Genomic DNA, 68623 nt, shown 5'->3' with positions numbered 1-68623 from the left:
CTGCCAGGTAGAAGACCTGTTAAAGTTTGCAAACCGGCAGCTGTTTGTGCAAGGGGGCATCACTTACGTAATTCCTTGGGGGGTCACAGCACAGCTTCCTCAGGAGAAAGATCTTCCTTCTTTTTGGACACAGGCCTTGACTGCAGCTCACAATCTAAGCAAGGCTATTAATAACTTCTAATTTGAAACTTTTAAAATTTGTAATTTTAAATGTGGTTTTAGTCAGGTCTTTAAAAAAAAAATCTTTATTAATGTCTCATTTTACACTGCATGCATTTCATTGATGTTGCCAGCTGCCTTGAGCAGCAGTGTCCTGGAGGGGCGGAGTATAAATATCCTAACGTTATAACTACAACTCCCATCATTCACAGCCACAATGGCCAAAGGGATGCTGGGAGCCGTAGTCCAACATCTGGGGACCCAAGGTTGGGAACCTCTGGACTGAGGGGAAAGGAGCCCCCTCTCATGCAAACAAGGATGTTTCCACTGACCAGGAGGGGAGGGGCAAGAGAGTTATCCCTGCTCAGTCACAGGGGCAGCAGCGTCAGCTGGAGACGGGCCTCAAGAGCCCACCCTCCTTTCCCTCTTCCTTTGGGCCAAGAGAGAGATGCCTCCTTTTGCACATTGTTTTCTAATCTTCTTCTAGAAAGACGAGTCAGAGGAGGGGTGGGGAGGGAGAAGGAAAAGGCTCAAAGTCAGCCACAGGGTGGGGGAGAGACGGAGGGACTAGTCGGAATCCTGCGACTCGTCCTTCACCATTAGCTTCTTCCCATGGGACGGAGAGGGCACTTTCTCCTGCTTCCGAGCCTTCAGGAGCCTTCAGAGAGAAAGAAAAACCGCCGTTACAGAAGAATGGGCAGGAGTGCTTCAAGGAAGCAAACCGTGCCAGGTGGCTCAAGCCAGCCAGCCAAGCTGCATTCTGCAAGGAAGAACCCGAGGAAGCTCCCTTCGAGGGCCATTGCTAGCCTGACTGCAGGGGAAGGAAGCAGCAGAGGGGGAGGAACCCCGCTTCCCCGTGGGCAGCTGCTGGAATTGCCTGCCCCAGAAGACACTGCGCGGGCAGAACTTTGGATCCTGCCCTCTCCCACCAGGAAGCAAGCAGGCGGGGTTGACTACTCACCCTTTGGCCGGCTTGCATCGGCTCCTGGACTCCTCTTGGAGTTTCGAGTCTTGGAACTCAAAGGCGTCGTTGATCTCCTTCAGCTTGAGGTAGCGCTCACGCCCACGGATCTAGAAAGGGAGGGAGGGAAAGCATGGCCAGTTGCCAGAAAGTGCCCCAACGTCACAGAATGCAGCTTTGTGTCATCTTATTCCCACCTGGAAGGTGTAAATGACGACATTGTCTACAGTGTCCTTGGAAGTTTCTGCAACACGTCCCCTGCTAACTGAGCAGAGGCACCTTTTCCAAGTGGAGACTCTCTTTATTTAGCTGGCAGAGAGCAACTGGCCCTATCCATCCCCACCACAGCACCCCTACAGTGGCTGCTGCTGGTGTCTATCATATGTGTTGGGTTTTTTAAAGAATCTGAGTCCTTTGGGGACAGGGAGTCATCTTTATTTCTCTCTCTCTGTAAACTGCCTTGGGAACTTTCCTTAAAGCAGTATATAAATATTTGTAGCAGTAGGTGGTTCAGTTGTTCTCAAGCTTGGGTTGCCAGATGAAGTTGGACTACAACTCCCATCATCCCCAGTGGCCTTTGGCTGGGGATGATGAGAGTTGGCCTTTGGCTGGGGATGATGGGAGCTGTAGTCCAACACCAACCAATAATCCAGTTCTACAGAGCCCCCTCTCACATCACCCTGATCGACAATCCCCAGACATCCAACAGGTCTCCCGTCCAGCCACGCGCTTCCAGGCGGCCGCTGTGGTCCTTAGGCCAGGGGTGGGATTTTGATCAATGGCCAAGCATGACAGCAGCCAGCCCTTTCCTTTCCCTCCTCCCCAAGATGAGGCCAAGCAAGATGAGTTGTGCAAGGTATCTCCAACTTGCGGGGTGGGAGGGAATTATTTATTACTTATTTCATTAAAAGATTTAATATTCTGCCCAATCCAGAGACTCAGGGCGGTGTACAAAACAAGAATAGCATCTGAGATTTAAAGGAAGGAAGAAAAAGGAGAGAAAAAATTAAAGGGCAAACATCTGAATGCATGCAAGTCACAAAATGCAGCTTTTTGCCAGCCGCTTCCCACCTGGAGAGTGTAAATCTCATTGTCCTTGGAAGTTCCTGCAACACGTTTCTTGGAGGGCTCAGAACTGCTGTCTGGCAGAAGAGCTGAGGAAAGAGACGGGAGAACATAACGCCCGACCGAATGCTCCCAGGAAGTCCACCAGCAGAGCACGAAGGCAATCCTCCAACTTACCCCCAAACAGCTGATATAGTGCCTCTGACTATGGAGGCTCCATTTTGTCACCATGGCCAATAGCCACCGATTTGCCCAGCTCCCTTTTGAACCCATCTAAGCCTGTGGTCATCACCATACCCCACAGCAGCAAATTCCAATTCTGTGAAGAAGGATTTTCTCTCGCTCCTCCCAAATGTCCTGCCAATCCATTTGGCTAGATGACCCCAAATGTCATCGTTTGTGTGTGTGGGGGGGGGAGTGTCTCTATCCACACCAGTTGGAGTTTTAGAAGCCTCTCATGGCAATCCTCAAGCCAAATATTTTGCTAAATCTAGGAAGACAAGAAAAATCTTGCCCATGGGAGGTACCCTCCACCACCACCACTTCTCTTCTGGTCCTCCCTGCAGCCCCCGGTGTCACTAAGAAGCGTCCCCATCACCACTGCCTGGTGACTCAATCCAAAGCCCCAATTTTCTCCTCCTAGGCCCCAGAATCAAGCTTCTGCAAGTGGCCCCTCCCTGCCCACAGCCCCCACCCCAGTGTTCCCTCTCACAGGGATTCCCAGACGTTGTTGACTACAACTCCCATAACCCCCAAGAAAAAGCCATTGCAGCTAGGGATTCTGGGAGTTGCAGTCAGCAACATCTGAGGATCCCTGTTCGGAGGGAACACTGCCCCCAGCCCAGGGTTCTCAAACTCTGGCCCCCTGATTTTGCGAGACTGCAACTCCCTTCATCCTCAGTGGCCAAAACATGATCAAAGTCCAGCAACATCTGGGGAGCCATGTCTGAGAACCCCAAGAGGAATCCTTTTTGCTGGGCAACACACCACCCTGGGACCTCTGCTTCCACAAACCCATTTTCCGGTCAGGGCTGCCTTGGAGGGCCGAGTGGTTTGTACAATGCACAGCATCTGACAGAGGAAGGCAAGCGGAAACCCCCCAGGCAGAGACTGGGCATTTGATTTATTTTTTAAAAGATGTAATATTCCACCCAATCCACAGACTCTGGGCGGTGTACAAAACAAGAATAGAATCCAAGATTTTAGAAAGAGAAGAGAGAAAAGAGGAGAGAAGAAAAGAGGAGAGAAGATTTAAAGGGCAGAAAAGAAATGTCTTCAATAAGATTCTAAAGGCTGAAAGGCAGGAGGCAGACCGAATTGGGGGGGGGAGAGTTCCAAAGTGAAGGGGCAGCAACAGAGAAAGCCCTTCCGCGGGCCCTAGTACTAGGGACCTCTCTGAGACCAGGGACCAAAAGAAGGACAACCCGAGAAGATCTCACAGGACTGGCCGGGAGAGGCGGCCCTGCAGGTGAGCAGGTGCTCAGACCTGACAGGGTTTTAAAGGTGAGAACCAGCACTTTGAATTGGACCCGGAAGCAAAGAGGTCACCAGTCTTGGAGGGATGAAGTCAGAGCTTGTTTTGGCCCACCCAGACCCCGACAGCCTCCAGACACGGGCCAAGCCCAGAAACGGCATCTCCGGCGTGGCCAGGGGTGGCAACATGCAGCTGAGAACTGCACCCCAAACCGACAGATGACCCGCCCCCGCGGTTTCATGTAGGTGTTATCACTGGGCATGAGGCAGCCTTTGAAGACTTGGGGAGGAACCGCAGTTCTTCAGAGAACCCCCCACTTTGCCTGCAGAAGGTCCCCGGTTCAGCCCCTGGCAGCATCTCCAGGTAGGGCTGGGAGAGACTCCTGCCTGGGACCTTGGAGAAGCTGCTGCTGCTGCTGCCAGTCAGGGTAGGGAATGCTGAATTACACAGACCAAGGGTCTGACTCAGCACAAGGCAGCGACCGATGTATAAAGCAGACCACCATTTTGAGGATGGGGCTCTCCCAGTAGAGCCCCTCCTTTGCACACAGAAGGTCCTGCAGCACCTCCAGGCAGGGCTGGGAAAGACTCTTGCCTGAAACCCTGGAGAGCTGTTGCTGCCAGTCAGTGTAGAGAATACACGGGCCAAGGGTTCGACATGGGATCAGGCAGCTTCTCAGAAACTTCAGTTAGGACAAGAGACGGCTGGCAGGCTGCCAAACTGGGCAGGCGATACGGAACACCCAGTGCTTAAACAGCAACCCGGGCTGGCAGCCCTCTGCTGGGCAGAATTAAAAGGTGCTGGCAGTTCCCTTTGGGACCCAAGGACCACCTGCTGCCTCACCAGTCTCCTGCACTGAGCAGTGGGCTGGACCTCCCAGGCCCCTCCCAACTCTGAAATTACACCTGTATGTCTGAGCTATTCCATCTTCATCTCAAGCCCTCCTCCGAGTCGCCCAGTCGCCTGAAGTTTGGCAGATCGCCACTAGGGAGAGCCCTTTCTCGGCTGTGGCGCCCTTCACGTGAAACACCCTCCCCGGAGAAGTTCGCCCGGCCCCAACTCTGAGCTCCTTCTGGTGCCAGGCAAAGACCTTTTGTTGTTGTTGTTGAATTCCCCTGCCTCCCACCCCAAGATGATCCAGGGCATCTTCACACCAAAGCACAACACAGAGACACAAGATCAAGCTCACCCCGTTTGGATTTTCGGCCAGCGCTTGCCGCTTTCGAGGAGCTCTCCTCTCCTGACCTGCGGTCCCGTCCAGGGCAGGTGCAAACCCGGACTTCGAAGCAGCGGCGTCCCAAAAGCATTCCTCTGTGCGAAAAGCAGGCAGGAAAAGAGGTGCAAATTCCAATGCACTGTGCAGCAGAGGCAGAAATCCCAGGACCGCCCACTCCCCCGGCCCTCGGAACAATCAACAAAAGCTAATTGTGTCAGAGCTAATCTGGGGTGCAAATAATGACCTCTTCACGCAAATGGAGTTCAAAGTCCCAACTTGACCAGGGCTGGTCAAGCTGAACCTCCCTGACTGTTGGACTACAACTCCCATCATCCCTAGTCAGATTACTGCAGCAGGGGGTGATGGGAGTTGTAGTCCAGCAACACTTGGAGAGTCTCCGATTGGCCAACCCTGCGCTGGATGCTTGCCCTGGCTTCCTAGAGCACCCCACTTCCTTCCCCAAGAACCAAGGAGTCCTGGCTCTTCTCAGCCCCATCAAGGACTCCACTGGTCCTCCTCTTGAACCCAGATATCCTGGATCCCAATTCCACTCAGCCCTAACCCACTAGGACAGGGGGCCTCAGCCTTGGACCCCTAGACATCGGACAACTCCTCCTATAATCAAAAGAGGCCATTATGCCTGGGGGTGATGGGAGTTGTAGTCCCAACACATCTGGGACCCAAGGCTGAAGACCAGGGCAATCTAGGACCCGGTAAGGTGCTGGCAAGCAAGTGGCAAAGGTGGCTACTCACTGGGGAGTCTCCAGGGTGATGATGGCCAAGATGGGGCGCCTGTTCATGCCCCCCATGCAGGAACTGTTGCACATGAAGTTGTACAGGACCGGGGTGTAGTCCGTCCCCACCTGCAAGGGAGACGGGGAATTACGCACAGACACCGCCCCACTGCAAGCCAAGGGGGCAGCTCCAGAGGGGAAAGGGAGGCGGGGGGCAAGGGAGGGGCAGGCAGGCAGGCAGGGGGAAAGCTTCACAAGGGGGGGGGAGAGCGTGGATGGTGCTGGCAGGCTCATGCAGGGAAGGAGACGAGGAGGTGGAGGGAAATGCTGCCTGCAGATTCAAAACGGGGCCGGAGACGCCGCTGGCTGCAGGCCTCCAGCAACTAGGACGGATCAAGGACCTTCCCTCCCACTGGTCTCCCCAATAACCTGGGGGATCTCGTAGGGGATGACGACGCTGTGGCGCTGGGTGTTGGGGTCCAAACAATAGCAGGCCTGCGGGTTTCCTTCCACGAGGATCAGGTGCTGAGCGGTGTTCTTGTCTGTCAGAAGACACAACTGAGGTCAGGGCGGGGAGAGGACGGGGTGGCTGGTTCATAGAGGGGAGGTGGGGCGTGCCGGGGTGGGGGGAGGAGTGGGGCTTGGTTCCAGCCAGGTCTCTGCTGCAGAACCTGTTTCAGGGACAGAGCTGGCCCCTGGAATGTGCTATGTGACTACAGGAACGTGGCCTCTGAGATCGTGCAGAGTGCCTACCCCTCACCAGCGAAGCAACCAAAGCCAGCTAGCCCCTCATACACCTGCGGCTAGAAGAAGGTGAGCCGCCTTGGGATGGTTTTAATGAAAGGCGGTATACAAATTTAACAACAACAACAACAAAATAAAGGTGGTACCTCTCCCATTTCCTCTCCCCTTCCTACTTTTAAATTCTGGCCTCCCCCGTGATATGTGACATGGCTCACTTGTTTGAGACACCTCAACTCACAAGCACTCTGCCCCAGCACACACAGATGTAGCTTGTGTGTCTTTTCTTTGGGGTGGGGGGGAGGACCTGTACAGAATCCTGACATGGGGGGTAGGAGCAAACTGATGATTCCCCCCCCCCGCAGTCCTCCTCCAGCATACTAAGGCTCAGTGTGCAAAACATGATCATAGAGATGGTGCCCCTGAGCAACTGCAGAGTGCCTTTCCTCACCACTGATGAATGGCCAGGTAAGTACTGGGGGCGGGCGAGGTGGAGCCTGTGGTGCATTCGGGGACCCACCTTCCAGGCCTCCGTATGTCTCCCCCGCCACTCACCCTCACTGGTGCGCTCATGGTGCGGGCAACGCTTCACCACTTCGGAAAGATGCTCGGGCTTCTTGTAGACGGCCATGGTGCGGATCAGGGTGCCGGGAGGCAGCGGGGTGGAGCTGGACACCTTGAGGCGGACCAGGCAGGTCTTTCCCAACTGGCAAAACATCTTGTTGAGCACCGGTGAATACTGCATGGCGGGGGGGGGGAGGTGGGAAAAGAGGAGGGGTCACTGGTGCTCCGTCTGGTGGAAAGATGCCCAGTGGTTCCAAGGGACCCAGGCGTCCAAGTCTCACCTCCCCCACACCCTCTGATCTGCATGAGCTCAGACACATCCCAGCACCCAGACTCCAACCCCTCACCCGCTCCCCAGACCCCCCCCCATTCCATGTACAGATCCCTCTATACCTTCAACATCCAACCATCCTAGACGCCCCCCCCCAAATCTAGTACTTCTCCTTCCCTAATCGACACCCCTAATCCATGGCTCCCCAAATCTCCTATAAACAAGGAGCAATAACATTATTTATTTTAATTGCATGATTTTAATGCATCTCATCCTCGCCCACAAAAGCAAACCAGGCACTGATCCACACCCTGTATTCCGCCCTCGCTTTTTTAAAAGTCCCATTGCTCTGGGCACTGACCTTTTCTTCCATTGTTGCAATGAGGAGGAGGCGGAGGGGGAATTGGAGTTGGGGCAGAATCCCTCTGACCCAGCAAGCAGCCCCCTCCCCAGCTAGCGCCACCCTCGCAGCCAACCTGGGGGCAGCAGAAGAGGCATTGGCAAGCCTGCCAGCTGGAAGGAGGAGCAGCCACCAGGAAGCGTGTTGGGACTTGTCTGGAGATTTGCAGGAGAGGGAGGTGGCCGGGCCTGAGGTGGCCACCCTCACAAGGTCCCCGCCTCCGAGTCCCTCCCTACACATTCTTCCTTCAGAAGGGCAGCAGCACTGAAAGGGGAGAGCCTTCCTCAGTGGCCCCCCTTGTGGAAAAGGGCAGGACAGGGAGGGAAGGAGGGATTCCCATTGCTCGAACCCACTAACAGTAAGTCAGCAGAGGCTGGGGAACTCGGGGACACAGCGCCCGCCCCAAAAGACAGCTCTGGAACCTTGTGGGGGTAAAAGCAGCCACAGGCTGGAGGGGGGAGGCAGGTGGGAGGTGAGCATTTCAGATCAAGGAAGGCTGAAGGAGGGAGAAGAGTCAAGCACTCGCCTCTTGCTTGGGACGCAAATCGCCCCTTCCCAAGAGGCACTCAGTCAAGTGGCTAGTGGGAGAGGAGAGGAAGGAGGGGGGGGGTTATATCTGCCCCAATGGACGCTGCCTGGAGGCTGGAAAAGGACACTGTCTCAGCCCACGGCAATGGTTTCACGGTCAAAGCAGAACATCGCCTTTTCCTTTGGGGAGAGCTGCCAGTTTAGTAGATCAGGGGAATGCCATGGACATCGTCTATCTTGAGTGCAGCAAAGCACCCGACAAAGCCTATCTTGATATCCTTGTGGGCAGGATGGCAAAAATAAAGGCTAGATGGTATATTACACTATTAGCACTGATAAGAGGGTTAGGAGGCTCTGAACTAACAAGTGTATCCCTTCTGTCACAAACCTGCAGCTCAGGTTCAGTTACTCACGAGTGCTGTCACTGAAATAGCGTAGTGGTTAGAGTGTTGGACTAGGACCAGGAAGACCCGAGTTCGAATCCCTATTCAACCATGAAGCTCACTGGGTGACTCTGGGCCAGTCATGTACCTCTCAGCCTAACCTACCTCACAGGGTTGTTGTGAGGATAAAAATAAGCATGAACACCACACTGAGCTCCTCGGAGGAAGAGCGGGATATAAATCTAGAAAATGAAAATGAAATGAAAGGGACAAGTTAAATATGAGAGAGAGTGAGAGTGGGGGTACCTGAGATGAAGGTTTGACACAGAAGGGGTATATTTGTTAAAAAGAACTGAGAACCCCTGTCTTAGGGGACCAGCAGTTGAACACGAGCCAGCCATGTAATGCAGCTGCTAAAAAGGCGAACGCCATCCTGGGCTGCATTAACAGATACATCGTGCCCAGATGATGAGAAGCGATTGCTCCACTCTTCTCTGCACTGGTCAGATCTCACTTGGAACCCTGTGTCCAGTTCGGGACCCCACGTTTTAAGAAGGATGTTGATCCTGCCAACTGGAACAGGTTCAGCTGAGGGTAACCAAGATGGCGAGGGGTCTGGATTGGAATCCAAGGCCCAAGAGGAACAGTCAAAGGAGTTGGACATGTTCAGCCTGGAGCAGAGAAGACTAAGAAGGGAGACGAGAGTTGTCTTGCAATATCTGAAGGGCTGTCACAGAGGAGGGGACTTGTTCTCTGTGGCTCCCAAGGGCAGGACTAGAACCCAGGGCTTGGAATGACAAGGAAGCAGATTCAGGCTCGACATTAGGAGGAACTTCCCAATCACAAGAGGTGTTGCAGAGTGGAACAGGCCACACCACAGAGAGCGCCACACAGGCTCTCCTTCGCTGGAGGTTTTCAGAGGCTGAATGGCCTACCCGTCAGGGCTGCAGCTGCAGCAGATACTTGCATTGAGCAGAGGGTTAGTCTAGAAGACCTCCGAGGTCCCTTCCAGCTCTAAAATTCTATGTCCTGGGTTTAAGCCTGCATTGTGAGGGAACGATCTTCTCACACACAGGGAAGAAATGCGACTGAATTACATCCCGCCCTCCCAGCAAGGCTGATTGGCAAGCAAGAGCAGTAACTCACACAGAGGTAGGACAGGCTCAAATCAAGACCCCAACACTTGACAGACACTCTGCCTCCTTCCCACAGACTGCGAGAGCAAACCTGTTCCTTGGGATAGCTTGATATTCTGTACAGTGCCCAACTCATCGGGATGAGACCAGTGTACAAGTCCTTACAGCAGGGATCCTCAAACTTGGGTCCCCAGATGCTGTTAGGACTACAACTCCCATCATCCCCCGGGCATTGTGGCTGGGGGGTGATGGGAGTTGTAGTCCCAACAGCATCTGGGGACCCAAGGTTGGGAACGCTTGCCTAAGCAGGAGTTCTGCATTTTATCTTAATATAGAATTGTAAAAAATAATAATTCAACCCACCCGGAGTCCTCTGGATAAGGGAAGCTACAGATCTAAATAAAAGGAAATAAAGTGAAGAAGGTCTCCCACAACACTCCCACCCCCACCCATGCACACTTTGCTAAGCAGGGTCCACCCTGGTTTGCGTTTGAATGGGAGACTACATGTGTGAGCACTGTGAGAGATTCCCCTCAGGAGATAAGGTCACTTTGGGAAGAGCATCTGCATGCTTGCATGCAGAAGGTCCCAAGTCCCCTCCCTGGCAGCATCTCCAAGAGAGGGCTGAGAGAGACTCCTGCCTGCAACCTTGGAGAAGCCACTGCCAGTCTGGGTAGACAATACTGAACTAGATGGACCGATGGTCTGACTCAGTAGAAGGCGGCTTCCTAACATCTGGAGTATAAATTTGCAATATGGGCATGTGATGACTTCCTCCTTCCACAGACACAGCTCTTTTATGAACCCCCTGTAGGGATAAAATAAAGTGGCGGTTTGAGGATTGCCCAGTTTCTAAAGCTAGACCCTCCCCCAGTTCCGTACGGTGCAGGTGACGGATTTGGCAGTGCTCGACTTCTGGAATTCCAGCTGGAAATCGTGCTCGCCGGCGTAGTCGGTGGTGGAAGGGATAGAAGAAGTGTCTAGAACCACCTCGAAACCCTCTCTGTTTGCCTCTACCCTCTGGCTGCTCCCTTCCCGCTCAGGGGGCAGGGGGCTCGAACCGAAATTCTGATGCAGGTCCACATCCTGAAAGAGAGTGGGGTAGTGGGGGAGAGAAGAGGGGGGGAAATTCACTCAATTTCCCACTTCTGTCGACTGGATAATAAGACGACAAGTAAGGACCAGCAACCCGGCACCAGAGTCTCCAGCCCCACAACAGGGGGGTTTCTGATCCCCCCCAGGGGGGAAAGAAAGCGGGGAGGGAAAAGGATGCCCCCTTCCTTTCCCACTCTCCTGGAACCTTCCCCCACTGTAGACAGAGCCGTCAGGGGGCCGCCGTGTTCAAGGTTGGCTGCCAGCTCCATGCCCAATGTGTTTCGGATGAGGGGAGGTTTCTTGGAGAGTCGAAAGGGAAACGATGCCACAAGGCAATTACAAATCAGGCAAAGTACAGTCACTTGCTTTTGTCTGTCCCGAACTCCTGTGCATCAGGGGAAATTTTCTCCCTGCTTTTTTCTACCCGACAGGAGGTTGGGTAGTGTGAAACTGCACCAGATAGAGTTTTTCTCTGGGGATGGACTACCCCAGCCTTCCCAGTGGGTTTCGGCCCTGCAAGAGCTCCTTCTCCACCCACTCCTGCCGCTGCCTTTGTTCCCGAACTCCTGGGTTTGCCTTCTCCCCCTCCCCCCATGCCTGCATCACTGCTTACCAAACTGTCACCAGTTCCGTCCTGTATCATTTTCCAAAGCTCAAGAAATTTCTCCTGGCTTAGCGGTGGCTCCACATCTGAATCAGAATCTGGGATCTGGTGCATCTCGGTGGCGGAGAATCCTACAGGAGAAAGGGAAGGGATGGGAAGGGAAGGCCGGGGGGGGGGGAGGAGGATCAGCAGCTGGAGAATACTGGCTGGTGTCCCAAAGGTGCTCTTGTGCAACCAGCAAAGTTTCACTGGTGCAAGAAAATGGCGCAGCTGCACGGAGGCCGAGATAGGTGTTTCCCATAGTCTGGGCAACATACCAGCGGGGATTCGAACCGGCAACCTCTGGCTTGCTAGTCAAGTCATTTCCCACTGTGCCATGAGGTATGTGCCTTTAAAACAGTGGTGCATATGCTGGGAATCTCCAGGCTTGACTACTGCAATGCACTCTACTCGAGGCTGTGTGTGTATGTAGTCCGGAAACGACAATTGGTACAGAATGCAGCAGCCAGGATGGTCTCTGGGACAACCCGAAGGGACCACGTAACACTGGTTTTAGAAGAACTGCACTGGCTGTCGATGTGTTTCCGGGCAAAATACAAAGTGCCGGTTATTACCTGTAGAGCCCTGAAGGGTTTGGGCCCAGGGTACATAAGGGGCCGCCTCCTTTGTCATGAATCCTGCCGATTATTAAGATCATCTGGGGAGGTCCGGTTACGGTTGCCACCGGCTCGTTTGGCGGTGACTCAAGCCTGGACCTTCTCCGTGGCTGCCCCAGGGCTTTGGAATATGCTCCTTGTCAAAATAAGAGATTCCCCATCTCCGATTTCTTTTAGGAAGACCCCAAAGACACACCTGCTTAGCTGAAATTAATTTTAAGCTGTTTTTATCCCATGAAATTGTTTTAACTTTTTATTCCATGGAATTTGTTTTAATTGGTTTTACTCTGTTTTATATTTGTTGTGTTTTAAATTGTGTACACCACTTAGAAATACACATATCAGGCGATACAGAAATATGACATATAAACAAACATGACCCTTGATGCTGAGAACAGGGAGGCAGGGAAGGAGAGAGAGAAGTTTTTCTCCTCCTCATTAGAACTCAACATCATTCCATCGGCTTGATGGGCCAGTGGACAGGAGACAGGCCAAAAGAAACCTTCCACTCAACATAGAATAAATGTATGGAGTGTGCTGCCTCCAAGATACATTGAGGGCTACTGGGGGGGGTGTGAGTCCGATTCACGGAGGATGAAAAGAAAAGGTCTATCAGCGGCTACTAGTCATGATGGCTAGAGGGAGCCTCCACTTTCAGAAGCAGTATATCTGAGTGCTGGGAAGGGATGTTGCCAGGGGCCTTGCTAGGCGCTTAAAATATCTGGGACCCAGGCCCACAGACCCCCTGATAATTAAACTCAATCATAGCCCCCCAAATAATCACATTGTTTTAGTCTGTAAGATTATAGTGCCACACCTACGAAGGATGAAGCAGCAGAAAGCTAGGAGAGGCAAGAAGCATTCTCCTCTGCTCTGTACAGGTGCCTCCATTTGCTTTCTGGAAGAGGTCACGGAGGAGGGAGGTGGCGGATGAGATTTGGGGCTCTGAACAATTCGGAGGGGGGCATGCCCCTAACACCACCCTTTGCTCTTGCATGTTGCCCTTCTGGTGAGCTGGCATTTAGCCTGCCACGGCTGGACAGGAATGAGTTTCTGGCGCAGCAAAATTCTCTGCCAGCATGCCCTACACTGTGAAATTCTGAGTAGCCTTAAACATTGCCTATGTGCAATTTCTCCTACAGTGGTATGTTCCTCCAGGCAGCGCTTGAAAAATCACATCTAATTTTGCAAGAAAATTTTGTCAGTGGATCTGGGTTTATATTTACTGCAAAGGAGCAGGACAAGCTTATGCCTGTCCCCTTGGAAGCGAGTCTCACAGAGTTCAATGGGAATCTTTTTTATCTGACTTGATGCAGTTGTTACAACCTATGACTTAAAACTGTTGAATATTCATAGAAGGCTCTCAGCTGCTACATTCTCAGGAAGTGGACATTAAGTTAAATATGATAAATAAAATAAGTTGACAATTTGGGTATCCCCCGGCATATGGCTCAGCTGTCTTCCTGGAGCTCTTACTTAAGCACACCTAACCAAGCCTTGTGGGTGGGTGTGAGACACACACTCTCTCTCTCTCTTTAAGATTCTACATAGCAGCTGCATTGTTTACTCACCTACAAACTCACTATCAAAATGTACATTTTTTTAAAAATTATTGTTAAATTTATTTTATTAAAATTTCATTAAAACAATCCCAAGACAATTTACCAAACATTTAACACAATATAAGACAATAAAAATATTAAGTTAGAATATAAAAATACAAATCTAATTAAACTTTTTTAAACACACACACACACAATACGACCATAAAATACAGAGCAGCAACAACACTCATATAAAAACCTGGGTAAAAAGCCAGGATTTCACTTGCTTTCTAAAAACTGTGATGGAAAATGTGACATTCAAAATTCTCAGTTCACTTGCCAGTAAGTTTGCATTTGAAAGGAGAGCACACCAGTTAAATGCATGCTATTTGCTTAAAATAATAAGAATTGCACCTGTTAAAGGTTTATAGGTATTACATGTTTTTGTGGGGTGTTTGTTTTTTTAAAGAAAAGAGATTACTTTACTTTATAAGTCACCCAGAGAACAATTGTTATGGGTTGTTCAACAAATAAAGTAAGGACATCTTGCACGCGCACCCCGAGAAGCAGCTTGAGAAGGAGGCCTATACAGAGAGACATGAACTCCTTAGAGGGGCCGGATAAAAATGTATTAAGAGAGGAGCTGGCCAGACGCGGGAGCCTCCTCCAACGCCCCCCCCCCACTAAGTAAGCGGTTTGTCAACACCCACCCCTCCCCCCATCGTGCAGCAGCCTCTCCCCCCCCCCATCACTGTCTTCACCCATCGAAACAGGTTTTTAGCATGTTTCCTTCTGCTCCCTCCCACGCCGCGCATCACTTCCCCCCTTGAAATCCCTCCAAGTGTTGTTGGGGGCGGGGGGTCTGCTTTCTTCAGCAACAGGGGGGAAACTGCATGGAGGAAAGCTGGTCTGGTGGCAGCAAGCAAGACTTGTCCCCTTAGCTAAGCAGGGTCTGCATAGGAATGGGAGACTAGAAGTGTGAGCACCGTAAGATATTCCCCTGGAGGGATGGGAAGAGCAGAAGGTTCCAAGTTCCCTCTCACTCTGCCTGCACCTTGGAGAAGCCGCTGCCAGTCGCAGTACACAATACTGAGCTAGATAGACCAAAGGTCTGACTCGGTAAATGGCAGCTTCCTACGAGCGGGGAAAGCAAGCAGAGCAAACGGTGCTCTAGTCGGCCCTTCGGGTCCTGGAACCGCGAAGAGGGGCGTCGGGAGGGGGGAAAAGGCGACTTCCCAGCCCGATCCACGACGGCACGTGTTACTCGCCCCCAATTCCACGGACTCCTTTGAAACGCTGACTTGTTGTATGCCAGACAGACACGGCTAGGAGGGATCGGGGCGTTTTTCCTTGCCCGGAAGCCCGGCTCCCAAGCCGCCGCGGGAGAGCCATTGACGTCTCGTGGGGGGCCCGGACGCCCCCGCCCTCCTCGCCCTTGTCTCAATGGAGCTCCTCCGCGCCACTCCGCGTTCCATCCTCCGAACGCTGGCGCCCCGAGCGTTCCAACCTCTCCCTCACCCCCGCCCCGCCGCCCTTTTCTCAATGGGAGAAGGAAGGAGGGAGCCCCACGCGGCGATTCCGCGGCCAGGCAGCCGCGCTGCAAAAGCTTTTCCCGGGGAAAAGCGGGGGCGGGGAGGGAACAGCCGCCTCCCCCGCCCCGCACACTCCCCTCACTGAAGCGGGGGCGGGATTCGGGGAACGGGGTCACCCCGTTTACCTCTACGGGCCATGGCTGAAGGCTCCGGCGCCGGGCCCGAATTCGACGGCCAAACCCGCCCTGGTCAGCGCAGCGGGGGGCGCTCTTGTGAGAAAGCCCGCGACGAGCGAGGGATTCCCCCAGTGCAGTTCTCGCGAGCGGACGGGGCCGGCGCGGCAGCCCGCACGCGTAGCCTTTCTGTGGGCGGGCTGCGCTCTTCGATCACTGTCTCTTCGAATCCTCTCCAGGAGAAGGAAGTTTTGGCGAGATTTTCCATGCTGGTGGTCAAAGACCGTCATAAAGATATTGATGCTCCTTAGGATTATTATCTGTCTGCATAATTTCTTCCTATCCGTCCTGGACTCATGAAGCTTTGGATCATGTCCCTCCCGTCGTTGGAACTGAAGAAGAGTCCGAAATGTGACATTTAGCAGGACACGTTTTCTCTGCTAAGGCGCACAGTATGTTTTTCTTGTTACAGTTTTATAGTTCGCACTGAGTGGATCCAGCATTGTTATCCATCATATGTGGTATTATTTGCTCTTTCATACATTGCTTTAGTATTTCACTTTAAATAGTACTCGTAACATTCTTGTGTACTTCTCTTATCCTGTTTGAGTACTTTTTTCATATATTGTCTTCTGGCATCACAAAAATCTTCTCAGGCTCAGCCCTGACTTGATGTGTTTTCCAATAACATTAAAAAAAAGCCCAGCTGGGTCAGGCCCAAGGCCTGTCTAGTCCAGCATCCTGCTTCACACAGTGATCTACCAGGTGCCTCTGAGAAGCCCACAAGTGGTGGTGGGGAGGAGGGAACACCCTTCCCATTGGTATTCCCTAGCACCTGGGGTCAGGGGTCATCCCCCCTCCACCGATCCTGATGGAACTATACAACTACCCAGGCTTAGATTGGTAGCTCTATCTTCTCCATTAATTTGTCTAATCCTGTTTTTAAAACTGTCCAGATTTGTAGCCATCACTATATCTGGTGGCAGTGAATTCCATAGTTTAACTACACGCTGTGTCAAGAAGCACCTCCTTCTATTCGTGTATAAATTAACCTGTTATGTGTGACCTACGTGCATTTTGCTGCATGAAATACATCATGTCACCATGTCCCCTGGCACTTTCTGTGACAACTGCATGCTGGGAAGCAGTAAAACATGTGCGTGTGAGAGCATCACATGTGATCTATGTGTTAAGTGCTCTCCATGTACAAAAAGGCACTCCACATCAGCTCAGAGGTACTCTTGTCTTTCATTATGATGTCATTCGAGAGGATGAGCCACGTCAAAGTTTAAGCAGCAGCTGAAATCAGGTCCTTCAGATGCCAGGGAGAAAGCTAGACCTTCACTGGCAGCTTTTATTGGCCGAGACTGGCTGGGGGAGAGAGATTAAATCAGTCCTCTGTCTGCCTGCTGCTTACTCAGGCTCTTGGCCAATGAGTTGTCCTGGCTTTAAAAAAATTTTAAAAAATTAAAAATTAAAAAAAATTAAAAAGCTAAATTTTGTTCTGTTTTGGGTTTTATTATCTTATCTTTTAATATTTGTTTTATTTAATTTTGTTTTACATTGTTGTTAACTGCCCTAGGGCCTTGGGACGAAGGGTGGTATACAGTGTCCCCTTGAACAGGGATTCCCAGATGTTGTTGACTACAACTCCCAGCATCCCCAGCTGCAATAGCCTTTGCTTGGGGGTTGTGGGAGTTTTAGTCACCAACACCTGGGAATCCCTGCTAGAGGGAACATTGGTGGTATATCAATATAAATATTGAGGGGAGAGGCTGTAGCAATGTTGATTTTACACAAGGAAGGTCCCTCCCATGTTCAAGCTCCAGCACCATTTCCAGTAGAGCCGAGAAAGGACTTTATTGCTGCCGGGAGTCCGAGAAGACAAACCTGTGCTAGATGGACCAGTGGTCTGGTTGGGTTCTTTCATGAGGCAAGGTGAGGCTGTCACTTCAGGAGGCAGATAACTGGGGCATCAGCTGCAACTACTGGAGCAGCTCTTCGGGACTGGGCTGAGTGTTGCAAGGAGCACTTCACTTTGCCAGGGGCAGGAAGTGGTCGCAAGGGGACCACTGTCAGAGGTTCTGCAGCCTGTCCTCCCTCCAAAGAGTTCAGGGCTAGGGACATAGTTCTTCTCACCAGCACTTTATCCTCACAGCTCTTTGACCAAGTGCAGGTTCCCTGGCTGGTCTTGCACTCCAGCCCTCCCACCTTTTCTCTCCCTGAAGGGGGGTAATTAAAAACTCCATCAAGCTTAATCTCCATCAAGGGAAAGGTCAGAAGATGCGTGAGAAGCAGCTGGACCCCTGCAGCTGAGATCCTGGTGACGCTTCGGCCAGTTAACCTTCTGTGTGCAGAACAAAAAGGCGGGGTGGGGGGGGTGGGGTTGGATTTCACGGGTGGGAGCAGAGTTGAGGTCCTAGAGCATCCAGACCCCTTTGCTAATTGAGGGGATTGAAGGAGAGGGGAGACTGCCAGCCAGGTGGCCTGAATTTTATGCCTGGTTAACAACACAGGCTCAAACTATCATCTTTTGGACACATTATGCAAAGACCCAGCTCTCTTGAGAAGTCCATAATGCTGGGAATAGTTGGAGGAAAGAGAAGAAGAGGACGACCAGCAGCAGAGATGCACCTAGGTAATTTTGGAGCCTGGACCTACACGTCTTTTGAGGGGACCCCCCCCCCACAAATTAAGCATCATCATGCTCAGCTGGGTGACCACCCTGCCCAGGACAGACTAAAGAGGATTTGGGGGGCCCCAGGGGCTGTGAAGACCCTGGACTTCGGCCCTGAAGTCCAGGGGTAAGAGCGCCTCTGACCAGCAGCAAGGTGGATGGACTCGATGACGACAGCAATGAATGTACCACTGAGAGACCTCAAAGGCCAAGTTGAAGACAGATCATCCTGGAGAGAATCTATCTGTGTGGTCGCTAAGAGTCGACACCAACTTGATGGCACTTAATTAATCAACCAACAACACAAGAGTGTCTCTTATATGGGTTCAATCAGGGTGTCCTCACCTTGGCTCCCCAGATGTTTTGGATTTATCACAACAACAGCAGCAGCCCAACATCTAGGGAGCAAGTTTGGGAAGCCCTATGGAACAGGGCTTTTGGGGTCCTTCAAGCACATAAATAAAACAAGGGTTGGGCCATCTCTCCTGGAAGCCGAGCTGAAAGCATTAAGCTGTGTGAACTGAATTCCTAGTCCTGTGATGCTGGAGAAGTTATATTTCACCACCAACATTGCCGGTGGGTCAAGGTCTTTTTTGTTTTGTGGGAGAATTAGTTTATGGGGTGTGTGTTATATTTTGTATGACTGATGCAGGATATTCAACCTCGTCAGGATCTGTACACTCACAATTGCATTAACGGATAAACATTTACTAACACAGAAGTCCATCACACAGCACACCCACCATGAGCAAAAACCACCACTGCAGACACAAGGTGAGTGCAAACAGATTGCTTTATTGAGGCAGCCCACAGGCGACAAGGTCCCCCAAGTCAGAAGTGGTTCAGAGGCTCCGGCGGAGACAGAGCCCCCTTCAACTCTGAGCAAAGAGGAAAGACGCCATCTACGAAAACTACCAGTTCTGCACATCCATGGACACCAGCTTTGGGGTGGAGGGGAGCAGAGGGAGGGAGGTTACATTGAAGGGCACATGATATTTGTGTTTTGTGGCCTCCATCGATTTGGGGAGGTGGAAGGCGAGGAGGTGAGCTGAGCTGTTTGGGCTGGATACGTGATTTGACATAATCCTTGCAAAGAGCAAGAAGAATGCCTCATTGCAACAGGACAGTGGGGTGTGTGTGTGTGTGGGGGGGGGAATCAGCTCTTTCAGGCACCACATCGGGGCAGCACAAGGGTCAGAGTGAAGCAGCATTTGAACAGGGAGTCACCGCCACCCCAAATAGCAGCACTCCCGGCTGGAGACGCGGGCTAACAGGAGGTCAGCGTTTTCCAGTAGAAGCTCTTGCAACCAGCTTTTCGCTGGCGAGGGGCCTGCCAAGGAACAGCCGGGCGGAAGGACGGCTGCTGGGCGCCAGCTGGGTGAGGATGGTGCAGGCTGCTGCTGGGTATCGCCCTCAGATCCAGACGAGTCCTGGGTGGAGAGGATGAGTCCTGGGTTCGGGAGAGCAGACCAAGAATTGCTTTAACGCATAGGAAAAAAGGAAGCTGCTTTATACCAAGCCAGACCCTTGGCCCCTCAGTATTGTCTGCACGGACTAGCAGCGGCTTCTTCCCCGGGGTTCCCGGCAGGCGTCTCTCCCAGCCCTACCTGGAGATGCTGCCAGTGCCAGGGATTGAACTTGGGACCTCCTGCCTGCAAAGCAGAGGCTCCACTACAACAGGCCCAGCCGGTGGCACACCTGTGTCTCCCATCCAGGCACTGACCACACCAAACCCTGCTTAGCTTCAGCAAAGCAGCCAGATCGCACGGCCTTAGACCACGCAACACATTCCCAGAAATGGTTGGGCTACAACTCCCTTTGGCCACTGTGGACAGGGGTGATGGGAGTGGTAGTCCGATAATATCCGGGCACCCGGTTTTTGAGGATGTATAAATGGAGAGAATTTGGTAGGGGTAAATCCCCATGATGAGTCGTTCCCCCCTCCCAAGATGCCTTCAGCCAATACGACATTAAAAAGAAGAAGAAGAAAAAGAGTAAGCTGCTTTTTAATGACAGTGCTCCAAACAATTGACACAGCAGAGGGGTAAGAGAACTGCTCCCTGTCCCCAAAGGGCTCACTCCTCTAGAAGGAAAGACAAGGGCGATGATCCCAGCAAGAGCCACTGGGAAGGACACCATGCTGGGGCTGAATGGAGGAAGAGTTGCTCTGCCCCTGGAAGGTGCCAGCGAGGGAGGCACCCCTTGAAGCGGTGCCCACTTTGCCCAAGTGGCAGGGGGTCCCAACCGACCCGCTCCAAGCCCACTCACCTTGCTACCCTCAGGACTTTGGAAAAGCTCCATGGTGCTGGCTGCGAGCCCCGTTCCAGGCACCAGGCTGACCGTCAGGAGCAGCAAGCAGAGCTGGGGAGACCTCATGCTGGCCGTGGGTAGCACCAGAAGTGGGAAGCGGCGGCAGCTCTCCCTCCCCACACCTCTCCTTTCTACCTGCCAGCCCCCACCAGTGCCTCTGGCTCAGCAGCCAATCACACAGCAGAGGGAGGATGGCCAGGGACACACGGGGAGGGTGCTGGGGTCTGTGGGTGCCACTAAGAGTGAGGCTGAAGGGGGGGGGATATGGGAGGGCAGCCAATGAGAAGGCAGGCAAGGGTTTGGAGGGCTCAAGTCAGCCAATGGAGAAAGGTGGGCTGCTGGGTGGAGAGAGAAGCAGCAGGGTGGAGGGTCTGGGGGTGCACAGGAAGAGCATCCCAAGGGGCGGGGGAGGCATTTAGGACCCAACACTTTGGGAAGGGGGACCAGAGAGGACAGCCTTGTTTGTACACACACACACCACACACGGAGCCAGAGAGGTCAAATGCAGTGGAAATAAATCTGATCTGCAGGGCCAGGGTTCAAGTTCTGCCTCCGCCCGACTTGCATTGCGGCCCTGGGCCAGTCTCTCTTTCTGCCTGCCATTTGTAGAAGTGAGACGAGCAGCGGTGCACTACACACTGTCGAACTGCAAGCACACACAAAAAATCTGCCAACACTTTGCAGACTTGAAAACCTCTCTCAGGTGAAAAATATTTGCAGGAAATTGGCTCGGCTGCTCTTGGGCCCTGACAGAGGAGGGATATTGTCTGCCTCACGACTGTCAGTAAGATGGGCAACAAACAGCCTGGTCAGATGGCCAAGACAGACTCTGGGGAAGGCAAGAGGAAACACAAGCAGGGAGGAGTTCTTCCCCTGCACAGGTCTAACGTTTTGCATGGAGAACAAGATATTCAGGAGAGATACAACCACCTTCTTAAATACCTGAAAGATTGCTGCACAGGGAGGAGAAGCAGACTGGCTCTTGGTTGCAGAACCAAGGAGTGGAAGTTCCCAGGAAGCAGATCCAGACTGGGCCAGAGGAATTTCCTGAGCTGTTCATCCGTGGAAGAATCTGCCTCATCCAGTGGTGGGTGCTCCTTTCCTGGAGGCTGGAAAGAGAGGCTGGGTGGCTGTCTGCCTGTCAGGGATGCTGTAGCTGTTCCTAGCACTGAGCAGGGGTTGGACTAGAGGATCTCACTAGATCCCTGACAACTCTCATATTCTACTAGTACAGACACTGCAGAAGAATAGGAAATATGCATGATCTCCTGCTGAGCTCAGGTGCAAGAATACATGGTAGGTCTCCAAAGAGAGGCGAAAGGTGTTAATCTGCAATCAAATCTGGAACCAAGACTAGCTGTTCAGAACATAAGAGCCCTCCTGGATCAGGCCCAAGGAGGCCCATCTAGTCCAGCATCCTGTTTCCCACAGTGGCTCATCAGATATCCTTGGGGAGCCCACAGATAAGAGGGGAAGGCATGCCCCCTTCTCTTGCTGTTGCTCCCCTGCAATTGGTACTGAGGCATCCTGCTTTTGAGGCTGGAGGTGGCCCATAGCCATGAAAATAGTAGCCATTGAGGTCTGTCCTCCATGAATTTGTCTAAGCCCCTTTTAAAGCCCTCACAAGCTGGTGGCCATCACCACATCCTGGGGCAGAGAGTTCCATAGATTGATTATGCGCTGTGTGGGAAATTACTTCCTCTTGTCGGTCCTAAATTTCCCGACCTTCAGTTTCATGGGGTGACCCCTGGTTCTAGTGTTGTGAGAGAGGGAGGAAAATTTCTGTCTACTCTCTCCACTCCATGCATAATTTTATACACCTTGGTCATGTCTCCCCTTAGTCACCTCTTTTCCAAGCTAAAGAGTCCCAGATGCTGTAGCCTTGCCTCATAAGGAAGGTGCTGTAGGCCCCTGATCATCTTGGTTGCCCTCTTCTGCACCTTTCCCAGTTCTACAATGTCCTTTTATAGATGTGGTGACCAGAATTGTACACAGTACTCCAGGTGTGGCCGCACCATAGTTTTGTATGAGGGCATTATTATAGCAGTTTGATTTTCAATCCCCTTCCTAATGATCCCTAGTATGGAACTGGCCTTTTTCACAGCTGCCGCACACTGAGTCATAACAGCCCTGCTGGATTAGGCCCAAGGCCCATCTAGTCTAGCATCCTGTTTCTCTAAGTGGCCCACCAGATGCTGCTGGAATCCTGTTTCTCTAGCATCCTGTTTCTCTAAGTGGCCCACCAGATGCTGCTGGAAGCCACAGGCAGGAGTTGAGAGCATGCCCTCTCTCCTGCTGTTACTCCCCTGCAACTGCTACTCAGAAGCATCCTGCCTCTGAGGCTGGAGGTGGCCTATAGCCCTCCGACTAGTAGCCGATGATGGACCTCTCCTCCATGAAGTTATCCAAGTCGACACTTTCAATGAGCTGTCCACCAAGACCCCAAAACATGTTTCGGGCTGAGAACAGAGACAACCCAGAGATGTTCTCCCCCTATTTTGGCAGTTCTTGAGTCATCACCCATGACCCTGGAGATTGAACCACATTCACTTATTTAATGCTGAGTTTAGAAACATATGAACCGCTGTCCCCGCATTCAGCCTGAGAAGTCACCCATCCCCAAACACACATTTCCCCCCAGAACAAAGATTCACACCCGAATTACAATCATTTTTCACATAGAAATCGACATATCTGAAAAAATCCTAAGCCGGTTTCAGCAATAAAACAAACTCCGACTCACATCCTGTGTGACAGTTGGAAGGCTACTCTACATATGAGGTGAAGACCCGAGAGCATAGCGAACAGAGCACAGCGAACAGGGATAGCAAACAGGACGTAGGAGTTTTGCAGGAGTTTAGCGGGAAGTGTGCGGGGGAGCCTGGAACAAGCCCCTGCGATCGCAAGGATCACAAGGAGCCTGGTGGAGAAGAGAACGTAAGTACATATCCCTCCCTTGTATCCCTCATATTCTTGGGAAAGGCTGTTTGGACAGTTAAAGAGTTGACCATTACAGCTGAGACCTATCCTAATAAACTATCTAATAAATGGACAATAAGCTCCCTAAATACTGTAAACAGCCAACAAAAACAGTATGAAGATAGGTCAGCAGGGGAAGGGGCACTTCCCAGTGTATTGCACAGAGTGCCACATGTATGACAATTTGCCCCATGGGCAGAAGTCATGGGTGTGCGCTCGGTGCAAGGAGCTCCTGGCTCTCAGAGAACAAATCCGTTCCCTTGAGACCAAGGTGGTGGATCTGGAGAAGCTCAGAGACTCAGAGAGGCATGTGGACGAGACCTTCAGGGATGTGATAGAGACATCCCACTCCCGGGCTGGTAGCTCCTCTGCTGTCAGGGAGAATAAAGGTCTTGGGCAAGGAGGACATCGGTCTGAGGAAGAGGGAAATGCTCCTTTAGAAGAGACCCCTTCCGTGGATGATGAGCCCATATCCTCACGCACAGGGGATACTCCTCTGGGGGGTGGGGGCCTCCTTGTAGTTGGTGATTCAATCATTAGGGGGATAGACAGATGGGTTTGTGACCCCCGTGTTGACCGCACGGTGACTTGCCTGCCTGGTGCGAAGGTTGCAAACATTACGCAGCGTCTAGACAGGCTCCTAGGCAGTGCTGGGGAGGAGACAGCTGTCGTAGTCCACATCGGCACCAACGATGTGGGGAAATGCAGTCGGGAGGTCCTGGAAGCCAAATTTAGGCTGATAGGTAGCATTTTGAAGTCCAGGACCCCCAAGGTAGCATTCTCAGAAATGCTACCTGTTCCATGCGCAAGTACAGTGAGACAGGCAGAGCTGAGGGGTTTCAATGCATGGATGAGACGTTGGTGCTGGGAGGAGGGGTTTAGATTTGTTAGGCACTGGGACACATTTTGGGGCAAGCAAGGCCTGTACAAAAGGGACGGGCTGCACTTGAACCAAGATGGAACCAGACTGCTGGCACTTAAAATCAAAAAGGTTGCAGAACAGCTTTTAAAATGACACCTGGGGAACAGCCGATGGGAGCTGGGCAATATCCCGTTTGGCAAAAGCCATCCTTTAAAGTGTGAGGCTGCAAAGAATTCAGATAAAACAGAAGGGGACGGAGCAGAACCGCATAAAGAGCAGACGGGAGCCTGTGCCAGCAGGTCAAAGAGTCAAAAGAATAGCATACATCAGGGGAGAGATTCAGCATATAGGTGCTTATATGCCAGTGCCAGAAGCCTCCAAGCCAAGATGGGTGAGCTGGAGTGCTTGGTTGCTAACGCAGAAACAGATATAGTGGGTATAACAGAAACATGGTGGAACAGTGAGAACCAGTGGGACACTGTTATCCCTGGGTATAAACTCTATAGGAAGGACAGGGAGGGGCTCCTTGGAGGAGGGGTAGCACTGTATGTTAAAGAAGGGATAGAACCTAACAAGCTAGAAAACCTAAGTGGACTGGAGTCCTCCACAGAAACCCTGTGGGTGACTATACAAGGCCGGAAAGGGAACGTGCTACTGGGGACGTGCTATCGCCCTCCGGATCATAATGCCGACAGTGACTGGAAGTTGCAGGAGGAAATCAGGGAGGCATCAAGGAGAGGCAGGGCTGTAATTATGGGTGATTTCAATTACCCACACATAGACTGGGTAATTTCACATTCAAGTCAGGACAAAGAGGTCAAATCTCTAGATACGCTAAATGACTGTGCCCTAGAACAGTTGGTCATGGAACGAACCAGAGAGAAGGTGACCTTGGATCTAATTCTGAGTGACACCCAGGACCTGGTGCGTGACGTCAGTGTCATCGACCCTTTAGGGAACAGTGACCACAGTGCCATCAAATTCAGCATACATGCGGGGAGAGAATAACCAAGGATGTCTAACACAGAGATTTTGAATTTCAGAAGAGGAAACTTCTCAAAAATGAGGAGTATGGTGAAAAGAAAGCTGAGGGGGGAAATCAGGAGAGTCACTTCGCTCCAGAGTGCATGGAGTTTACTCAAAACCACAATACTAGAAGCCCAGTTAGATTGTATACCCAAAAGGAGGAAAGGTACCACTAAGTCCAGGAGGATGCCAGCATGGCTAATGGGTACCGTCAAGAAAGCCATAAAAGGGAAGAAGACTTCCTTCCAAAACTGGAAGGCCTGTCCAAATGAAGAGAACAGAAAGGAACACAAACTCTGGCAAAAGAAATGCAAGGTGACAATAAGGGAGGCAAAAAGAGAGTTTGAGGAACATTTAGCCAAAAGTATCAAAGGGAATAACAAAAACTTCTTTAAGTACATCAGAAGCAGGAAACCTGCCAGGGAGGCAGTTGGACCATTAGACAATGAGGGAGTGAAAGGGATTATTAAGGAGGATAGGGAGGTTGCAGAGAAGCTGAATGAGTTCTTTGCATCTGTCTTCACGGCAGAGGATACTGAGCACATACCTGTTCCTGAACCAGGCTTTTTAGGGATGGAGGCTAGAGAGCTGAGTCAGATAGAAGTGACAAGGGATGATGTTCTAAACTGTCTGGAAAAACTGAAAGCAAACAAATCACCAGGGCCAGATGGCATCCATCCAAGAGTCCTCAAAGAACTCTAATGTGAAATTGCCGACCTCCTTGCTAAAATATTTAACTTATCCCTGAAATCGGGCTCTGTACCAGAGGACTGGAGAGTAGCAAATGTAACACTGATTTTCAAGAAGGGATCCAGGGGCGATCTGGGAAATTACAGGCCAGTTAGCCTAACGTCCGTTCCAGGAAAATTGATGGGAAGCATCCTCAAGGATAAAATTGTAAAGCACCTAGAAGAATAGGCCCTGCTGGGAGTGAGCCAGCATGGCTTCCGCAAAGGTAAATCTTGCCTCACCAACCTTTTGGACTTCTTTGAGAGTGTCAACGAGTGTGTGGATCAAGGTGATCCAGCTGACATAGTCTACCTGGACTTCCAAAAAGCTTTTGACAAAGTTCCTCATCAAAGACTCCTGAGGAAACTTAGCGGTCATGGGATAAGGGGACAAGTACATGTGTGGATTGTTAACTGGCTGAAAGACAGGAAACAGAGGATAGGTATAAATGGAGAGTTTTCACAATGGAGGGAAGTAAGAAGTGGGGTCCCCCAGGGATCTGTCCTGGGACCGGTGCTTTTTAATTTATTCATAACTGATCTAGGAGCAGGGGTAAGCAGCGATGTGGCCAAATTTGCAGATGATACCAAACAGTTCCGGGTAGTGATATCCAAAACGGATTGTGAGCAGCTCCAAAAGGATCTCTCCAAACTGGGGGAGTGGGTGACAAAATGGCAAATGCGGTTCAGTGTTAGCAAGTGTAAAGTGATGCACATTGGGACGAAAAACCCCAACTTCAAGTATATGCTGATGGGATCTGAGCTGTCGGTGATGGACCAGGAGAGGGATCTTGGGGTTGTGGTGGACAGCTTGTTGAAAGTGTCGACTCAATGTGCGGCAGCTGTGAAAAAGGCCAAATCCATGATAGGGATCATTAGGAAGGGGATTGAAAATAAAACGGCTAACATTATAATGCCCTTATACAAAACTATGGTGCGACCACACTTGGAATACTGTGTACAATTCTGGTCACCACATCTTAAAAAGGACATTGTTGAATTGGAGAAGGTACAGAAGAGGGCAACCAAGATGATCAGGGGCCTAGAGCACCTTTCTTATGAGGCAAGACTACAACACCTGGGGCTTTTTAGTTTAGAAAAAAGACAACTGCGGGGAGACATGTTAGACATCTATAAAATCATGCATGGTGTGGAGAAAGTGGAGAGAGAGAAATTCTTTTCCCTCTCACACAACACTAGAACCAGGGGTCACTCCATGAAATTGATTGCCAGGAGGTCTAGGACCAACAAACGGAAGTACTTTTTCACACAATGCGTGATCCACTTGTGGAACTCTCTGCCACAGGATGTGGTGACAGCCAACAACCTGGATGGCTTTAAGAGGGGTTTGGATGACTTCATGGAGGAGAGGTCTATCAATGGCTACTAGTCGGAGGGCTGTGGGCCACCTCCAGCCTCAAGGGCAGGGTGCCTCTGAGTACCAGTTGCAGGGGAGTAATGGCAGGAGAGAGGGCACGCCCTCAACTCCTGTCTGTGGCTTCCAGCGGCATCTGGTGGGCCACTGTGTGAAACAGGATGCTGGACTAGATGGGCCTTGGGCCTGATCCAGCAGGGCTGTTCTTATGTTCAGAATTAGCACCCCTGAGAGGAGAGCTGGTCTTGTGGTAGCAAGCATGCCTTGTCTCCTTAGCTAAGCAGGGTCCACCCTGGTTGCATATGAATGGGAGACTTGATGTGTAAACACTGCTGCAAAATATTCCCCTTAAGGGATGGAGCCACCCTGGGAAGAGCATCTAGATTCCAAGTTCCCTCCCTGGCAGCATCTCCAAGATAGGGCTGAGAGAGATTCCTGCCTGCAACCTTGGAGAAGCCGCTGCCAGTCTGGGGAGACAATACTGAGCTAGATAGACCAATGGTCTGACTCAGCATATGGCAGTTTCCTATGCTCCACCCCCATATCCTATTCCACTCCCTTGATCCTGTGGGGAAGTGCTGGAAGAGGAGAAAAGCCAAATCGTGAAAGTATGTCAAATCGTGGCTTTTTACCCAGGCTTTTATATGATTGTCTCCACTGCTGCTTCTTGTATTTTGTACTGTTTGTATGCTTGTGTTTTTATGTGTGTGGATTTTAATGTGTCTTTTTTATAATCTTGTTTTTAAATTTTATTGTGAGCCATCTTGGGATTTTCTTAATGAAAGGCGGGGTATAAATTTAATAATAAAAATAAATAAATAAGCATCCCTTACCTCTCCCACTTACCAGAACAAGTCCCAATTGCCCCCAGAAATGGGGATAATCAGTCCTCTGCCTTGCTAACCATGATCTCCCCCTCCCTCTCTCTCTGCAAGCTGGACATGCAAGTGTGAGTTTCTTTTTCAGGTCAATACCATAGCATAGCCTCGTTGCTGCTAAGTACAGGCTGCCTTCAGGGTCATTAATAGAAAGGCAAGATATACATGTTTATTTAGGGAGGAGAGCTGGTCTGGTGGTAGCAAGCATGACTTGTCCCCATAGCTAAGCAGGGTCTGCCCTGGTTGCATCTGAATGGGAGACTTGATGTGTGAGCCCTGGAAGAGATTTCCCTCAGGGGATGGAGCCGCTCTGGGAAGAGCAGAAGGTTTCAAGTTCCCTCCCTGACTTCTCCAAGATAGGGCTGAGAGAGATTCCTGCCTGCAACCTTGGAGAAGCTGCTGCCAGTCTGTGAAAACAATACTGAGCTAGATAGACCAATGGTCTGACTCAGTATATGGCAGTTTCGTATGTTCCTATTTGAACAAATAGATGTTACTAGTCCTCAAGATGGACTACTAGCTCCCCCACCTGTGCATAGCAGATGCAATGAACTAGGGGTGTTTCTCTGCAGACCTTACCCCCTACAGTAGGGGAGAAGTGAAGCGTTCGGACTCCTTACAGGACAATTCAAAGGGGAATGCTTGCTTCAAGCCAATTTCCCCCTTCAGCAATGGTAGATTCTGGGAAAGGTTGGAACTCCCAACACCCCCTAAGTCAAGGGACGGCCAACCTGAAGCTCTCCAGGAGAACTGGGCTTGTGGCAGCCAGCATGAATTGTCCCCTTTGCTAAGCAGGTGCTGCCCTGGTTTGCATTTGAATGGGAGACTACATGTGTGAGCTCTGTAAGATATTCCCCTCAGGGAATAGCTCCCATAATTGAATAAATAATAAATAATAAATAAATAATCCCTAGCCACAATGTCCTCCATCTCTATGGGAGAAGAGCTAGTCTCGTGGTAGCAAGTTTGCATTGTCCACCTTGATAAGCAGGGTTTGCCCTGGTTTGAATTTGAATGGGAGACTACATGTGTGAGCACTGGAAGATATTCCCCTCAGGGGATGGGGCCTCTCTGGGAAGAGCACCTGCATGCAGAAAGTTTGAAGTTCCCTCCCTGGAAGTATCTCCAAAATAGGGCTGAGAGAGAGATTCCTGCCTGCAACCTTGGAGAAGCTGCTGCCAGTCTGGGCAGACAATACTGAGCGAGATGGACCAAGGGCCTGACTCAGTATATGACTGCAATTCCCATCATGCCCCTTGCACTGCAGTGAAGATGAGAGCACCTCAGGTCCCCGTCCCCCCCACCCCCCGACTGCCAAGTCTGACCTAGCTGGTGTCCTCTTGTTCCCTAGAGCTGTACCCCACTGGCCATTTAAAAAACAAACCCAAGTACAACTCCAAAAGGAGTAGCCACCACATGTGAAGTCTGACACATCTTTATTAAATTCTCACACGTCCATCCACCCTGTGGGAAGAAGCCAGGGAGGGAGGGAAGCGTTATAAAAATATATCCAGCCTGCAAGGAGGAAGAGGAAGAACTTCACCCTCTGGGCCAGTTCGGGACTCCAGGAGTCTGGGGAACAAAGTGGATCTCCCAAGTGGCAGAGGACTTGGCGTGTGGCACTAGAGTCAGGGGGGGCAGAGGGCCGCTTATGGTCACTGGGAAAGGGGGGGGCGCGTGGGGGGGGAGAAGTGGCACATCAACTCCCAGCCAACCGACTAAGACCAGCTTATAGGTTTGGGGGCCCCTCCGAGGCGACTTGGAGCTCAGGGCTGTTACGTTTGGCAGGTGGGGGGGCCGGCGTGGACAGAGCACCCAGAGAGACATCCATTTCCACCCCCCACCCCCCCAGCAAGAAGATGCAGGGTGAAATTCAGGGGCCGAATTTCAATGCATGGGGAAGGGGTGGGAGCGGAGAGGAGAAAAAGTCAAGGGAAAGCACATCTCGGGGGCGGGGGGGCGGGAGAAAGGAGAGGGGAATTAGGGGGCCACGGCCCCCATTGCTGGAGTCCAAGCCCATCATCACCCACACAGACACAGGGCTTCTATTCAGAAGGGGCAAGCATATGCAATATAAAAACACAGACACCGTTTTGGACAAGTGGCAACCGCACTGGGGTATAGTCAGCCAGGAGCAGGTGAGACCAAAATCCCAGGGACCCAGCCAAAAAAGAGGGGGGGAGTGGGCAGCAGGCACCCCTGGCCTGCACCTCAGCAGTCTGTGGTGATCTTTGAGGAGAGCTCCTGAATCCGCCGGGCACTGCAGCTTTTGCACAGGATGTGGCCGTCCAGCGGGTAGCAGCCTCGGCCCTCCCCTTCCGAGGAGAGAAGCAGCCCACACTCCTGCGGGGGGCGGAGAAAGAGAGAAGAGACATCGAGATGCGAAACCCCTCTGTTCTGGACCCCTGCTTCAGGACGGCCAGCGTGGTGTAGGGGTTAGAGTGCTGGACTAGGGCCAGGGAGACCCGAGTTCTAATCCCCATCCAGCCAGGAGACTTGCTGGGTGACTCTGGGCCAGCCACTTCTTTCTCAGCCCAGCCTACCTCACAGGGTTGCAGCGAGAACAGACATAACCCTGTACACTATGCTGGTCTATGACTGTAATAGAGGAGGAGGAGGGTGATGATAACCCTGTACGCCGCTCTGGGCTCCTTGGAGGAAGAGCGGGATATAAAACTGTAAAACAAAGTTTGGGGAAGCGCACAAGCAAGGGCCTGCTCGCCAACAAGGAGTATCCAGCAGATATGCTGCTCCTCGACCTGGAGGTTCCACATGGGCAACCCATTCATGAATTCATCTAATCCCCAAAGTCATCCAAACCAGTGTCCAGAAAGACACTCTGCACATGCTCCTAGATCCTCTCGTCACTTTAAACATCATATAACTGAATGCCGGGGTTCCGAAACATATTGTTTGGAACCGAGCTTTAATGGAAAGTTAAAAAAAATTGGTCCGAAACCCGCCTAGGCCTCTCTTACCTCACATTTGTAGCAGCCGATATGAAAACTGCGGTCCAGGGCGACAATCCTCACCGTCTCCTCCTGCCCAGGCTCGGGCATGATGGCATTGCCACACACTGAGCACCTGGGAGCAAATTTCCTACCCGGAGGAGGGGAGAAGAGGAGGAGAACAGTTAAAGGAGTTAAGCAGAAGTTTGAGTACAGGATAGTTTCTTTTAAAGGAGTTAGGTGGTTTATAAAGTTATGCATGGTGTGAAGAACCAGGGGTTGCACCCCATGAAACTGATTGCCAGACAATTTAGGACCAAAAAGTGGGGGGGCTGTCTTTTTTATACAACATATAATTAACCTATGGAATTCTCTGCCACATGATGTGGTAACAGCCACCGGCCTGGATGGCTTTAAGAGGGGTTTAGATAAATTCATGGAGGACAGACATGGCTACTAGTCCGAGGGCTATAGGCCACCTCTGGCCTCAGGAGGCAAGATGCCTCTCAATCCCAGTTGCAGGGGAGCAACAGCAGGAGAGGGGTCATGCCCACAGCTTCACCTCTTGCCTGTGGGCTTCTCAGAGGCATCTGGTGGGCCACTATGCGAAACAGGACGCTAGACTAGATAGGTTTCCTTGGGCCCGATCCTCCAGCAGGGCTGTTGCTATGACTTGGATGCAGCCAGCCAGGATGCTCCCTGTTGGTGCTGAGCACCTTTACCCATCGAGCATGCTGGCCCCAACGGTGGGCGTGAGCCCCTCAAACCCACTCCAGACATTGCCAAGAAGGTTTTTACCGGTGGAAGTCTTCGATGCAGTGGATCTGGCTGGTGGCATCGATGGTGAAAGGGACCCCATCCAGGCATCGGTGGCAGACGACGCAAGTGAAACACTGCGGGTGATAGGCCTTGCCCATGGCCCTCAGGATCCGGTCCATGATGGGCTTGGAGCACATGGAACACTTCTCCAGGGTCACCTAGCGGAAGGAGAGCGACGGGTTTCAGTCCGGCTGATTACATACCCTGCCCTTGGGTTTACAATGGAGCTCCTCAAGTGACTTGCGATTTTAAAAAACGCAGCAGAATTTCAACGGCAGTGTTAAACGCAGTACAGCAACAGCAGCAGCTGAAGGAACGCTCAGCATTTAAGAGTAGAAGAAAATAAGTCAGGGGTTCTCAAACTTGGGACCCCAGATTTTGGACTACGACTCCCATCATAGGAAGCAGCCTTCTACTGAGTCAGACCCTTGGTCCATCTAGCTCAGTCTTGTCTACCCAGACTGGCAGCGGCTTCTCCAAGGTTGCAGGCAGGAGTCTCTGTCAGCCTTATCTTGGAGATGCTGCCAGGGAGGGAACTGGGTATCTTCCGCCGAGAAGTGTGCAGGTGCTCTTCCCAGAGTGGCCCCATCTCCTAAGGGGGATCTCTTGCAGTGCTCACACATGGAGTCTCCCATCCAAATGCAAACCAGGGAAGACCCTGCTTAGCAGAGGTGGGCAATTCATGCTTGCTACCACAAGATCAGTCACCTAATGGCACAGAGGGGAAGTAACCTGCCTAGAGAGCAAGTGGTTGCTGGTTCGAATTCCCGCGGGTGTGTTTCCCAGAATATGGGAAACCCTATATCGGGCAGCAGCGATATAGGAAGGTGCTGAAAGGCATCATCTCATACTGCGCGTGAGGAGGTTATGGCAAACCACTCCTGTATTCTACCAAGAAAGCCACATGGCTCTGTGGTCACCAGGAGTCGATACTGACTCCAAGGCACCATCTTTCTTTTCTTTTTACCACAAGACCAGCTCTCCTCCCATTCAATTCTCATTTCAGACACTAGAGGGCACCAAGATCCCAGGATTTTCCAATGTCTCTGAAGAACAGAGAGAGGAACACTGTGAGATCCTGGTTCCTGAGCAGCCGGTGTGTCATCCCGCCCCAGTCCAGCTCCCCATTCCTCACTCACAATGTAGCAGGATTCACAGTAGGAGCGCCGCTCAATGGCGTAGAACGGCTGCCCGCGCAGACGACAGCGGCAAGTCGAACAGGTGAAGCACTCAACGTGGAAGACCTGGTCCATGGCCACGCAGCCCGTTCCGTCCCCCACCACGTTCTCCCCACACCGAGCACAACGGCCTGCAAGAAAGGGGCAAGGCTGGGTTTTAGGGGGCAGGAAGGGGATGACCCTATGAGCCCATCCCACACACCCCTCTTCTAAAATGCTCTGCATATCTCAGCAAGAGTTCCGTCTTCTTCCCGCTGAAGATGTTCGGACAGAGCACCCCTCGCTAACGTCCAAGAACATCAGACCCGAGGGCTGATCTAGTCCACCCATGGGGGCTGACCAGAAGGCCCCAGGAAGCTCAGGAACAGAGCCACCACTACGACTGTCTGCCGATAGGCCTCTCCTCCTCCTCCTCCTCCTCCTCCACAAGCTTGTCTTATCCCCTTCTGAAGCCATCTAAGACGGGGTCGTCACCACATCTTGTAGCAGTGAGTCCCAAAAGCAATTCCTCACATCAATAATCCTCACCGAAGTACTCGCCAGAAGGAGGGTTGTTCATGTCGTACACAAGTTTCTTCGTGAGCCGATCTAGTTCTTCTTCTGGGCGGTATGGGGGGGTCTGGCCATAGACAGGGAGATAAGTATCCTCATTCCCAACTGTAATGGAGCTTTACGTGAGTGTAACTGCACTCTTCCAGATCCTTTCTTCCACACCCTTGCCTCTGTCCCCTCCTCTGTTTTTGCCACTGTTTATTTTAAGACTGTAAGCTCCTTGGGGGCAGGGACCTGCCTGAATTGCCCGGATAACTTTGTATGAGGCCACATACAAAGATGGCACCAAGGTGGAGAAATGTCTTCCTGGGCGCCAGCCCACTGGAGCTGGCGTTCTCAATCCTGGGGCCCCAGATATTAGACTACAACTCCCATCATCCCCAGCTATGCCTGTACACAGCCTTAAAAGCTCAGGGGGGCCACCTAAGAAAGGGGGCCAGACAGCTTGCACGTTGGAGAACTTGTAGCTGCTTGCCAAAACATTTAGAGCGAAATTTGGGACAGGCCTGCCCTAGCCCCCACCAGCTACAGGCTCCTCCCCAGCCACCATGGGCATTGTAGTCCAACCATTTCTGCTCTCCAGAGCACCAGGGGAGTTTTTCCTCCATTGCCTCCAGGAGACGGACTTGCAGGACTTCCATCACATCCTGTCCTCTGGATCTTGCAGCCCACCATCCTCAACTCCCTTCCAAGAGAACCCAGGAGTTCGGGTGCCCCTCGTCCCATCCCCGCTGGTTCTTCTTACCTGGTGTTGGTACCTCAGCCCTCCACCGCCCGCCGGCATCTGCGACGTGACCGACATCTCCTCCTTGCCCGGCTTGGCCAGCCCGGACGGGTACTGGCCCGAGGGGGTCCCCAGCTTGGCGTGGCCACCTCCGGGACTGGCATAGAACTCCCCTTCGCCCAGCCTCCTGCCGTAAGAGGGCGGCTCCGGGTACCAGGGCTCCGTGTCCTGGGACCGGGGACGGACCCCGGGCTCCGAGGCGTACTGAGGGGGAGGCTTCGCCCCGTAGCCCACCCGGGGGGACGGCGGCCCGTACGCCTGCTCGGCCCGGCGCCGTGGCTGGCTGTACCCCAAGACAGGCTGGGCCACCTTCACCTGGACGTTGAAGGGGGGGCCGGCAGAGGACGAGGCGGTGGCGTAAGAGGCCGGCATCGGCTGAGGGTACGGCTTGGGTGCCGTGGCAGCCCGGTGGTAGCCCGCCCCGTAAGGGTCGCCCAACCCGGGAGCACCGTAGGGGGAGGGCAGCACCGCGTCGGCTGTGTAGGCCGGTGCTTGTGGCTGACTCCCGTAAGGCCCGCCCTTGGGGTAGGCGTCAGCAGGCTTGGCCTGAGAGAACGTCCCGGAAGGCCCCGGTTTGTAGGCTCCGGCGGCTTTGGCTGCCCCAGGCTGCAGCGGAGGAGGAGGATACGGAGCAGACTCCGGGTTCTGGGAAACAGGGAGGGGAACGCCGGTCAGGCCCCCGATTCGGAGGGTGGGCCCAGGAACGCCCACGCCCCCCCCCCCAGCCCAGCCCAGCCCAGCTTTCTTACCTGCCTCTCAGCGCGACGGTGCCGAGCACCCTCCATATCCGCCAACATGCTAGTGAGAGAGTCTATTTGGACATCGAGGCTGGAGGGGCAGGGGGGTCCCTGCTCTAGAGAAGGCCCCTGCAGGGGGGAAAGTGGGGGTCAGAAGAGGGAGAGGCAATGGGCAGAAGCCAGCCACAAGTCCAGGAGAGACCCGCGCTGCTGGGGTCATCTTCTCCAGCACCCCCCCCCATCTGCAAATGGGAATATCTGTGCCCATTTGTGGGTGGGGAGGGTGCCGGGAGAAGGCAGCGGTGAAGACTCACACGGTCCCTGCTCTCCTCCCCGGCTGCCTTCTAGGTGGGCCTCCAAGGTCAGTCCCCGGCCGTTGGATACCGCTGGGCCAGTGCCTGACTGCAGGAGCCGGCCCTGGTTGCCACATGCATTCCGGCGGCAATCAAGGAACGGGGAACGACCCCCCCAAAAAGGCTCCCACCAAGAGGAAGGCAGAGGAGGAAAACGTGGCAGAGAATCGCAAGCGTGAAACTTTGAGCCACTACGGCAGATTACAGGATGGAACGAACACCAACATAGATTCGGCAACTGTTTATTGTCTCAGAATCAAGCAAAGCCCCATGGCAGGGGTTCTCAGCCAGATACCCAGATGTCGCTGGACTACAACTCCCATCATCCCAAGCCACAATGGCCAAATGAGTTGAAGTTCAGCACCTGGGGGCCCAAACGTGAGACATTTTGAACTCTGTGCAAATTGCCAATCAGGTGGAATTCAGATTTCTGCCCCTTCGAGTTGGTATAAGAGTTACCTTTTGTTCCAGCTGGATTAAAAAAACAAAAACACACCCACATTTGTTTATGTGTAAATGGCAAAGTATCAGTTCTTTTTTTTAAATTGAGCTTTTCTCCCCTTCTCATCACGCACGCCTTACCTGCGTGGGATACCCAGGAGGAGAAATGCTGCCCCAAGAACCCCCCGATCCTCGCTGGTCTGCAGGTGGGTAGTGGTGCTCAGTGGTCGAATCCTGGGGGAGGGAAGGAGGCCCTGGAGCAGGCGAGAAAGACAGAGGAGAGAGGTCAGATCAGAGGCACGGGCAGCCCACGGGCATGTTTGTCCCTGGAAACCCACTCTTCTTCGGAAAAGCTCTGATCTGCCCAGACCTGAAAGGAAGACGACAGACAGATGAATCACTAGCCCCGTGGGCGCACTCACCAAGACAGGTCACGGCCAGGCCCCCGGGTTGCCGCCACCCAGTTCTTCAAGTTGTGGGGCAGCCAGACACTTTGGACCATGGACAACCCCCAAACGGGTAGATGAGGGAGCTTCGGGCCCCCCACCCCTGGACAGAGGTTGTCCCTTCTCAACCACTACCCTGGCTGGCAACACCCAGAAGCCCCAGACACAGCCGGGGTGGGTGGGTGGGAAAAGCCAGAAGTTTTAATTCTGGCAACCAGCAGAGGAGGACCTCTTAGAGGAGTCCCCAAGCTTGAGTCTGCAGAGGTGGCTGGACTACAAATCCCACCAGGCCCTGCCGCAATGGGCTGATGGGAGTGGTATTCCGACCAGGTCTGGGGAACCGAGCTTGGGGACCCCTGCCCCAATATGGTCCAGCACAGAGGCCGAGTTTTAAAAAGCAGCAAGCCACACAAGGAAACAGAGAAGGGGCCTCTTTGACAGCGGCCCCAGGCACAGCGCCATTGAGTGGAGGGAAGGGGGCTCCTGCGCATCCAACCCCCAGCACTGTTCTCCCCCTGCAAGACCCCTCCCCTGAGCAGCCGGGAAGGGATGGGCTGTTTGCCACTCTGGGGCAGGGAGCAAGGCAGCCAAGGTCTCAGCAGCGACCAGATCTGGCCCAGATACGCAGAGTTGCTTCTGGCCTTCCCCGAGGCTCACAGTGCCCTGGAGTGGCACCAGGAGCTTAAAGAGCACAGAAGCGCCTCATCTGGTCAACGGAGCAAACCAGGCCACACAAGCTGAAGTAGCCTCTCTCCGGAAATGAAAGTTTCCTCCTGGCTACCATGGCTAGTAGACACTGACGGAGCTATCCAACCCCTTATCTTCAGCAAACGGTTCCAAACCGCCGTTTGTGCCAACCGGCATCACAAAATCATGTGGCAATGAGTTCCAGGGGCCCATCGCCCATGGAGTCAAGAAATACTTCCTGGTCTTGGATCATAACTATTAAGAGGAATCTATTGACTTGGGGGAGTTATCCCTCCCTCCCACCCTGCCCCAGCCAGACTTCATCCAACAGGGTAGTGGGTTTCTTCCCTCCACTCCCATCTCAGCCATCTTACAGGCCTTTGCCCAAGCCTTCTGTGCACTCTAGATCCGTGGAAGAGCATCTGTGTTGCCTGCAGAAGGTCCCAGAGCTGGGAGAGACCCCTGAGCCTGAAATCTTGGAGAGCTGCTGCCAGTCAGTGTTGACAATACTGTGCCAGATGGATCAAGCACCTGACTCAGTACACGGCAGCTTCCAATGTCCCCTGTCACCTTCTCTTTCCTGAGTCAATGCTCATATGCATAAGATACCCCAGTTACTAAACCAGCAGCAGAACTGGTTGCACAAGACCAAGACCACAGCCACAAGCCAAGGCTTGCTGGGAAGAAGGCTCCAAATGGGAGTTTCTCACCAGGATGCTCCAGCTAAGGGCTAGTTTAATCTAGCAAAGCTGGACCGAGGTCTGAGTCTGAGTCCCAGCCCTGCCCCAGACAGGCATATGGCCATGAGAAACAAAACAGGCGCACTTAACAGCCTACCTCCCAGGGTTGTTGGAAAGGACAACTTTTAAAGAGTTTGGCAGAACTGGTATAAAAGGGAGTAACAGGGAAAGGGTCCACTGGACACAGCTTAGTTGCTTCCCCACTCCCCAAAAATAGCCCTTTTCAAAAGCACATCAGAAGAGATGTGCAGGATCAGACCAGAGGTCCATCTGGGCCAGCGTCCTGCTTCCTACAGTGGCCTCTGGGAAGCCCACAGACCTCTCCTGCTATTGCTCCCCAGAAACTGGTGTTTAAAGTTATACTGCCTTGGAACATGGAGGCTCTCTTTAGTAAACCATCACTGATAGACAAATTCACAGAAGAGAAGAGGTCTAAACGCTTAAGGCCATTAACACGTTTTGTGGCAGCGACTTCCACAAGCTAACCATGCAGTGTGTGAGTAAGTCATCCCTTTCGTCTATCTGGAATCTCTTGTCAGTTAATTTAAAGGGAGGACTAGGCTAGCATACGAATGAGCGAGGAAGAATTACGTTCTGTACCAGGGTGGCCAACCTGAGGTTCAGCAGCTGCTGGACTACAACTCCCATCACCCCCTGCCACAAACTGTGGCAGGGGGTGATGGGAGTTGTAGTGCAGAAAGAGCTGGAGAGCCTCAAGCTGGAATTGACCACCCCAGTTCTGTCCACTCTGGCATCCCTCCAGAGAGCAAGCCCTTCCACCCACGGCCGAACGAACCATCCGGTTCATTCTCCCGCTCCCTCCTCTCCATCCCGAACGGATTACCTGGCGCAGGGGGCTGGTACCGAGGGGCTGGCCCCGTTGCACTCATGGCCCCATTGGCCTCCTGAGCTCTGTAGGTGGGTTTGGGGGCAGCTGGCACCGTGGCAAAGCTCTTCTGGGGTTTGCAGAGGGCTGGAGCAGAAACCGAGATGCCAGGGGTCCCTGAAACGCCCACCTGCTTCGGGGGAAGCCAGGTGGGGCCAGACATCACGCGAAAAGCTAGAAAATTAAAAAAAGGAGCATGAAACTCAGGTCTAGGGCAGAGAAGCAGGGGGGTTCTGCCAGCCCCGGTTCCCGGGTGGCCCCGCTTGGGCTGGGGGGGAAATCTCACGGCCGGGCTGAAAGAGCCAGAACTCCTGGGCTGGGGGTCCCTGTCAGAGGGAGCACGGATGTTGCGGACTACAACTCCCAGATTCTCCTGCTGCAATGGCTTTTGCTTGGGGATCCTGGGAGCTGTAGTCCACAACATCTGGGAATCTCTGTGAGAGGGAACCCTGCTCCTGCGTTCGGTTCCCACCACCAAGAAGGGGGCTGGGGCTACCCCACTTCGCTCACACCCTAACCCATCCATCCAGTCACCCTCTTGCACTAGCAGGTAAGCCAGCGGCATTGTACTCCCTGAGACCTACTGCACCGCCAAACACTTGCACCGCGAGGGCCGGAGGGGTCTCATGAAGCCACCCCGATTTCAAGCCCAAAGCAATTCACCAGATATTCAAGGGCACCTAATGATTCTAGTAAGTAGCCCAGAATACCAAGAGTCTAATACCAAGAGAGCCAGCGTGGTGTAGTGGTTAGAGTGCTGGACTAGGACCGGGGAGACCCGAGTTCAAATCCCCATTCAGCCATGAGACTTGCTGGGTGACTCTGGGCCAGTCACTTCTCTCTCAGCCTAACCTACTTCACAGGGTTGTTGTGATGAGAAACTTAAGTATGTAGTACACCACTCTGGGCCCTTTGGAGGAAGAGCGGGATATAAATGTAAAAATAAATAAAATAAAATAAATAAAATAATATCATGAAAACACTGCAGTTCTTTTAAAAAGAGACTTGGTGTCCAAAGATGTGAATTCTCCAAATCTAAGCAGGATAGCATGCAGAAGGTCCCAGGTTTGATCCTGGCAACACCTCCAGGCAGAGCTGGAAGAGACTCCTGCCTGGAACCTTAGAGAAACTGCTGCCAGTCAGTGTAGACAATCCCAAACTAGGTGGACCAAGGGTCTGACTTGGGAGAAGGCAGCTTCCTAAATCTGCACACACCCACCCTTTCCAACAGAGTTTATCTGCGGCAAAGTGACTCTCATTGCAAGACCACTTAAAAGCTATTTTGTAATATACACCCGATTAGTGACCAGCAGAAAGGTCACCCAGAACACCACACGACAAATCTAAAAGTGTGGTGGGACACAGCAGCGGATCACAACCAGGGAGACCCAGGTTCCAATCCTCATTTGGACTGGAAGTTGGTTTGGTGACCTTGGGCCAGTGACTCTCAGCTAAATCTACCTTGCAGGGATGTTGTAAGGACAAAGTAGGGAGGGGAAGAACAACGCCCACCAACCTGAGCTCCTGCAAGCAAGGGTGGAATTAAAAAAAGGGAAGTATCCAAGGGAACCCTAGGGAGAGTTTAGGGTAGCGATGTCCAGGTGGGATTACACAGCCCAATTTAGACAGCAACCAATTAAAATAAGGCACCAGCATTTTTATCTCTTAGCCGGCATTTTAAGAACTCCTGTTCCCAAGGGCTGTTTAGGGTCCCGAATGCTCCTGCTACCATATTGATTCTGTATTGTTTCATCCTCTTAAGTTTTAGATCACTTATTCATTGGTTGCATCTGTTACTAATTGCCATGCTTTGAACACATCACTTTGCATATTCTTCCATAATAAGGCAGTGGCAATCATCAGCCTTTTTGCAGGACCTCATAAGACAGGGGTGTCCAACTGTGGGTCCCCAAATGTTACTGGACTACAACTCCCATCAACCCCACTGCAATGGCCAGAGGCCACCGAGGCTGGGAGTTGTAGCCTAGCCGTATCCAGGCACCCCTGCTATAACAGAGATATATTCTGGGGGGTATCAGTTGGAGATCCTCCCTAAACAGGCCATATTTCATTATTTTTTGAAATGTGCGTACTCCACCTTTCCATAGGAAAGCATTCGAGGAGGAGTACAAAGGCAAGATTTACACACACATAATCAGTAACAGCGGGAACTAGTTGAAGAGCATACCACCGCCGCAGGCCACATTAAGAGTGCCTGAAGGCTCTCTTTAAAAGCCAGGTCTTGGCCACACACCAGTAAACTAATAGCAGGGTGTGCATATCAGCCTCTAATGCAAGGTAGGTCTGATTTCACGCCAGCAAATGACAGCAGGCAACAAGCAGGAAACCTGTGCACACCTAGATCGGGCAGCAGTGACACAGGCAGATGCTGAAAGGCATCATCTCATACTGTGCGGGAGGAGGCAATGGTCAACCCCTCCTGTATTCTACCAGAGACAACCACAGGGCTCTGAGGGCGCCAGGAGTTGACACCGACTCGAGGGCACAATTTTACTTTCACCCAGTCCAAGGGACTCCCTTCCTATAGAGTCACAGTCAAGTAAGCACACTTTTTAATCGGGATTTAAGAGTCGAAAGAAACCAGTTGCGAGTTAGATAAGTGGGAAGGGCCTCTAGCCCAGAGCCCAGGTCCTCAGAGCGCCCATCCCTGCGAGGCGTAGCCGCGCGCCCCTCTCCGTTCCCTTAAGCCCCAGCACCGAGTTCCCAGGATGAATCCTGCTGGGGCCGACGCCCACTTGGCACTGCAGCCAGCCCCCTCCCCACCCCGCCGCCGCCTCAGACCCAGGAGGCTCATTGCAGGAGGGCAGGCAGGCAGGCGCCCCCAGCCAGGCCCTCCGCTGTTAATACGACTCCAACTCCCATCCTCCTTCCCAACCACAAGGGCTGGCTGCTGGGGATCATGGGGGTTGTAGCCCCGAGGTGGGGAGCCCCGGGGTCCAGGCACGGCTCTCTGCACATGCTTCACGGGCTCGGATCAAGCCCTCTCCCCAGCCCCACATGCTCTTCCTTACAGAGCCCCCAGGAGTCCCACCCCGCCCGACTCCTCTCCCACCGGCTGGGGCAGAAGAACTCCGGAGTGCTCCCGACGCTACTGGTGGGGAGGACTCCGGAGCGAGTCCTGGTGCTCAGCCTCCCACCTCGAGGAGCCTTAACCAAAGCAGCTCCCTATGAACCCCGGAAAGTTGGAGCTTGGAGGAGAATTACGGGGGGGGGGCGCAGTGCAGCCCCCCTTGGGCCCACCTGGGGGGCAGAGGACAAGAATCCAGGGAAAGGGCAGGCTGGCATCTGGAAGGGCGCCGGGGGTCTCCACCCAGCCCCAGAGATGATGCCCCCCCTTCCTTCTTCCATCCGCCCCCCGCCCGACTGCACGAGACTCTAGCCCTGTTGCTAGGGGGGCCTTCTTGCCTGGGCCGCGGGGGCGGGGGGCGCCTTGCCCCCCAGGGGTCTCACCTGATCCCCGGAGCTGGCGGGATTGGAGCCGGCGTCCGCCCTCCGCCTTCGCGCGGCGCCGCAGGTCCGATCCCCCGCCTGGCAGAGCCCCGCAGCCAGCGAGCGAGCGAGCGAGCGAGCCGGGGGGGAACTCAGCGGCAAACTTTTCTTTCCGCACCCCTCCCCCCCCCAACAAAAAGCAGAAACTTTTTAATGGACCCCCTGGGTGACGTCACCACATTCCACAGAGTCACGTGGCGCCTGGGAATTCCTGCCACTTCCGGTGGGAGGAGGGAGGGGGTGAATGAGGAGGGGGCGCCTGGGAGGGGAAGCCTCCCCGCCCCGGAGGGGGTCGGGAGTCTCCCGCCCTTGCCCTGCCCGGCTCGGACTCCTGGGTTCCCCTGGCGGAGGAGCTTGGCTGGTGGTTGGGGCAGCACGTGGCGTGGGAGTCCACAGCAGGGCTCTCTGGCGAGGAATGGGCGACTGCAGGGAAGGCCGGAAACCAGAGTTCCTGGCCCCCTTGGCTGGGCAGAGCCAGGTCTAGTGGTTACAGCCACAGGGCCGGAGGCTTGCCTAGGGAAGCCGGGCGGGGCGCATTCCAGGTCCTGCTGCAGCAGCAGGCTCGGTGTGGATTCCCCTTGCCCTTGGGGCGGTGATGCAGAGCTGGGTGGGTGACTGAGGCGCTCAGGGTGTGCCTGCCCTCTCGGGCTGGTGTGCTGCATGCCTCTGCCTGTCCGCCGGTGACGGGCTAGCACCTTTCCCTGGGCCCGTGCGGAGTGTTTGCCCTGCGGCTGGCCTGCAGCCCCTTTTGAGGGGTGGGATGGTAGCTGTCCAGTCCCTCAGGGGCCTCGTGAAGCGTTCTTAGCCCCTTCCTTAGCCCTCTCAACCGGTTTGCTAAGGATGAAGTCTGTGGCCATGATTAACACAGGATGCCCACTGAACAGCCTACCTCCCAGGGTTGTTGGAAAGGACAACTTTTAAAGAGTTTGGCAGAACTGGTATAAAAGGGAGTAATAGGGAAAGGGTCGATTCCTCCTGAAGGGCCACAGAAAACGCATTTGCATTTCTTTCCTCACTAACCTTTTGGAGCTCTTTGAGAGTGTCAACGGGCATGTGGGTAAAGGCCAAAAACCCCAACTCCACATAAATGCTGATGGGGTCTGAGCTGTGGGTGACTGACCAGGAGAGGGGTGGGCAGCTCGTGGGAAGTGTCGGCTCAGTGTGCGGCAGCTGTAGAAACGGCCCATTCCATGCTAGGGATCATGAGGAAGGGGGTTGAATGAAAAATGCTGATATTATCATGCTCTTATACAAAACTATGGTGCGGCCACACCTGGAGTACTGCATACCGTTCTGGCCACCGGATCTTAAGAAGGACCTTGTATACCTGGGAAAGGTGCAGAAGAGGGCAACCAGAGTGGCCAGGGGCCTGGAGCCCCTTCCTGACGAGGCAAGGCTGCAGCATTTGGACTGACAAAGGGAAGTACTTTTTCACGCCGGTGCACAATCAGTTTATGGGATGCAGTCTTGGATCGCTTTAAAAGAGACAAATGCATGGAAGGACAGGTCTGTCCGTGGCCACTAATCTGAGGGCTATAGGCCACCTCCAGCCTCAGAGGCAAGATGCTTCTAAATACCAGTTGCAGGGGAGCAGCAGCAGGAGGGAGGGCATGCCCCTTTCAATTCCTGCCCGTGGCTTCCAGTGACATCTGGTGGGCCACTGTGCGAAACAGGATGCTGGACTAGATGGGCTTCCTTGGGCCTGATCCAGCAGGGCTGTCCTTATGTACTTGTTTGGTGCATTCCAAAGTGGCCATAGGAAATGCGCTGAATTTCTTCTAGCCACTTGGAAGTAGAACCCGTACATTTCCTATGGCTGTTCTCTGTCACTCATTTTCGTCTCTCCCGGTGCTGTTTGCCAAAACTAGTCTTCACATCCTGGGGATGGCAGGAGGGGTGGGGGCTCAAGACCTCAAGCCTGCCAAGCAATCTTCGGCCCCAGCACCTCTCCCTTAGGAAATGGACCCACTGCCGGGACCTCTGGCTCTTGCCCAACATTATCAGCCTGCTGGGCTTTCCTTATCAATCTTGGCAGCCGCTCAGAGAGCTTAATAGACTCTTCAAAACCCAAACAAGCGAAGATTGTTGTCGCTTACAGCAGTGCATACAGACGCAGCAGCAAAGAGTGTGGTGAGGCTGCAAAGCGGCTAGAATGAGGGGCTGTCGGGCGGAAGAGGGCCTGGGAGACCCGAGGGCGTGCCCACAACTTCCTGCCACTTTGGCAAGCGGCTGTGGTTGCCTGCTCTGGCATCCTGGCCCTGGGCTCTCTCCGCTCAGTGGGTCCCGGAGCAAGCCTTGGGAAGCCAGGGTCTATTTTTAAACCCGGCCACGCCCCGTCGGCTGGCCCGCTCTCTGGGCCGCGAGATCTGACTGAATTCTAAATATAAGGTGAGCGCGGGACTGGCAAAGGGAGACAAAACCCTCGACTATTTTGGGCCAGGCCGCCAGCTCCGTTTCTGAGAACTCACAATCCCTCCTCTCCGGCTCTGGGATCTGCTTCCCCCGTCTCTGCACAGAGATCCCACAGTCCCAGAGACAGAAGCCAGCATCTGATTTTATTTCTTCTCAGTGATTTTTGTTCCCCGTTTCGGATGGCTGTTGCTTTGTTTCTGTCAAGCGAGGAGGAAGTCCTGAGAGTGGCCCTTGAGGTGTACCTGAGACAGGGGCCCTCAAATGACTGCAGCTCCCATCATCCCCTGCTGGGATGAGCACTTGAGAGCCCCCTGTGCGAGAGCCAACATAGCATAGTGCTTAGAGTGATGGACTAGGACCGGGGAGACCCGAGTTCGAATCCCCATTCAACCATGAAACCCACTGGGTGACTCTGGGCCAGTCACTTCTCTCTCAGCCTAACCTACCTCACAGGGTTGTTGTGAGGATAAAAATAACCATGTACTCCGCTCTGAGCTCCTCAGAGGAAGAGTGGGATATAAATGTAAATAATAAATAAATAATAGAGATTTCAAAGATGGCCAACAGATGCCAGAAGAAGGCACATGGGATAGTGAGGGGCATATTGCTGCCCCCACCCCATTAATCCACCACTTAAGGCAGTGATCTTTGGAAAGCCTGGGGGCCAGTGGGGGGCCCCGCCATCCACCCTGAGTGCAGCCCCCTGACTCATTGTTTTATTGGGCCTGGGCGAAGCTTTGGCCAAAGCGGAATCCTCTGCACAGGATACTGAGCTAGATGGACCAAGGGTCTGACTCAGTATATGGCAGCTTCCTATGCTCCTATGCAAGTTGCCTGATTGGCCTCCGTGGGAAGCAGGATCTTGGACTAGATGGACCTTTTCTGATGTCTTTATGGCAGGCAGACAAGACCACATTTAAGCTGTTTTAGGCTCACTGCAGCCACCTAATGGCGCAGTGGGGAAATGACTTGCCCAGCGCGCGAGAGGTTGCTGGTTCAAATCCCCACTGGTATGTTTCCCAGAATATGGGAATGGTCAGTGTTCCCAGACTATGGGAAACACTATTTTGGGCAGCAGCGATATAGGAAGATGCTGAAAGGCATCATCTCATACTGCGTGGGATGAGGCAATGGTCAACCCCTCCTGTACTCTACCAAAGACAACCACAGGGCTCTGTGGGCGCCAGGAGCCGACACCAACTCAAAGGCACAACTTTACTTTAGGCTTACTGCACTGGGGTTGCCAACTGTCTAGAAGAAGACCTGGCCAGCTCCTGTGCCTTGAACAACAGCTTAGAATGCAGGTTTTAGCTGGTGAAGATACAGATGTCATCATGCCTAATGATCACACTGGCTTTAAATGCACAGAAGCAAGTGGTAAATAAAGCATTGGCAACTCCCACTCTGATGCCTGGAGGTGCTGAGCCCAGTCAAGCCTCAGCGATGCCCATCTCTGCGGAAGTGCTTTCATGCTCTTCATGGAGGGGAGGGCTGCAATTTTATTGCTTTAAGGAATTTAACTATTTAAATAACTGTAAAATTTCTGTATAAGAGCAGTTATTTTATTTTAGTTTTTAACACATTTCTATACTGACCCATCTAAAAATCTCTGGGCATTTTACAATTTTAAACACATCTATCATAAAAACATTTAACAAAATCAAACAAATTTAAAAGATTAAAACTTAAAACTGAGCAGATATTAATAAGAATCACAATTAGGACTGCCAACATTTTGTCCCTTCTCCCCCCCCCCTGCGCACACACACCTGGCAAGACTCGGCCTTTTGACAGCTCCCTGGCAGGCCAAGTTTCACCACCCGGCTTCCTCTTTGCCATGCAGCTGTTTAAAAAGCGCAGGAGCCCTGTAGGAGGGGGGAGTTGGCCGCCCTGATCACAATCCACAGTAGTCCCTTTAAACCCAACATGGACCCATTAAGCCACGGAAAGAGCAACATTTGAATGCCAGATTGTCTTCTGTCTCAGGATGTATCTGCTTTTTCTGCTTTCCCTTTTACCTTTTTTGACCCCTGTAATGGTTTCTATCATGATGTCACAAGTTTCGGTGCTCAGTTCCAAAACAGGGTCCAGGTTCAGAGGTGTCTGAGAGCGTGGTGTTCGTGAACTGACTCTGTCTGATTCAGATACAACCGGGCGTGTCTGCACTTGAGTCACTGGGCGGCCGCTGGGGCTGGGATCCCTGTTGCCTGCTGGTTTGCCAGTGTGCTGCTGCGATGGTCTCTCCTGCACCACTGCGACCTTTGGCGGAGTGCGCATCATGCGCACGTGTGTGTCTGTTGGCTTGGACAGAGTTGCTCCCCACCATATGAAAAACACATGCGTGCTGGGACAAAAGCATATCAAGAGGACACCTCCTCCGTTATGAGCCCTGCCGCCCATGGAGATCAGCCAGGGAGGTCCCTCTGCAGTTGCCACTGGCTCATCTGGTGGCTACTTAGGAACGGGCCTTCTCTGTTGCCACCCCGAGACGCTGGAGTGCGCTCCCTGCTGAAATAAGAGCCCCCCCATCTCTGGCAACTTCTAAAACATCTATAAAGATGCTTTTGTTCACCCAAGCCTTCGGACCAGAATTGTGGTGCTTAACTTTTAATTTTTGTTTTAATTTGTTTTATATTGTTGTAAACTGCCCAGAGCTGCAAGTTTGGGGTGGTGTGCTGTATTCTGCCCAAAGGAAGCCACATGGCTCTGTGGTCGCCAGGAATCGACACCAACTCGAGGGCACCAACAAAGAGAATCAATCCATCAATCAGTATTCGGTTTGGAGAAACAGGAGCAGTCCCTAAAGGCAGGGGACCAGCTGTGAGGGCTTCAGGTGCTTGGGTTTTGCCTGTGCCTGGCTGCAGGGAGAGAACTTGGATCATGTGTCGGCCAAGAAGACCTGTTTTCAGTATTGGGTAGAGACTTGTTTCTCACAAACACCGAGCCAAGCCTGCTCCCTGGCACCCTAGCTATGCACAAGACTGTGTTTCTGCCCATGGAGGAAAATCCAATCCTGTGGTCTCCACCTGCAGTCCAAAGTGGTACGGTCCAATTCCAGGTTTATCACTCATCTGCTGTGTGTGAAAATAAGGCCATTAAGTAGCACTAATACAGGAAGAAAACAATCCTCCAAGCTCGTGCAGAGTGCCTTCCCCTTCTCATGGAGCAGCCACAAAAGTCAAAACAAAACAAAACAGGAGAGCTGGTCTTGTGGTGGTGACACAAGCACAAATTGGCCCCTCTGCTAAGCAGGGTTTGCCCTGGTTTGCTTTTGGATGGGAGATTACATGTGAGCACCGTCTGTAAGATATTCCCTGTATGGGGTGGGTCCATAGCTCATTGGAAAAGCATGTGTTTGCATGCAGAAGGTCCCCAGTTCATTCCCTGGCAGCATCTCCAGGTAGGGCTGGGAAAGACTCCTGCCTGAAACCCTGGAGGGCCGCTGCTAGTCAGAGTGGATAATCCTGAGCTAGATGGACCAAGGGTCTGACTCAGTATACGGCAGCTTACCATGTCCCTGTGTTCAGAGGTTCTCAACCTTGGGTCCCCAAATGTTGTTAAGGAGATACAAATATACGACGGATATTTATATACCGCTTTTCAACAAAAGTTCCCAAAGCGGTTTACATAGATATAAATAAATGAAATGGCTCCCTGTCCCAAAAGGGCTCACAATCTAAAAAAGAAACATAAGACTCCAGCAACAGCCTCTGGAGGGATGCTGTGCTGGGGATGGAGAGGGCCAGTTGCTCTCCCCCTGCTACTGTAAATAAAGAGTATCACCACTTTAAAAAGGCTCAGGTAGTAGGAGGAACAGAGAATGTTGTTGGACTACAACTTCCATCATCCACAGCTACAGTGATGTGGGGATGGTGGGCCTTGCAGTCCAGCAACATCTGGGGACCCAAGGCTGAGAACCCCGGCTTATAAATGCACCCTAGTAGAACTGGAAGGAAGCCTGTGATTTGGAGAGATCTCTGGGGAGAAGTATTCTCAAAGGGGAACCCTGTTTCTGCCCATTAAAATAACTGCTAACGCTGCTAGAATGTTTGGTTTATACCTCTTCTCTTTGCCTTATTGTTAGTATTATTTTACACAGTCAGACAGGTGTTATTGACTGGTTTGTTTTATCCAGACATCGAGTCCTCTTCCCAAGGACCTGGTTTTCCCCAAGGGAATTATTATTATTATTTTTTATTATTATTTTGATTTCTATACCACCCTTCCAAAAATAGCTCAGGGCGGTTTACAAAGAGAAATAACAAATAAATAAGATGGCTCCCTGTCCCCAGAGGGCTCACATTCTAAAACGAAATATGAGGAATTGCATCCAGAAGAGAGCAAATGTTTTGCATGAATGAATATCAGCATGCAAATGAGGGCTCATAAAACCCCCAGGGGCCATGGAGGTCTCAGTAGACCATTTATTGCCATGCAAATTGACAGAGTAAACTTCGCCATTATTGCTGCCTCTCAAGTTTTATGGTACTATTCTTGCAGTGTTGGGAGTTATGGCAGTATTTGGCAATTAATATTTTTGCTGTTGTTAGAAGATTCCAAGCCAGATGGTAATGTTCAGTCTCCTAAAATTATCCTTAAAAGAAAAAGAAAAAAAGCACTCACACACTCATAAGTGTTTGAGTTTTGCAAACTTCTTCATCAGGCAGGCACCTGAAGAATTCTGCCAGGCACAGCGTTTGTCACTCAAAAGCTGGTGTACTCCCTCACTGACAGTCATCATCATCATCATCAATCAATCAATCAATCAATAATACACTTTTAAAACTGCCCTATAACAAATTGTATCATTTTACCAGCCACTCTTATGCCGGGTCCTTTGAGACCCAAGCAGCAGCCAGTAACGTATTTGTTTGGCCTAGCTTTCCAGGGTTTTTAAATCGGTTTTAATATTATAACCCGATTTCAGGGCTTTTAATTCACTGTTTAATTACAGTGTTTAATTCACTGTAATTGTTTAATTGTTGTTTTAAAATGTTTTTAAATTGTTAATTGTTGTTATATTGTTTTTAATTTGCTTTAGCTCTTTACTGTTTTAGTGGTTTGTTTTAATTGTAAACCGCCCTCAGCCATTTTGGAAGGGCAGTATACAAATCAAATCAAATCAATCAATCAATCAATAACTACTAATGCCAAATAAAATATATTTGAATTAAAACTTCTTTAAAAAAACCTTGGACACCACACCAAAGTTTAAAAGCAAACATTTTCTGCAGGGGACACTCATTTCTTTACTTCTGGAACTCCAGTTTGCAAATGGCAAACTGTAAGGCCTCTCTGAAACGTATTTGGGCCAATTCGAAGGACTGATGTTCCCTCTTCTGTTGCTTACCTGACGAAAGGTGGGGATGATCTGCTAAGACAGGTGGCCTCTATGCCAGTCCATCCCTGCAGAATTACGGGTGCCTAAATTCCCAAACCAGAGGTGCCCCATGGTTCAGTCCTGCCTGCTGGGGTCTAATTCCAGAGAAGGCTCTCAATACCTCGCCTGAGCTCTGGATGATGTGAGGCCACAGAGATGACGAAGGGACCTCTGCTCATCGGCAGAGTAGTGCTGCTGTTCCTCAACACGGCGGCAACGCAGCAGTGAGCAAGATGCACTTGGCACATGCTCAGAGGGGATGTCGGTGTGCAGGTCAGGATGACTTCATGTTTTCAAGGCCTGCGGTCTGGCCTTGGCAACCGGTTCCGGTGGGAGGGGCTGAGCACCCCCCCAGCTCAGATTACTCTTTTGTGTTCCTGTCTAAAGGATCAGGAAGGAGGAGACGGTGGAAAAGCCGACGACGGGGAGGAAATGCTCTCATGCGAGCAGGTGCTTCCTCTGTGCTTCCTCCACCCAGCCACCCCCCCATCCCTCCACACAATCCCTCGGGGTGGGCGGGGGGGGAGGTGGTGTGACAATGAAAGGAAATTACACACAGCACAATGTCAAACAAGGACTGGTCAGCTTGAAGGTGGGGGGGGGCCGTGGTAGAAGTGGGGAAGGGGCTTTGAAACAGAATTCGGGGGGGGTCTATCAAGAGAGTGTTACAGGAAGCAGCTTTGGAGGCTCCTTGCGGGGATGGGGGAGCTGGATTGGGACCCCTCGGGGAGGATGCTGGAAACCAGAGCCCCCTCCTCAGCCCTGGGCGACGGACACATCCTCTGTCCTGAAACGCCTATAAATACACCCCTTCTTCTTCCAGGTGCCCCCCCCCGCCCCCAGTTCCACAGAGCCACACTGAGAGAGGAAGGATATGACTGACACCGTTTCCTGCCCCAACGTTATAAGAGGCCCTCCCAGGCTGGGCTGCTCCGAGGCTGGTTCTCAGAGTGCTGCGGCTCCGGGCAGGGGACCGGGGGGTCCAGCTGGATCTCTGCCCCCCTCCCCACAACGCCTGCTGGCAGGGCCAGGGAGAGGTCGGCGCTGGTTCCACCGAGCAGGAGGTCCCTGCAGGCCAGGGGTGAGTCTTCCATGGCCGGACTCCTGGGTCCATGTGAAGGGGAGCATCCGTGGGCTGCTGGGGCTGCCGGGACTGGGGTCTCCTGGGTTCTCCTCCTGGGGTGGCTGATGATGGGGTCTTGGGGGCACAGAGCAGGGGATCTGGGGACGCCAGGGTTTGGGGGGTGGGCAGCTGCTGGTATTTATGGACTGTGGAACATAGGAAGCTGCCTTCTACTAGGAAGAAAGCTGGTCCTGTGGTTCCAAGTTCCCTCCCTGGCTGCATCTCCAGGATAGGGCTGAAAGAGGCTCCTGCCTGCCACCTTGGAGAAGCCGCTGCCAGTCTGTGAAGACAATCCTGAGCTAGATGGACCAAGGGTCTGACTCAGTCTATGGCAGCTTCCTCTGTTCCTATGTACCGAGTCAGACCCTTGGTCCACCCAGATCAATATCGTCTACACTGACTGGCAGCGGCTTAGTAGACCTTTGTGTTTCTGCCCTTCTTAGGTTTGTGTCCTGCCCTTTCCCCCAAGGCTGAGGGCAATGGATTAGGAACAAACGTGAAATCCGATTTCAGCTGAAACTCAACCAAGGCTAAAATGGAGTTCTCCTCACCCCTTGTTGGGTTAACTCCAGCCTGCCCCACTCCCAGCAAAGCCCGCCCAACTAGAAGCCTGTCTCCAAGGGGCTCTTCTGCTGCTGTTGAGAAGAGCCCCCCCCTCTCTCCCACCCCACCCCACCCCAGCGCCCTTTCACACGCCCCTTGTTTTCTATATGTGGCACGTTGATAACTTTTAGCGGTGAAGAACAGGGGATTCTGAGTGGGCGGGACTCCAGGTGAGAACTAGGAACTCTGGGAGGGGAAGCACAGATCTCCAAGAGCGGGCTGTAGCTCATCGGTAGAGCATCTGCTTTGCAGAAGGTCCCAGCCAGATCCATCCCTGGCATCTCCGGGTAGGGCTGCCTGAACCCTTGGAGGGCTGCTGCCAGTCAGTGTAGACAATACTGAGCTCAATAGAGTAAGGGTCTGACTTAGCAGAAGGGCATTAGAACAGGGAAGGAAGGGAGCCAAGATCCCTGGGTTATCTCGTGGAAAGTGGGGGATTAATCAGCGGCTGTTGGCCAGGACTCCTGGGTTCCGTCCCCAGCTCGAAGCTGTGTCCCTGCCAGGATTCCCTCTAATTTTGTTTCCATCTGTGTGCAGAATGAGTTTTGTTCTGGGTGGCAGCATCAAGGCAGTGTGTGTGCACCTGCATTTAGAGTGGGGCTTTCCTGATTCAGTCTGAGGCGGAGATCTAAAATTAACTGAGCGGACATCCAGAAAGTGTGTGTGTGTGTGTGTGTGCGTGCACGTATGTGCACAGCTTGGAAGGAACAACACTGGTCTCTGCCTCCAGTAGGAAGGATGGATCTGGCACCCTTTCCCCCATGACTCATGCAGTCTGAGAGTTCAGGAGCAGCGTGAAGCGCCGTCTAGCTCCCAGACCATGAGCAGTGCTGCAGACATGAAGGCGGCCTGTGGTTTGCGAGGGGCCATTTCCCTCTCCCCCTGCCGCCTCCTCCGGGAACCCCTGGGGGCTTCCTGCAACAGAGCCACATCCCTCTGCCGGTTCAGGTAGATCGCTCTCTGCACCCAGCGGTTGTGGCTTGCAAGCCAGCGTCCCATCACTCTTTTCGGTGGGGGCCGGATGGCGGCCCCCCCAGGCACGTGGCCTGTCACAGACCTCTCTCTGGCCCTTGACGCCTCTCTCCTCTCCCTTCCCCACCTCTAGGCGGGCATCATGGCGGGACCAGCCCAGCCCAGCGACGTGCGGGAGTTCACACGCCACTCCAGCGACGTCCTGATGAACCTCAACGAGCTCCGCAAGCGGCAGGTCCTCACAGACGTCACCTTGCGGGTGGGGGGCTGCCCCCTGCAGGCCCACAAAGCCGTCCTCACGGCCTGCAGGTGAGAGCGCCCGGGCCTCGCCTTCTCAGTGAGCCCCAGAACTGGAACCCGGCTCCCCTCTGCGCCCCCCGTGGGTGGGCAGGTTGGGGGTGGCTGGCACTAGGGGGCAGAGGGTGGCCTGTCTGTTGTCTCCAAGGCGGAATCCCTGCTGGTGGAGCAAAGAGGCACCCATGCCAAGTGGGGACTCTCCTCTACTTTGGGGGGGGGGCAGGGAGCAGCTGTCCTTATCCGACCCCAGGACAGCATGGGGACAGAGGAAGCTGCCTTCTGCTGAGCCAGGTCCTTGGTCCGTTTTAGCTCAGTCATGTCTACACAGACTGGCAGCCAGGGGTGTGGCTATAATGGAGCAGATGGGTTGAAAGGACCCCGGCCTCCCAGCTCCTGAGGGCCGCCCGCCCCAGCTCCATCATCGGGGAGAGGGGCAAACACAAGCCCCCCCCCACCTTCTCCCCTAGCTTGGCTTCTCCACAGTTGCAGGCAGGCAGGAGTCGCTCCCAGCCCTGTCTGGAAATGCCAGGCAGGGAACTTAGGAGCTCCGGCATGCAAGCAGGCAGCTGTTCTCCTGCTGAGCGACGCCCCATCCCCGACCCCTCAGAAGAACCTCTTGCAGTGCTCACACATGTAGTCTCCCATTCAAATGCAAGCCAGGGCAGACCCTGCTCAGCAAAGGGAACAAGTCATGCTGGCTAGCCCCAGACCAGCTCTCCTCCCTCCCAGCATCCCTCCGTGGTTGTTGCTGGTGTCTCTTTTAGATTGTGAGGCTTTTGGGGACAGGTAGGCCCCCCCCCCCCGTCCCTCTCTCCAACCACCACCACCACAGCCACAACAAATACTTATATACCGCTTTTCAACAAAAGTCTCCAAAGTGGTTCACACAGAGGAATAATAAATAAATAAGATGGCTCCCTGTCCCCAAAGGGCTCACATTCTAAAAAGAAACATAAGGTTGACCCCAGCAACAGCCACTGGAGGGATGCTGTGCTGGGGGTGGAGAAGGCCAGTTGCTCTCCCCCTGCTAAATAAAGAGAATCACCACATTAAAAAGGTGCCTCTTTGCCTAGTTAGCAGGAGAGTTGCTCCCCCCCACCCCCATGTAAACTGCTTTGAGAACTTTTGTTGGAAAGTGGCATATAAATATTTGTTGTAGTTGTAGAACTCTGCACGGGGCTGGGGCCAGCTCAGTACAGGGGCCCAAGGTTATGTTGTGGCCCTTCGAAGCCGGGAGGCGCTGCAGAAACTGGTGTGGCCTGAAGTCACGTGACACACAGTGGCCCGTTCTATTAGACTGGGCCACCCAGTAGAAAGAGGGAGCTGAGTCAGGTATTTGGGGAAGGTCGCAGGAAGGGGCCGGAGCTTGTTCCACAAAACCTGGAAGGGGAACTCTGGAACCGTGGCCTGTGACAGGCTCAGGAATCCACGGCTCAGCATTTGCAAACAGTGTCATGTCCTAACATCGATTCCGGCAGGGGTCCTCAAACTTGGGTCCCCAGATGTTGTTGGACTACAATTCCCATCACCCCCAGCACTGTGGCCAACAACATCTGGGGACCCAAGTCTGAGAGCCCTTGGGTTATGGCAATAAATGGTAGCTTGGGATGATGGGAGTTGTCGTTCAGCAACATCTGGAGGAGCACAGGTTGGAAACCCCTGGATTATGGGGCTGACTTGCATGGATAGGGCATGCTGGGAATTGCGGCCTCTTCCTTTTGTTCACTAGTAATACTTCTAGGCTGCTTTCCCACCCATCACAGGCCATCAAAGCAGCTTGCGGTCCAACCATGAGGGCAAACACATGCAGAACGAGGAGGCAGTCCATACAACAACTAGCTCAGGCCAAATGCCCGGTGAAACGAAGAGGTCTTGATGAGTTTGCTGCCACTTTGCAAATGCACCCAGCACCCAGCCCCAAATCCACATACGTGGCACTTTGCCAAGAATGAGGGGGCAGCTCCCTGCCCTGAGGGGCTTACAGTCTGCGCATCAACACATGGGGGACCCCAGAGGAAGGGAAGGGGGGAAGGAGGCAGGGAAATGGGCAGAATATGTGGTCAACCCCGTCCTCCGTGGCACTGCGTGTGAAGGTGGCACCGTGGCCCAATGCAGGCGTGGCTCGTAGGAATGGCGCCCACGTGTCGTGGTCTCTCTTCCGTGTCTCCAACGGTCTCCTTCCCTCCCCAGCGGCTTCTTCTACTCCATCTTCCTGGGCCAGGGAGGCCACGAAGTGAGCGTGCTGACCCTGCCCAGCGCCATTGAGCCGGCCGGGTTCCAGGCCCTCCTGGACTTCATGTACACCTCCCGCCTGCTCCTCACCCCGGGCACCGTCCCCGCTGTCCTTGCGGCCGCCTCCTACTTGCAGATGGAGCACGTGGTGGAAAGTTGCCACCGCTTCATCCAAGCCAGGTACTGGGGAGGGAGGGAGGGAGGGAGCGTGGCGCTCGAGGCCCCGATTCACAGGGCTTTGGAAGCCCTTTAACTCGCAGCTCCTCCAGAATGGGTTTGCATTCACATATTGGCCTGATTTACCCGGAAGTCCCTGCGAGTTATCGGGGAGCACTTCACACACAATGCAGGTTTTTCACTGTGCATGAGAGTGTAGCCCGATTTATATCTAGGGTAAAAAAAAATCCACTGCTTGTGTCAGTTTTGGGGGACAACTTTGAGTTTGCAGTAAAGCCTCCACATAAACTCGTGATAAAGCCTGCTGTGTGTAAAAGTCCCAGCTCGCCCAAAATAGGATCCTGTTTCTTTTGCTTTTGGCTTAGGTGAACAGTTGGCAAAAGTTAATCTCAGGCCATCATCATCACCATCATCATCACCATCATCATCATCATCATCATCATCATCATCATCACAATCTCTTGTTTACACAGTCAGACAGGTGTTATTGACTGGTTTGTTTTATCCAGACATCGAGTCCTTCCCAAGGATCTGGGATGATGGAATTTTATTATCAAGATTGTCATTATTATAGATATTCCCAGTAAAGTTGCTTTTTGTAGTTGGCTGGTGGTGATTTCTGTGGCCCCTATGGTGTTGAGGTGCTCTTCAAGTTGTTTTGGAATTGCACCTAGGGCACCAATTACTACTGGGATTATTTTGGTCTTCTTCTGCCACAGCCTTTCAATTTCAATTTGTAGGTCTTTGTATTTTGTGATTTTTTTCTGTTTCTTTTTCTTCTATTCTGCTATCCTATGGTATTGCTATGTCGATTATTTTGACTTGTTTTTCTTTCTTCTTGACTACAGTTATATCTGGTGTATTGTGTGGCATTTGTAGTCAGAAGTTCCATAATATTTTTGCATCTTCATTTTCTGCAACTTTTTCAATTTTATGGTCCCACCAATTTTTGGCTACAGGTAGCTTGTATTTTTTGCAGATGTTCCAGTGTCTCATCCCTGCTACCTTGTCATGCCTTTGTTTGTAGTCAGTCTGTGCGATCTTTTTACAACAGCTGATTAGGTGGTCCACAGTTTCATCTGCTTCTTTACAAAGGCAGCACTTGCTGTTTGTGGTGGATTTTTCTGCTTTTGCTATTATTGCATTTGTTCTTAGTGCCTGTTCATGTGCAGCCAGTATTAAGCCCTCTGTTTCTTTCTTCAAGTTGTCATTCTTCTTATTATTAGTCATCAAAGTGCATAGCATTTTACACAGTACAAGAAGATAGTTCCCTGCCTTGAGGGACTTACAGTCTAACATCCAATGCTTGCGAGAGAAAGAGGGGGAAGGGGGAAGTTAAACATGGGAAGACTCTCTCATTATTTGAACACAGGACATAGGGAGCTGCCATATACTGAGTCAGACCCTTGACCCATCTAGCTCAGTATTGTCTACACTGACTGGCAGCAACTTCCCCAAGGCTTCGGGCAGGATCCCTTCCCAGACCTACCTGGAGATGCTGCCAGAGACTGAACCTGGGTCCTTCTGTGTGCAAAGTAGATTTCAGTCATGTGCAATTAACCTGGGTTGCGGTGGGTGGGGGGGGCAGGTGTTTGTGTGTGTGTGTACAGGGATAAAGGGGTTGTGCCAATGTAAGGCTTATGCTGATTTGACCCGATGCCTGAATAACAGTCAGGCCAGTGGAGGGCTCTGCAGATGCAGGGCGGCCCATGGAGAAGAGCCTGCCGCCTCCGGGGACCACCTGTCTGCTCGCAGTAAGCAGGCACACCTGGAGCAGGGCCTCTGAAGCAGGCTCCACGAATGGGAAGCTGAAGGGCGAGGAGGAGGAGGAGGAGGAGGAAGATTTGGGGATGTGGGGGGAATTGGGGGGTTGGTGTCCCCCTTTGATTCAGCAAAGCAAGCCGGCACCTCCTCCTGTGATCCCTGCAGCTACACCTTCTTCTTAGCTTCTCCGGCATCCCACTTCACCCACCACGGACTCCAGGCCCCTGGAGACGGAGAGGGATCAGCCCCAGGGTGTTTTCCGAGACAGGCTCAAGGCGGCGGCGGCGGCAGCGGCAGCACGGTCGTCTCTGCGCTCCCCGGACCCTACTGCCCCACAGACAAGGGCCTGGGCTCCGCCATGTCTCCGGGAGCAGGGGGTCAGCCCCCGCCCGGGCAGCCGGCCTCTCCTGGCGAGTCGAGCGGCTGTGCCCCCCCGGCCCGTGACCCCAAAGCCTGCCACTGGAAGAAATACAGATTCATCGTCCTCAACTCTCTGCAGCAGGAGGGGCGGCGGGACCCCCCTGAGCCCCACAACCAGGCTGGCAGGGATGAAGACTCCGGTGGCCCTGGAAAAAAGGGCCCCGTTCACAGGTAAGAGCCCACGCAGGGCACACGGGGCTTTTGAGGGTGTCTTGGGCCCCTACAACACCTCTTGTTCTGGACACCACGTCTTGTGCGCCAAGAGTAATGGGCCTGGCTGAGTCTGGGGTGGGCTGCGGGGGGGCTCATTTGGGACAAGATCTGGGACCCATTCCAAATGCCAGGGCTCAGCCCTGGATCCCAGGAGGCAGCAGTCAAGGAGAGGGCTGCTGGGCATGTGCAGAGTGCCTTTCTTTGCTGCCACTTTGTAGATCCACCCAGCAGCTCCTGCACCCATTTGGGATTATAGGGATAAGCCTCTGAGTGTGTGCAGAGTGCTTTACTTTGCCGCCGCCACTTTTGTAAATGCACCCAGCTCCGAAACATGTCTTGGATTAAAGGGGAAAGCCTCTGAGCATGTGCAGAGTGCCTTTCTTTGCTGCCGCTTTGTAAATGCACTCGGCAGCTCCTGCACACCTTTGGGATTATAGGGATAAGCCTCTGAGTGTGTGCAGAGTGCCTTTCTTTGCTGCCGCTTTGTAAATGCACTCGGCAGCTCCTGCACACCTTTGGGATTATAGGGATAAGCCTCTGAGTGTGTGCAGAGTGATTTACTTTGCCGCCGCCACTTTTGTAAATGCACCCAGCTCTGAAACATGTCTCGGATTAAAGGGGAAAGCCTCTGAGCATGTGCAGAGTGCTTTAGTTTCCCACTGCCTTGCAACTGCATATCCTCCCTGTGTATGTTTAGGGTTATAGGGTTAAGGGAGGAGGGGGTGCTTTTCAGCCAGTCTGAATCTTTGCCTTCAGAAACTAAGCAGGTGCAGCATTACCTGGCATGGAGACACACCTGTTGAATGTCTGCCTCTCTCATGGCTCTTTAAGGCAGGGGTTCCCAAGGCTGGGTCTTCAGATGTTGTTGGACTACAACTCCCATCATCCCCAGTCTTTGGCCATCGTGGCTGGGAATGATGGGAGTTGTAGTCCAACAACATCTCATCATCTTGGGAACCCCCCGCTTTAAGGCCCAGGAGCCCGCCTGCGGTGCCTGTCCTAGAGCGCAGAGAAGCACTCTATAGTTGCAGCAGGTAGACCCTGGACTCCCCCTGGGGCTAACCCCACCGGTCCTCTTTGCTCCTCCAGGAGGCCTCCAACTCAGCCCCACTGCGCCATCTGCAACCAGGAGCCCCTGCTGCTGTGCACACATGTTCAGGAGGAGGTTTCGGTGGGCCGGGGAGACCCTCGTGGCACAGGTGAGTGGGCATGCAGGGCCTCTGGTCTTCGGCAGGTTCAGGCGATGGAGCTGCTGCTTCCGCTGGGCTCATTCCTTTTGCTGTAGAAACCGCCTTTTCTGTGGAACAAAAAGGATCCTATCGGAAGCTGCCTTCTACTGAGTCAGACCCTTGGCCCATCTAGCTCAGTATTGTCTACACGGACTGGCAGCGGCTTCTCTAAGGTTGCAGGCAAGAGTCTTCTCTCTCAGCCCGATCTTGGAGATGCTGCCACAGGGAGGGAACTTGGAACCTTCTGCATGCAAGCAGGCAGGGGCTCTTCCCAGAGCGGCAGCCCCATCCCCTCAGGGGAATCTCTCCCAGGGCTCACACTTGTAGTCTCCCATTCAAATGCAAACCAGGGCAGGCCCTGCTTAGCAAGGGGAACCAGTCATGCTTGCTACCACAAGACTACCAGCTCTCCTCCCAACAACAGAAGAAGAACACAAGGACAGCCCTGCTGGATCAGTCACAAGGCCCATCTAGTCCAGCATCCTGTTTCGCACAGTGGCCCACCAGATATAACACAAATTGATCATATAGCAATATATGATCAAAAGAAACCTGGTCAGCAGTGTTGTCCTTGTCCCGGGAGGGCCGCAGCTCCTCAGCGGTAGACCATGCCAGATTTCAGCACAAGCCGATTCATCAGCTGCTCAGGGCCTCACATTATGAGGGGCCTCTGAGTCAAAAGAAGAAGAGGAAGAAGGAAGACTAAATTATTCTGGGTTTTACCTGATGTGTTTTCATTTAGAAAGGCAAACAGGCTTATGGCAAGAGAGCTATTTTTCGTTAGATTATTGGTTTCTCATTGCTTCTTTGCCAAGCAAAAACAAAGCTTTGTTATTCCTATTTGCATGGTCCTTGGCGTTAGAATAATTTGGGGTGTGTGGGATGATGCTATAGGACGTTTTAAGCCTGACATAGCTTAGGGCTTCTGCATGTCATAATACGGCCCTGGCGGTAGAATGCCAACTTCTGCATACAGAAGTTTTTTATTGTTGTTTATTTTATTTTATTGTTAGATTTATATACTGTCTTTCATTAAAAACAAGCCCAAGGTGGTTCCAGGTTCAATCCCTGGCAGCATCTCCAGCAGGGGCGTATCTAGGGTGAGGCAGGCAGGGCACGTGCCCTGGGCGCCACTTGAAGGGGGCGCCATTTCTTTAAATTAATCTTTTTTTAAAAGCCTGCCGAAAGCAAAATGGCCACCGTGCATGCTCAAATGGCCTCGCCTCTGTGAGGCCCTAGGCCATACCAGGCCTCACAGAGGCCATTTGAGCATGTGTGGTGGCCATTTTGTTTTCAGCTGCCATTTTAAAAAATATTATTTTAAAAAATGGCCACCTCACATGCTCAAATGGTCCCTGTGAGGCCCTAGAGGCCAGCAGGGGGAAAGGGGGACCTTTGAAGACCCCCCATGGCCTTTAGGAAGCCCCCCAAAGGGGCTACAGGTAAAAAAATTTTTAAAAATTAATATAATATAAGTCACTGTACACATATTCAGATATGTGACTTGTATGTGACCTTCAGACTTGTATTTTTCAGCTGATATTATGGTAAAGTTATCTGAAAGATGGGTGTCAGATGTTTGGACAGGGGGCGCAATTTCAATGCTTGCCCTAGGCACTATTTTCCCTAGATACGCCTCTGAAATTCTCCAGTTAAAAGGATCTTTGATAACAGGTTGAGAGAAAACCTGGAGAGATGCTGCCAGTCAGAGCTGACGACACCAAAGGTCTGACTTGGGACATGGCAGCTGCAGGTGTTCAGGGGGCGGGTGTATTCATCCAATACTGCGGTTACTGAGGAAGCTGCTGAGTCAGACTCTTGGTCCATCTAGCTTCGTGCTGTCTACACTGACTGGCAGCAGCCCTCCAGGGTTTCAGACGGGTCTTTCTCAGCTCTACCAGGGATTGAAACAGGAGCCTTCTGCATTCAAAGCAGATGCTCTTCCACTGAGCAACGGTCCTTCCCCAACTCTTCAAGGACCAAACCACACGCCACATTAAATGTTGAGGGTGTGTGTGTGTGTGTGTGTGTGTGTGAATCCATGCCCGGGGTTCATTAGTGCCGTGGGGCATGTGCAGAGTGCATCCTAAAAGTCCAGTGTCAAAGCCAGCTCCCACCTGTTTAGAACTGGGGGGAGGGGTTCCAGCTCAAAGAATACCTTGGACATCCAGTCCGGGCAGGCAGGAATTCTGGACACGGGGTCAGCTTGGAAAGGAAGCACCGGAGAGAGGAAAGAGAAGAGGAAGGTCGTGCTGCCTTGACCTCCTTGACTTCCTTGCACTTCCCAGGTGCTGGTCCCTATCACTGCCGGGCCTGTGACCTGGGGTACCTGGAAGAGGAGGAGGAAGAGGAGGAAGAGGGAAGAGAGAGCCCCACAGCAGGCGCTGCCCCAGAGGAGAAGCCCTACAAGTGTCATTTCTGCAGCTCTGCCTTCCGCTACAAGGGGAACCTTGCAAGCCACAGGTCTCTGCATACAGGTATGTGTGCGCACCCATGCAGGTTGATTAGAGCGAGTGGGGCTGTCCATGCACTGGTGGAAGTTACTGTGAAGGTTAGGAACTGGGCCTCTGAGGCTAGGGACTTATAGGGATGCATCCCACCGTTTCTAGAGGGCAGGGCTTCATTCCCTGCGGCCCCTCGTCTTTGGGACTCCTTGTCGAGGGATGTCAACCGGCAGCCTGTCTGCGTCGTTTCCTCGAGCAGGGTGCTTTCCAGATTAGACCCTGCAATGGGGTCACGGCGGGTCTCGGAAATGTGCTTCCACACTTCCTGCGTCGTGACACCGCATTCACATTTCCGATGCCTCGTTTTGGATTTAATCGCTGTGATATAGAGCTAGGGCATCGTGTATCTGGCGTAAGGAAGTTGCTGGGTTTTTGGGGTTGTGAGTTGCTGCAAGACAGCTCCCCCTGCTGCTTGCATTTTCAGTGCGACTTGCCTGAACGGAGGCATTTTGCGGCTGTTGAGCAGCTAGTCTGGAAAGCGCCCAGGTAAAGGCAGCGCCATGGGGTCCACGGGGTTTCCCTGGCTTCTGGCTGGCAAACTGAATTCTGCTTATGGCCCACCGTGCTTTTGATTCGGATTAGTGGCCCACAGGACGCCCATGGGTCTCTCCGCGGCGGTGAGTCGTGACTGCTAAATGGAACTCTCATGCTCAGAGACAGTCTCCCTCTGAATACCAGTTACGAGGGGCAATCAAAAGGGGAGGTCCGTTGCCCCTGCCTTGCTTGTGTGTGTCAGAACAGGGGGAGGCTCATGCTGCATGGGGGATCAGGTTCTCCCCGCTCCCATGGGCCTCTTGCCTCCCTTAGGAGAGAAACCGTATCGCTGTGGGATCTGCGGAGCCCAGTTCAACCGGCCGGCCAACCTCAAGACGCACTTGCGCATCCACTCCGGGGAGAAGCCCTACAAGTGCGAGACGTGCGGGTCCCGCTTCGTCCAGGTAACTGGGATTCCGGGAAGGCCACACAAGGGTTGCAAATGGTGCCGTGGCTAGTCCAGTGGGGACACCGCCCCCTCATGGTGCTGCTTGGAACTGCACCATGTGGTGGCCCTCCCTGCGGGCAGCTGGTCCTGCAATCCACACCCACCCCTGGTTGATCTCTTCCACTTATTCGTTCAGATCTGTAGCTTGCCCCAGCCTGGAGGCAGAAGACAACCCTTTGGAAAACAGCAATACCCCAGAGCACTTGAAACACACACATATTTGGTTATTAAAAACCGACACATACTGAGCGTCCTAAAAACCACCCGAGTTGTGTGGAATCTGGGCTAACCTCCCTCCCCAAGTTCTGCATGGAAATAATATTCCGTGATAAGAAACGCTGGATTCTGTGGCCTGAAAGAGGGGTGCCAGTGTCCCCCTGCCCTGCTTGCTTCTTTTGCTGCATGGTATCATGGGGGGTCTGCTGACCACTGGAAGCGATGACAAGTGTGTGGGGGGGGCTGTCATTCGAGGACAGACTCCTCCCTCCCTCCCTCCAGCCATCCCTCCCTCCCTCCCTCCTGGGGTGGAGAGCTGGTCTTGTGGGAGCAATCATGAATTGCCCCCTTTGCTAAGCAGGGTCTGCCCTGGTTTGAACCTGAATGGGATACTCCATGTGTGAGCACTGTAAGATTTCCCCCTCAGGGGATAATGGGGCCACTCTGGGAAGAGCATCTAGGTCCCCAGTTCCCTCCCTGGCAGCATCTCCAAGAGAGGGCTGAGAGAGACTCCTGCCTGCCACCTTGGAGAAGCCGCTGCCAATCTGGGTAGACAGCCCTGAGCTGGATGGACCCAGGGTCTGACTCAGTATATGGGAGCTTCCTTTGTTGCTATCAGGAGAGCTGGTCTTCTGGTAGCAAGCATGACTTGTCCTCTTTGCTAAGCAGGGTCTGCCCTGGTATGTATTTGAATGGGAGATTACCTGAGTGAGCACGGGAAGAGATTCCCCTTAGGGGATGGAGCCCCTCTGGAAAGAGCATCTAGGTTCCTTCTTTCCCTCCCTGGCAGCATCTCCAACGAGATAGGGCTGAGAGAGACTCCTGCCTGCCACCTTGGAGAAGCCGCTGCTGCTAGTCTGGGTAGACAACCCTGAGCGAGATGGACCCAGGGTCTGACTCAGTCTACGGCAGCTTCCTCTGTTCACCCCTCCCTCTCCCCCAGGTTGCTCACCTGAGGGCCCACGTCCTGATTCATACCGGCGAGAAGCCCTACCCGTGTGGGACTTGCGGCACCCGCTTCCGGCACCTGCAGACCCTGAAGAGCCACCTCCGGATCCACACGGGAGAGAAGCCGTATCATGTGAGTGCCCCAGTCCCAGCGGGACATGGTCTCGGGGGGGGGCTTTGACATGGGGGTGGGGGGTGGCGCAGGCAGGCTTGGGGGCCTGGGGGCCAGGACTCCTAGGTCCTCTTTGCAGCTGTGAGGAGGTGGGTTGAGAGTACAGAGGTGCATTTTCAAAGTTTTTTAAAGGGCCATGCATGGAGTGGGACGAGAAACCCAGCGTGGTGTAGTGGTTAGAGTGCTGGACTAGGACCGGGGAGACCCAAGTTCAAATCCCCATTCAGCCATGAGACTTGCTGGGTGACTCTCGGCCAGTCACTTCTCTCTCAGCCTAGCCTACTTCACAGGGTTGTTGTGAAAGAGAAACCCAAGTATGTAGTACACCGCTCTGGGCTCCTTGGAGGAAGAGCGGGATATAAATGTAAAATAATAATAATAATAATAATTTTCAAGGGAGAACTGACACTTTCCCTGCATGTACTTGGCCCTGAGAGTCCAAACACGTTTGCGTCTTTTGGAACAGGAGTTCCCATCCTTGGGTTGCCAGATGTTCTTGGACTATACAACTCCCATCATCCTTTGGCCATTGTGGCTAGGGATAATGGGAGTTGTAGTCCAGCAACATCTGGGGACCCCGGTGCGAAACCCCCTGGCTTAGAATACGGCAAAAAATGAATCTCTTGTGACATTATCAAGCAGAGCGAAAAGAAACTCGCTTTTAGAGCAAAGCTGGTGGGAATTAGTATAACCAGGCCTTCAGTTCCTAGGAAAGACAATCTATCAGGATATGGCTTCGTTTCAGTTATTCCCGCGCCACACACCACCCTTGCAAATTCCACAAATTGCTGCTACAAAGATGTAGATACCCGTTTCAACAAAGTGCTCAGAGCAGCTTACATAGAAAAATAAATAAATGATGAGCAAGATGGCTCCTTGCTCCGAAAGAAACAGAAGGCAGAGCCCAGCAACAGACACTGGAGGGATGCTGTGCTGGCCAGGGCTGGAGAGGGATAGTTGCTCTCCCACTGCTGAACGGAAAAGATCCACCACTTAAAAGGTGCCTCTGCTGGGCTATGCTTTAAAAGCAACAAAGATTTGTTTGATGTTGTCGTAGTCGTAGTAGTAATAAAATGCATTGTTTCACTAGGCCCATTCATACGTGTCAAGTTCAACACTCGTACAGCGAGTGTACCATGTACACAGGTACAGTCATTCACATGTGATGCTAAACACAGGTGCAGAAGTAGCCTTCCTGTCTGCGCCATGCATTTGAAGGGCCTGTACCCAGGTTTACTTTTTAAATGAGCACAGGTACAGTCATTCACACAAACACCTGTACAAGTGTACAGACATCTGCACACTCGGACAGCACAATGTCTGAATTGGGCTAATGTCACCTGGGGGAAGAGGCCGAAGCAAGGACTCTTGGTTTCCTGGCAGGGGTGGTAGATATGAAGGGGAGGCTGAAGGCTGAAGTAACCCCTGCTAACTTGGCAAAGAGGCACCTTTTAACGTGGTGATTATCTTTATTTAGCAGGGGGAGAGCAACTGGCCCTGTCCACCCCCAGCACAGCATCCCTCCAGTGGCTGTGGCTGGTGTCCATCTTATGTTTCTTTTTAGTTTGTGAGCCCTTTGGGGACAGGCAGCCATCTTACTTACGTATTATTTCTCTGTGTAAACTGCCCTAAGCCATTTTTGGAAGGGCGGTATAGAAATTGAATGAATGAATGAATGAATGAATGAATGAATGGACTCGGCCTGAGTTCCTTCCCCCTCTTAAGGAGTGGTCATGAGGCCTTTCCCCCCACAGAGCCTCACCTTCCAAGGTAATACGGGAAGATGATGGAGTCTGCTCTGGGTGGGTTGAGGCATCCTTGTGACATTGGCCTGTTTTTGGCAGTGTGAGAAATGCAACGTGGACTTCCGCCACAAGAGCCAGCTGCGGCTTCACCTGCGGCAGAAACACGGCGCCATCACCAACACCAAGATCCGCTACCAGGTGCTGGAGGGGCCCTATGCCGCCCCCGCCCTCTGCTGAGCGAGGAGGGCAGCCAGCCCACCTGGGAAGCCGCAGGCACCTCGTCCGAGTCCAAGGGGTGGACCTCTCAACATTCTGCTCTTCAGCATGCGTGACATCGGAGGCCGTTGGGAAGACCGTTTTGTTCTTTTCTTTGTTGACCTCCCCGCAGCTCCAGAATATCCAGATTTCTCTCACATGATGCAATTTCTAAGGTTTAGACGTCTCACCCAGTTAGGTGTGTTTAAACTGAAATTTGACCTTGGCCTCCTTCCTGGCATCCTCAAACTTGGGGGAACGGGGAGGGTGGAAGGAAGCATCTGTCTTCCAGTCAAGAGTTCAGAAAGAGGGATTGGAGAGCGGGGAGGAATATATCCATCCTCTTGCCACTGCATGCCCAAGAAGAACCAAGCCATGGGTTCTCAAACTTGGGACCCAGTCGTTGGACCACAATTCCCATCATCCTCAGCCACTATTGTGATTGAGGATGATGGGATTTGTGGTCCAGCAACACTGGGGGCCCAGGCTTGAGAACCTTTGAGCTCACCCTCCCTAGGCCCCCCTCCCCAAAGCCCGGCTCTGCAGGCAGAGCTCCAGGGGAAAGCAGGCTGCCCCCAGCAGGCCCGTCTCATAAGCTGCCATCTCTCTTTTCTGTCTTGCGTTTAGACTCCCATTTGCAAAGCAGTGGGGAAGTTCAGGGCTCTCTTTGCCAGAGAAGGAGAGACTACCAGAAGTTTAAGGCAGGTCGTGGGAGATTTTAAGTCCAAGAGAGGAATTGGTGAGGCCTCGGGCTCTAAAAATCTCAGAGCCCCGCCCCCACCCCAAGGCGAAAAGGGTGGTCTGTCTTTCTCCTCTGACAAATGCAACCAGGTTGTGAATGTTCGTAACTTACAGAGATGTATTAGTGTCGCCATTTATATATTAGGGGTGGCCAGGCTGAGGTTCTTCAGCTGTCATTGGACTACATGTCCCATCATCCACAGCTGCAAGTGCAGCTAGGGGTGATGGGGCTTGTAGTCCAATGACAGCTGAAGAGCCTCAGGCTGGCCACCCTTGGTGTGTGTGTGCATGCATATGTGTGTGTGTGTGTACACACACATACATATATAAAGGACTGTTCTTCAAGAATGTCCAGTATATTCTTTTTAAAGGTGTTATTTTGCTGGCCAAATCTGTCTTATCTGTTTATATTGAAGCAAGCCTTTCTAAAAAAAAAATCTTCTTGCCAAAGCATTGCTGCTTTCTAACGCTTGACAATCTTCCTCTTTATGTTGAAGAGATGTTGCATTGAAGCTGGTCAGAGACCTTTCCAGAAGCATATCTAGAACTGGGTCTGGTATAGGTGGAGGGCAGGGTGGGAAGAGAGAGGCACCCTGAGGTCTGGAACCTCAGCCACTCCAGAAGTAATCTTGGTCTAGACTTCTGGTGCTCTAGAAGAGGTCTGGAACCTCAGCTGCTTTCAGAGGGGACAGGGTGAGAATCGGGAGCGGAAAAGACTGCCTGCAAAGGGATTGTGTTCCAGTTGCAAGGAGTCACACCAGCACCGGGGTTCTCAAAGCTGAGTCCCCAGATGTTCTCGGACTACACTCCCATCATTCCCACCACAATAACTGGAGGCTGGGGATGATGGGATTTGTAGTCCAACATCTGGGGACCCAAGTTTGAGGGCCTCTTCTGCACCAGCAAACTGCACAAATGATCCATCCTCCACCTGTAGACAGGTTTTTGTGTGTGTGTGTGTACTAGTCTGTTGGACATGTACACCTAAGAAACGGGATGTGGTGATGGCCACCAGCTCGGGAGGGCTTTAAAAGGGGCTTAGACAGGTCTGTCGATGGCTGCTAGTCTGGTGGCTATAAGCCACATCCAGCCTCAGAGGCAAGATGCCCCTGAATACCAGTTGCAGGGGAGCAACAGCAGGAGAGAGAAGGGCATACCCTCGCCTCTTGCCTGTGGGCTTCTCAGGGGTATCTGGTGGGCCACTGTGTGAAACAGGATGCTGGACTGGATGGGCTTCCTTGGGCCTGATCCAGCTGGGCTTTTCTTATGGTCTTAAATAAACTGATTTCACCCTTGAATGGAGGTGTTCATAGGGCCAAGCTCTCGAGAGGGGAAGGAAGGTTCTGGAATCTCCAGACTGGCCAGTCTAGAGTTGGCAGATGAATGTAGGTGTCGGCACATCTGGGATCAAAAGGTGAGCTTTTGAACCCCAAGCAGGCAAACTTTCAGGGGGCTGGTGTGCCAATTGTAGCTTTGAATGCCAGGAAAGGAACCAAAGAGGCTGGCTCCTTTTTGGTCTGGGCGCCATTTGGAGGAGGGACAAGAAAAGACAGAGATCAGTTTCTGCAGGTTTTTAATTTATTGATGTGTGCCTTGTAACAAAGCTGTCTCTCTGCAAGGCCACCGAGCTTTAAATCCTTGTCTTCTTTCAATAAAGCTGAAGTTGTTTCGGGATCCTTCGCATTTCTCAAAAAAAACACCCTCACCTGCCCAGGGTTTTGTTTCTGCGCTTTTGGTTTCCTTCGGTTTTGTGACTCCCCTGTCAAGCAGGCCGCTGCTTTTCCCTCTCAGGGGCTTAGGGGTTCTCAGCCTTGGGTCCCCAGAGGCTGCTGGACTACTACCCCTCCCATCATCCCCAGCCACAACGGCCTAGAGGGCCCCAGCAATAAGGGATTAAAAACGAAGCCCTTGACTGGCAGCTGAAAGAGTCAGAAGAGAGCAAAGCCTCTCGAGGGAGACCAAGTGCCCCAAAAGGGCCTCTCCTCAGAAAGGGCCCTATTTTAGCCTTTGGGCAGTTGCATGTGGAAGGCTGGAGAAAAACCAGCCCTCCTAACCCAGCAGGCTATTGGTGAGGCAGACAGCCACT

At 52.6% G+C, this 68623-nt stretch overlaps 4 protein-coding genes across 6 annotated transcripts in view; 1 reads left to right on the top strand and 3 right to left on the bottom strand.

The window, feature by feature from the left end:
* The window catches only part of LOC128331404 (cellular tumor antigen p53-like), a 16323-nt gene extending 917 nt beyond the window's left edge, over positions 1–15406 (bottom strand). Inside the window, exons 1-10 of the mRNA XM_053264756.1 lie at positions 15249–15406; positions 11341–11462; positions 10515–10718; positions 6906–7089; positions 6039–6151; positions 5629–5738; positions 4849–4970; positions 2192–2274; positions 1121–1230; positions 1–817 (exon numbers count right to left, since the gene is read on the bottom strand). The exon at positions 1–817 is cut by the window's left edge and continues 917 nt beyond it. Of these exons, the coding sequence (XP_053120731.1) occupies positions 727–817; positions 1121–1230; positions 2192–2274; positions 4849–4970; positions 5629–5738; positions 6039–6151; positions 6906–7089; positions 10515–10718; positions 11341–11462; positions 15249–15261 (1152 nt within the window). The 5' untranslated portion in view covers positions 15262–15406 and the 3' untranslated portion in view covers positions 1–726. The remainder of the gene's footprint in view (positions 818–1120; positions 1231–2191; positions 2275–4848; positions 4971–5628; positions 5739–6038; positions 6152–6905; positions 7090–10514; positions 10719–11340; positions 11463–15248) is intronic.
* A 3281-nt stretch (positions 15407–18687) lies between these two features.
* LOC128331459 (somatostatin-1-like) lies at positions 18688–21655 on the bottom strand. 2 transcript variants are annotated; one of them, XR_008310307.1, is made up of 2 exons: positions 21166–21655; positions 18688–19363 (listed from the first exon to the last, which is right to left on the bottom strand). XR_008310307.1 is itself a non-coding variant. In XM_053264917.1 (2 exons), exons 1-2 carry the CDS (start codon positions 20287–20289, stop codon positions 19181–19183), a joined length of 291 nt encoding a protein of 96 aa, XP_053120892.1. In that variant the 5' UTR covers positions 20290–20885; the 3' UTR covers positions 18688–19180. The 2 variants fall into 2 exon arrangements, 1 of the variants encoding a protein (XP_053120892.1); XM_053264917.1 differs by lacking the exon at positions 21166–21655 and adding an exon at positions 20182–20885.
* Positions 21656–29490: 7835 nt separating this feature from the next.
* Positions 29491–42318, bottom strand: LOC128328797 (thyroid receptor-interacting protein 6-like). 2 transcript variants are annotated; one of them, XM_053258873.1, is made up of 10 exons: positions 42114–42290; positions 38601–38816; positions 36025–36137; positions 35102–35218; positions 34314–34997; positions 33545–33635; positions 32978–33147; positions 31818–31996; positions 31050–31170; positions 29491–30414 (listed from the first exon to the last, which is right to left on the bottom strand). In XM_053258873.1, exons 2-10 carry the CDS (start codon positions 38803–38805, stop codon positions 30283–30285), a joined length of 1812 nt encoding a protein of 603 aa, XP_053114848.1. In that variant the 5' UTR covers positions 38806–38816; positions 42114–42290; the 3' UTR covers positions 29491–30282. The 2 variants fall into 2 exon arrangements, with proteins under 2 accessions (XP_053114848.1, XP_053114849.1); XM_053258874.1 differs by lacking the exon at positions 38601–38816 and having other exon boundaries at positions 42114–42318.
* Positions 42319–50894: 8576 nt separating this feature from the next.
* BCL6B (BCL6B transcription repressor) lies at positions 50895–68211 on the top strand. The gene is made up of 9 exons (XM_053258800.1): positions 50895–51025; positions 52776–52951; positions 55130–55351; positions 57278–57703; positions 58835–58944; positions 61263–61451; positions 62286–62416; positions 63620–63757; positions 65641–68211. Exons 2-9 carry the CDS (start codon positions 52785–52787, stop codon positions 65776–65778), a joined length of 1521 nt encoding a protein of 506 aa, XP_053114775.1. The 5' UTR covers positions 50895–51025; positions 52776–52784; the 3' UTR covers positions 65779–68211.
* Positions 68212–68623: the final 412 nt, after the last annotated feature.

Source organism: Hemicordylus capensis, chromosome 6 (assembly GCF_027244095.1).
Source record: "Hemicordylus capensis ecotype Gifberg chromosome 6, rHemCap1.1.pri, whole genome shotgun sequence".
Lineage (NCBI taxonomy): Eukaryota > Metazoa > Chordata > Lepidosauria > Squamata > Cordylidae > Hemicordylus > Hemicordylus capensis.
Note: the sequence above shows the minus strand (reverse complement) of the source record. Positions and strands in the feature narration are given on the sequence as shown.

Bases quoted from the DNA above. Each gene is read 5' to 3' on its own strand.
- BCL6B (XM_053258800.1), top strand. From the start codon at position 52,785: ATGGCGGGACCAGCCCAGCCCAGCGACGTGCGGGAGTTCACACGCCAC. The intron at 55,352-57,277 runs GTACTGGGGAGG...TGATCCCTGCAG, and splicing joins CACCGCTTCATCCAAGCCAG to CTACACCTTCTTCTTAGCTT. The intron at 61,452-62,285 runs GTATGTGTGCGC...TGCCTCCCTTAG, and splicing joins CCACAGGTCTCTGCATACAG to GAGAGAAACCGTATCGCTGT.
- LOC128331459 (XM_053264917.1), bottom strand. From the start codon at position 20,289: ATGAGGTCTCCCCAGCTCTGCTTGCTGCTCCTGACGGTCAGCCTGGTG. The intron at 19,364-20,181 runs GTGAGTGGGCTT...TCCCGAACCCAG, and splicing joins AAAGTCCTGAGGGTAGCAAG to GACTCATCCTCTCCACCCAG.
- LOC128328797 (XM_053258873.1), bottom strand. From the start codon at position 38,805: ATGTCTGGCCCCACCTGGCTTCCCCCGAAGCAGGTGGGCGTTTCAGGG. The intron at 33,636-34,313 runs GTAAGAAGAACC...GTCTATGGCCAG, and splicing joins GGCTGAGGTACCAACACCAG to ACCCCCCCATACCGCCCAGA. The intron at 30,415-31,049 runs GTAAGAGAGGCC...CGCCCCCCGCAG, and splicing joins TCGGCTGCTACAAATGTGAG to GAGTGTGGGCTGCTTCTCTC.